At 46.3% G+C, this 72,089-nt stretch overlaps 1 protein-coding gene across 4 annotated transcripts; it reads left to right on the forward strand.

The window, feature by feature from the left end:
- Nucleotides 1–41,952: 41,952 nt before the first annotated feature.
- On the forward strand, nt 41,953–43,922 carry LOC125945976 (uncharacterized). 4 transcript variants are annotated; one of them, XM_049668422.1, is made up of 2 exons: nt 41,953–42,374; nt 42,662–43,922. In XM_049668422.1, the coding sequence occupies exon 2, from the start codon at nt 42,719–42,721 to the stop codon at nt 43,805–43,807; it is 1,089 nt and encodes a 362-aa protein (XP_049524379.1). In that variant the 5' UTR covers nt 41,953–42,374; nt 42,662–42,718; the 3' UTR covers nt 43,808–43,922. The 4 variants fall into 4 exon arrangements, with proteins under 4 accessions (XP_049524379.1, XP_049524378.1, XP_049524376.1 ...); XM_049668421.1 differs by having other exon boundaries at nt 41,953–42,089; nt 42,376–43,922; XM_049668419.1 differs by having other exon boundaries at nt 41,953–42,089.
- The last annotated feature ends 28,167 nt before the right edge of the window (nt 43,923–72,089 follow it).

Genomic DNA, 72,089 nt, shown 5'->3' on the forward strand with positions numbered 1-72,089 from the left:
ACCTGCTACGTCTGCTTATTTCCAGCGTGAACTCGAAAACCTTCTCACTATCTGATCACTTGGCGAGGGAACTGAAACATAATAGTGGTCGCACACGGCCAACCGAATGCAACTCCGGAGCAACTAAGGGCCATTAGGATGTTCACGTCAGCCACCGGGCATCCTTCACACTCATTTCAAGTCTACTATGCTATGCCTATGTCAGCCTCCTAGGTGGGAGCGATGCCGCCACTCATCAGAGAAATTCAATACCAGGAATTAGGGACATTTCGTACAATTTCCTTTTTGCGCCACCACGTGGCGTATCGACCTTAAAGAATTTGAAATTCCCGCTATGACGTATGCTATGACGCACAACTAAAGAAAGCGCAATAAAAAGAAACACACCCTGAAGCTGTCGCTTCACCTCGATGCTTGGAAACGAGCGCACTTGTGTATCAGCGTTATCTCGAAGACGGCCAGCTACTTGCTCTATACTGACAATGAATCGACGGTTTTGCTAGACACCTGGCCAGAAAGCTCGTCCACATTCTGGAGAGATGTCTGGCCGAGATAAAGGCTCCCGCGAAGCTTCCGTTTAATATATATATTTTTTCCTTGAGCAGACTTTTTATTTCTGCACCACTGTGGCCACGGTCTTGCATATACGTCAGGGTTCTGTTTCATGGGTTTCCTATAGAACTGGCGTGATCCATTGTTTAAGAGGAAGCTTTAGCTCGGGCCTATCTTCGATGCCGGATTCTCAAATACACGTAAAATGCAGGAATGCTTTTATGAGAAAACCGCTGAACCGATTTGAATGAAGTGTGTTGCATTAAGAGGGAAAGTTAAAGTGCAGAGACTGCAGCAAATAGAATTTTCGTTTATATAGTGTAATGTTTTCAAAGAATCGCAGGATGTTCGTAAATTTGAAAAAAAATAGAAGCATGAAGTTTCCAAATCCGCAACTCAGCCATTAAAAACAAATATGACATTTCTATAAACTGCACCCGTTGGAGCATCAAAAGCGAACAATTTGTTTTGCTATACCTTAAAACTTTCCTGAATTTGTTGTAATGTTTGGAAGCGTTTTGCAAATGCAACGTTCACAACATAGTTGTATATTTCAGGATGGTGTATGATATATGATTGCTATCCGCTTTGGATGTATTATTAGGTGCAATTTACAGAATTCCGATATAATTTTTAGCTGCTGAGGTACATAGCTCTATAAGTCAAGTTTTGTTTTTATAAATTTGGCAATTCTTTAAAATGTTACGTAAAAAGAGTAGACAGCCTATAATAAAATATCCCTTTCTGCAATCACTACATTTTAACTTTTTTTTCTAAATTCAACATAACTCATCAGATTTGGTGCATCGGTTGCTCTGAGAAACTATTGCCGATTTCTCATGTATTTCGATAGGAGCCCCCAAAGTCAACGTTCCCCCTAAGTTCGAGCTTGAATAATATACTTGATGGCAATAGATACGTTTGTAAACGTGTGATCGTGGCCTAATGAGCTAGAGCACCTGCGTACTGAGCTCAACGGCCGAGGGTATGTTTGTAAAGCGTCTTGGGAAGGAATAGGAGAAAAGAAAGGGAGAAGGCTGGTATGTTATTCATAAGCGTGTCTGGTTGGCTAAAAATTACTAAATGCTTTGGTCGTCATACCACCTCAGATTCCATCAGCATAATTTCTATTTCATTACGCTAGTATTGTACAATTATTGTCAATCAATCGAGATTAGAACACCGGCGTCATGGCATTGTATTCCGTCGCAATTATTATCGCCATCACTTCAGAATCATCTCATCGTCGTCATGCCGTCGACCTTGTATGCCTTCGTCGTTCTATCGACATCATTCCTACCTCGTAATTCCATCGTCGTCACTGCATGCACCGTCGGCCTGCGGTTCTTGTTCTACCATCGTGAGGTAACATTGGCGAGCGATGGTCACAACAAAACGGGTCAATCAGGGGGACAGTGCATGACAGCATATAGCCGAATCACTTGAAACATCAGGGGAAACACTACGGATTCTAAATAAAGGTGTCTTAGCTAACACGGTGTGTCGCTTTTAGATCGCTAGATTGTGTGAATGATCGCATTAACTTCGATAGTCATCTTAACATGGGTTCTGCAGGAATTCTTTCATATTCGCGACACTAACGAACTCATGTCCACATTGTTCCCAGCCTATTAACACCTCGAATTCTAAGAGGTCATCGTGCTCAGGCAAGTGACGGACTACCCGAAGTTTGATGGAGGTAGCGGTATGATTACGACAGCGGTGCCGCCTATCGACAAGGGGAAACACATTTGGATGGGTGGGAATAGCGGCGCAAGGCACACTTCAAGAGTTGCTAGGCATCACAGATTCGAATCAACCTGACAAAGAGTTAGAAATATATATGCATTGCAGTCGCACTAAAGAAATGGAAAACTATTGGATTGGTGTGTGATTCGCTGCAAAAACATTCATTAGACTGTTTCAGGTCTCCGAGCTATCCTTAACGGGAATCAATGAGATGAGTTTCGATAGAGCTCGTTACATTTTTCAAAAGCGTAAGACGTGCCTAGAGGCAGAGTCGGCTGCAATATTTTGTTGCTGCACAAAATATCTAGATTTTCGGTGCGATCATTTTAAAGGAAAAACAAAAATTAATTAAGTTTTCAAGAATTACTTAGAGTACCTCGAGAAAATTGTAGCAAATAAATTCTGAAAATTCATTTGCAACTTTTTTGTATCTTAAGGCACAGGGCAACTTCCTACTCGTTTCCATTAATTTCCTTCGTTATATTTTCAAGCGAGTTGAATATTCTGCCGTAGGTGAATTAACAATTAGCCCAACTAATTAAACTGAGACTTTCAAGTGTATATTGTTCTTAGACAAATGCTTTAGGTCTACGCGGATGCTGCAAAATTTCTCAACATGGGGAGGGAATATGAAAAACAAAATAGAAATGCAGAGCATTTTATTGCCTCAGTAAATTTTTATTTTCAATGCTATTTGCACTCGTTAAGTGGCTCGACCCTCGTGTTCGCAGCCTTGTATATGTTTCTGTAGCACTAGGTGCGTTGTCTGCGAATTTACGTGAATAAGCAAGCAGATCGTACTTTAATCTGGGCGGAAAACAAAAACAAGGAAAGCCTACGTTGTAGATGCACTGTACTGAAACACAATTAGACAGAGTCTAAATTTGCATATATTTCTAAACAATGATGCCTAAATTGTCGATTAAACAATTGACATAATTATAATGAAGCCGAATAAAGCAATAAAAATGACATGTTCCGTGTGAAAATATGATGAGCGTTAGCCATTGTGGCTCAACAATTTCTGCTTAATGAAAAAAAAAAGCTTCTAGTGGCCGTGTATTATCGTATTCCTGAAAGCCAGTAACCAGCGTATCTAAATTTACATTCGCGCCAAAATTATTGGCTCGAGTTCCATCACTGTATCCGAATGACTATATGAGATTCAAAAGTGAGATTAAATGGCGGGCCGCGGCGGGTACGGTAGTGTTCACCTATGCCTTCGCAATATTATGTTGCCACACTCTTTAAAGCACGAGCATGGTGATCAATCGATGTGCTTTTCTACAACTTCATCCCTAAATGTAAGCCGGGGTTCTGCCACTCCCGGTGGTTGTTAGTCTGATCCCTCCCTATTTCCTTAACTGTCGATTGTATGGTTTGTTTTCATACCAAATATTCACATAATAATCTGTGCGTGTTCGGCTAGTAATGAAATGTTTATTTCTCTCGCAGTTAAATTATCAAGTAACCAGCAAGAAGGGATGCAGGGCAAAAACCTGCTTTGATGCAGCTTGAAGACCGCCCGGCGGCCGTTGATCACATGACAGTATCTTCACAATAATCGAGAACTCGAGCTCGCTTCGTATAGGCAAAAAGCCTAATGGGTCGAACAGAACCGGGCCGGCCAAAGTATGGTACTTCGGGCTCGGGTCAGGCCCGGACTTGAAAAACCGGCCCGTGCAGTGCTCTATTTCAGATAGTCAGATCAGTAGATTCCCATACCATCACGTAGTAGTGACGCTGAAGTGAACAGTCGTAAAACTGTGCATGACGAAACTGACTCTTTATTGGGCGAACATGTGCCCACAAAAGCCAGCTACTCTTGAAGCAGAACGAAAGCGGCGAATACAGTCGGCGATCGTCGAAATGTGATCAGCGGCGAAACGCGTCGGCTTTTATACATGAGTCATTGAAGGCCCCAGAATAATCCCTGGTACCCGCATGTCTTTCAGAAAGTTCTAGATACTTCGCGTCGCTCATACAATCAGATTACATGAGCGTCGGTGACAAGAGACAACGGATAGAAGCATCGATAACGCTTGAGAAACTTCCGATGCATGCAGGCGCGTCCTGTGCCTAGCGATAACGTTTAACATTTGTTAGCCGGTGAAAAGCGGTCACCGGTGAAAGATAAACATGTATACGTGTCAATACCCTCCCCTTAAAAAGCATCGTCCCGATGTTACAAACAAGAAAGCGAAAACAAAACCACGCGTACAGAGAGAGAGAATAAAACAACAAACAATAACAAAGTAACAAAGTACCAAAATTCTTTAGCGGGCGTAGAAAGGCTTAAGACGTACCACGTGGATGACTTCAGGTCGTGCCCGGCGCCGCTGTGATTGCGAAATGCCGTCTGGCACGACCTCAGTCCAGTGCGCCAATACGTCGGATTATCTTGTATAGTCCGAAATAGCGACGTAACAGTTTCTCGTTAAGTCCTCGTCGGCGTATCGGAGTCCAGACCCAGACAAGGTCGCCGGGCTGGTACGCGACGTAGCATCGTCGAAGATTGTAGTGTCGGCTGTCAGTCCTCTGCTGGTTCTTGATGCACAGGCGGGCGAGCTGTCGACCTTATTCGGCATGCTGCAAATAGCTGGCAACGTAGAGATTTTCTTCGTCGGTGACGTCGGGTAGCATGGCATCAAGCGTCGTTGCCAGGTTCCTTCCGTAGACCAGGTTGAACGGCGCCACGTGCTTCGATTCTTGCACGGCCGTGTTGTATGCGAAGGTCACGTGCGGAAGGATGGCATCCCACGTCTTGTGTTCGACGTCGACGCACATTGCCAGCATGTCGGCGATGGTCTTATTTAGGCGCTCGGTGAGGCCATTCGTTTGTGGGTGGTAGGCGGTGGTCCGGCGATGACTTGTGTGGCTGTATCGCAGGATGGCTTGAGTTACTTCTGCCGTAAAGGCCGTACCTCTGTTGGTGATGGACTTCTGCGGCACCGTGACGCAGGAGGGTGTTCTCAGCGAAGAATCGGGCTATCTCAGCGGCGCTGCCTTTGGGCAAGGCTTTTGTTTTGGCGTAGCGGGTGAGGTAGTCCGTAGCTACGACGATCCATTTATTCCCGGACGTCGACGTCGGAAAAGGCCCAAGTAAGTCCATCCCGATCAGCTGGAACGGTCGGCGAGGTAGCTAGATCGGCTGTAGAAGTCCGGCTGGCCTTGACGGCGGTGTTTTGCCTCGCTGACAGTCTCGGCATGTCCTTACGTAATGGGCGACGTCGGCTGAGAGGCGAGGCCAGTAGTATTTTTCTTGTATCCTCGTGAGCGTGCGGGAAAAACCGAGGTGTCCAGCCGTTGGGTCGTCATAGAGAGCTTGCAGAACCTCTGGACGCAATGCTGAGTGTACCACGAGGAGGTAGTTGGTTCGAAGAGGCCAGAAGTTCGTCTTTAAGAGAATGTCGTTTTGCAAGAAAAACGACGCCAATCCTCGCCTGATCAAATTGGGCACAATGACGGTCTTGCCTTCCAGGCAGTCTACAAGGCTCTTTAGTTCCGGGTCAGCTCACTGTTGTTGGGTCCCAAGAAGTGTCGTCATCCTGGTCGTCCTGTGGCGGCGGTTCGACGGGGGCGCGAGACAAGTAGACAAGGACTGATGGGTCCCGACAAAGTGTCGTCATCCTGGTCGTCCTGTGGCCGTGGTTCGACGGGGGCACGAGACAAGCAGACGGCGTTAGAGTGCTTTCGCCCTGACTTGTAAACGACGGTGATGTCGAATGCTTGAAGTCTCAGACTCCATCGTACGAGGCAACCTGAAGGATCCTTCAAGTCAGCTAGCCGACACAAGGCGTGGTGGTCGCTCACAACTTTGAATGGCCTGCCTTAGAGGTAGGGGCGAAACTTTGAAGTAGCCCAGATGATGGCGAGGCACTCCTTTTCGGTTGTGGAATAATTTGTTTTCGCCTTCGAGAGCGACCAGCTAGCGTAACTTACAACCCTTTCTAGTCCATCAGTCCTCTCCACAAGCACGGCGCTGAGTCCTATATACTCAGGTTGCATCGGTGTGCACTTCGGTATCGGCGTTTCGTACAAATGTGCAAGTATTGGCGGCGATTGCAGGCGTCGCTTCAGTTCTTCAAGTGCTTCGACTTGCGGCGTCTCCCACTTGAACTCCACGTCGACCTTCGTGAGGTACGTCAGTGGCTCAGAAATCCGTGAAAAATCCTTAAGGAAGCGCCTGTAATAGGCGCGCAGTCCAAGGAATCTACGGACTGCCTTCTTGTCGGTGGGCGGAGGAAAGTCAGCGATGGCCGCAGTTTTCTGTGGGTCAGGGAACACTCCAGACTTGTTGATGACGTGGCCCAAAAACAAGAGCTCCTCGTATGCAAAGCGGCACTTTTCTGGCTTTAACGTGAGTCTGGAGGTCTTGATTACTTGAAGAACTGTTTGAAGGCACCGGAGGTGTTCGTCGAAGCTTGAGGAAAACACAACGACGTCGTCCAAATAGACGAGGCAAGTCTGCCACTTCAAGCCTGCCAGTACATTATCCATGATGCGTTGGAAAGTCGCAGGTGCCGAGCAAAGACCAAACGGCATGACTTTGAACTCGAACAGTCCGTCTGGTGTTAAAAAGGCAGTCTTCTCCCGGTCCCTCTCGTCGACTTCGACTTGCCAGTAGCGGTTTTGAGGTCCATTGACGAAAAACTTTGCGTTGTAGAGTCGATCCAAGGCGTCGTCAATACGTGGGAGAGGGTATACGTCCTTCTTCGAGATTTTATTGAGGTGACAATAATCGACGCAGAAACTTGGCGTTAATTAAATCCTTCTTCTTTACTAACACCAGGAGGACGCCCTCGGACTCTTGGACGGCTAGATGATGTCGTCCTGTAGCATTTCGTCAACTTGTTGCCTTATGGCCTCACGTTCGCGCGCCGAAACTCGGTACGGGCTCTGACGGAGTGGGCGGATATATTCGTCGGTTATGATGCGCTGCTTAGGGACAGGGGTTTGTAGAACTTTTGACGACGACGAGAAGCAGTCCTTGTATTGCTGGAGCAGAGCTTTTAGCTGTTCTTTCTTATGATTGGGAAGGTTCTGATTGACGTCGAAAGTTGGTTCAGGTACTACAGTCGTCGTTGCAGGTGCACTAGAATCCGTGAAGGCGAAAGCACTGCTGGCTTGTACTACTTCGTCGATGTAGGCGACCGTTGTGCCTTTGTTAATGTGCTTGTATTCGTGGCTGAAGTTCGTGAGCATCACTCTTGCTTTCCCTTCACGTAGCTCAGCTATGCCTCTAGCAACGCAAATTTCACGGTCGTGCAGTAAGTGATGATCGCCCTCGATGACGCCCTCCATGTCTGCATGCACTTCGGTACCGACGAAAATCCTTACGCTGGAGCGAGGCGGAACGGTGACTTGTTCTTCTAGCACATTCAAGGCATGGTAACTGATGTTTGTATCCGGTGGTATCGCATTGTGCGTTGAAAGCGTTATCGACTTGGACCTTAAGTCGATGCCTGCACCGTGTTGGTTTAGAAAGTCCATGCCTAGGATAACATCCCTGGAGCCGTGCTGCGGGATTAAGAAGCTCACCGGATAAGTGTGGTTGTTTACCGTGACTTGCGCTGTGCAGATTCCAGCCGGCGTTATTAGGTGTCCTCCCGCTGTCCGGATATCGGGTCCTTGCCAGGCCATTTTCACCTTCTTCAACTTCGCGGCGAACTCGCCACTACAGACGGAATAGTCTGCTCCTGTGTCAACCAGAGCGGTGACATTATGACCATCGAATCGCACGTCTAGATCGGTAGACCATCGTCTGGCGTTATGGTTAAGTCGTGGCGTCGTATCACGGCTGCGTCGGCTTGCTCCACTGCTGCTACGTCGCGTTGATAGGTCTACTTTCGGCGGCGAAGTGTTGTCGTCAAGGCTCTTGCCAGGCGCTATGCTGATACCTCGTCATGATGATTCGTCGGTGGTGGAGTATCTTCAGCATTGCGTCGTACAGCAACCGCACCTCCATCGGTTGCTGCCTTTAGTTTCCCGGGTAAGGGCTGGGAGATCGGCCCCGGGTTGGACCGGCATACAGCCGGCGATGCGTCGAGATGTAGCGGCCAGGTGACGGCGAGCCTGAGGGTCGTCGTGGTTGCCACTGGGCTCTGGCGAGGTAGTCGGCAATGTCACGTGGCCGCTCGCCAAGCTGTGGACGTGGCGCGTTGACGGCGAACCCTTGCAGGCCCACAAAAGCAAGCTACGCTCGAAGCACAACGAAAGCGGCGAATACAGACGGCGAACGGCGAAATCTGATCAGCGGCGAAACGCGTCGGGTATTATACATGAGTTATCGAAGGTGCCAGAATAATCCTTGGTACCCGCGTATCTTCCAAAAAGTTCTAGATAATTCGCATTGCTCATACAATCAGATTACATGAGCGTCGGTGACAAGAGACAACGGATAGAAGCATCGATAACGTTCCAGAAACTTCCGATACCTGCAGGCGCGTCCTGTGCCTAGCGATTACGTTTAACATTTGTTAGCCGGTGAAAAGTGGTCACCGGTGCGGTGAAAACATGTATCGTGTCACACATGTATACGTGTTCAAACATGTATACGTGTCAATATGATTATGAAAGATTGAGTAAAACAATTTAAGACGTAACCTACATCCCTGTTCAAGCAAAAGGATCCAGTCAAGTTATTTTTTCCTCTTACACTTAGAAAGTGGTTGTATATCTCCAGGTCGAACAGTGTCGAACAGTGTCGAACAAAAAATTTATTCTTGGGCCTTACGTGCCAAAACCACAATCTGATTATGAGGCACGCCGTGGTGGGGGACTCCGGATTACTTTAGTCCACCTGGGGTTCTCTAACGTTCACCCAATGCTGCATTGATATGCAAATCAGAAACCGCATTCAACACAGGGCATGCCTACACCAACATTGGTAAAATTTCTTTTTTACGCTGCTCTTTTACGTTAATACTTATGTGTTTTAAACTTTGTTGCAAGTGAAGGACATGCCCGGCATTTCTAACTACGGTATTGAGATGTTATGACCAAGAGCCATCCTCTGACAGCATAAGACCTAAATATTTCACAGGTGAATTATTTTTTTATTTCAACTGGCCACTTCACAAATTCTTGTATCTGATTTTGTAACATTTTTGTAGTGAAGCTAATGTCTACATAATTATTTATGTTTAGGGCCATGCTATTAGTGACACACCATTTTTATACGCGCTTCAAGTCGGCCGCCAATAAAAACAATGACTCATTAGATGCCCTTGCACACAGTACACAATCACCCAGAAAAATTGTATCCCGGTTCAATAATATCACACATATTGCTAATAAAAAACCTTGCACTCGGCCGCGCAACGCTTCAAACAGCGAAGCTGTGTGATCGTAGCCCAGCATTTTCCGGAAGTGCGCGTCAACTTTTCATCTTATTACTCATGTTGACGATAATTTCTTTTCGCGCGTCTTGGACTTACGGCAGACACTGCGCGTTGCAACAAGGACACCGCGTTCCAGGAGATCCGCTCCGTGAATGCGTCGCTCTCTTTCTCTCTCTCTCTCTCGCTCTCATAGCACGCAAAACCTCTTCACCTCGCAGAGCACGAGCGTACAAAAGCGCCAGCTGTGGAGGAATACGACGACGCTCGAACGCAATCATATGGTGAGCATAAATGCGTTTCGTACCTCACCCCGTCCGACTTGTCTGGTCCCCGGGACACGAGGGTCTTCCTGGTAACGAGGCCGCCGATGCGGCCGCCCGCGCGCTTCTTCCCCGGGCCGTTACCTTATCCCCCCTCGCCTGATCCTGCAACCCAGTTGCTCACATCGTTTCGAGAAATCTTGGCCTATTACCGCGATGGTCGTCGGCTTTTTCCGGCCCCTGTCCGGGGTTTGTCTAAGGCCGATGAGCGAACCCTGCGCCGCTTACAGACCAACACCCTGCTGTGTCCTGCCGTGGCTCGTCATTTTTTGCCTAATACAAGTGGGCACTGTCGCCATTGTGGGGTCCTGGCCGACACCTACCACATGGTTGCAGCATGCCCCTCTTTCTCTTTTCCTCTCTCCCCCCCTTTTCCCGTTCCCACACGAGAGGCCTGGGAGGAGACCCTGCTCAGCTGCTCTACCTTGTGCGCCCAGCGCGCCCTGGTGGCGCGTGCCCGAGCGGCGGCCATCTCCAATGGAATCCCGGACTAGGGAGTCCACTTAGGTGTCCCCCCTTCGGGGGTCAACTCTTGTATTTTCCTAAAATAAATGTTTTCACCACCACCACCACCACCACCATGAATGCATGTTCTGGCAGCGTGGCTGTATAGCCTAGTGGTTCCTGACGCTCGCTTTGGGACTGGAGGTACGCGGCCTCGAAACCCACCTCTTCAAGAAAGTTTATTAATTTCTTTTTTTGGTAGTTTCTTGATACGCACCACAAATTACGGCTGGCTTAAACAGCTTCGCTGTTAAAAGAAAGAAATTCGGCAGAGACATTTCAAACTGCTTACGTGTGGCTATGCGAAAGCGATATATTCCCTTTGGTGCATTTTTGTACGTAACGGCGTTCCAGGAACTAGTTCCTTTTGGGAGGAACGGAGGAATGCCACCATTCCTTTAAGGCTCGGTGGAACTGTAACGGTAACTCGTTATTTTTACAATGGGACGGCAGAGGGAACGGCGTTCCTTCTGTAAACGTTACACGGCACTAAACAGGCGCACCGACGCACGCACGTATGCAGCACATCATGCAAGGCGCAAAGAACTACCGCTTGTCTGTCACGTGACTATGGTGCATTTTTTTTTCGCGAGTTCTGCATTATATTTTTTTAATGACTAGGCTTCAAGATTGCCACGCTCCCTTCTGTAGTTTCTTTCCGCCATGGCGGCCTGTCGGACACTAACATCGAGATGTAACTCTTGCCGAGTTCAAACAAGGGTCTTTACTAAATTAAGAACATCTATTCTGGAGATTTCTTTTTCCGCTCATACTGCAATATTGGATCAGCATTCATTAAACACCTAAGTATTGTTCTTTTCGATGCGGTTTCTTGTGCAAACATTCAATTATATCCACCTGAGACCCCTTGTACAATACATTGCACATTGCCTTCTACTTTTTTTTCTCGAAATTCACTCGGAAGTGATTACGCAAAATATTCACTCTGGGTGTGAAGAACGGTGCATGTGTAACTACTGTAAAGAAGTGGTTTACTCATATTCTTGTCATCCGCTTTCGAGAAATTTGACAATAAATTGGTCTAGACCTCTGTGTCGTCCCACACGGCCGAAAGACTTCGAGGCGTATGTCGAAGTCACCGAGATTTCGTGAAAATACCGGACGCGGCAGCAATATGGCAATGTACTATACGTAGTTCCATCTTCATCTCAGCGTTCAAACAATGAAATGCAGGTTTTACCACAGCTTACATGAGGAGATGATGGAGATAGTCATTTTTTTTTTTTCACGTACATGGAGACGGAGCTTTTGGCATCTTTCCGTGGTATTATAGCGCCCACCGACGCCGCAACGCGGGGTCCTTTGGTCGGCGCTCTCAGCCGGTGCCTTAGCGCCGGCTGTCAAAGAAGTGAAAAAATTAAGAAGCACAGCGCGTGCTCGAGGCGCAAGCTCGGCACGCCCAGTGTCGTTCTAGAAGCTAGCCACGCTGGTCGTCGCAGCCGCCGCTCGGCTCACCACCTTCGCTATTTTGAGTAGGGACGACGGCACGGCTCGTACGGCCGCTGTCACGTCATCCTACAGTGGTGCTACACTATTGAAATTTTAAAAATTGTTTTTCAAGTTCATGACATAACAGTAGGCAATAAAAACTACCGTGAAGAGCGATTATGTCCCGTTGTTGTGTCCGGGTCTCAGGAGGCTATTGGTGCATGCGAGTAACTTTCTATTTGCAGATCTGAAGCGCAGTATCCTGACTGCGCACTTGAATACCGAAGTGGAAAGCGCCATATGTGTTGCACTTGTAATAGACGAGCACCAAAGTGGCAGTTAAACATGTCTGGAGTATGTCCGGTGCTGCTTGAAAAAAATTCGTCTAGGAGCGTTGATTTGGATTCTTTTTATCTCCAGATAATGTGCCGCCGGCAATGTTCAAATTCTTATAATATACTTACTTTGATGTGAGATTTAAATTGCACACTTTATTTCGTAGCAAGATTATCCGACACCACATTTTAATTTCAAAAAATCAAAGGTAACGTTAATGTAACGACACGTTACAATGTTAGAAATGTAACTGGAACGCGTTCCATTCGCATTAAAGTAACTTGTAACAGGAACTCGTTCCAAGATTGGGAAGGAACGAGGAACGAGCTTTCGTTCCTGTTTTAGAGGAACGTGTACAACACTGCTTTGGTGAAATGTTTTTTCCGCACGTTCCGCCTCCGTGCAAGTTCACCCCTGCGTTCTAACGGCGCTTCGGCGAGGCCAAATGAAACCGCGCTAAACGTCTGAACGCACTCGCTTGCCCACGAGTTCGTAACTCGAAGGAGCGCTTCGCGGCGTTCAATTGGACATAAATACAAGGGGTCAGGCAAGGAGACACCCGAAAGGCGAAGCACCAATGGCGATAGCAACATAGTAGAGAGCTATACGGAGTAAGGATAGTAGTTTTATCAGCTGTATAAACTTGGAGATGCAGCAGCACCCGCAACGCGCAGAACTGTTGTCGACGCCGTCGCCGTTTTGCCCGCGTTCGCACCGAACGCGCGCGGCGTTGGTGACTGTTGCCAGGGCCTCTGGGGGCGGCTCGGAGGTTTTCGACGAGATCAGAACGGGAAACTCGTCGAGCAGCGTCGGAAGTCTTTACCACCTTCTCGCCTCGCAACGTTTTATTGCGATAGCAATTATATGGACACTCCAAAGCAGATTTCTGCCGTCGGCGTCGCCGTCGCCGTCGCCGTCGCCGTGAGGTTCCGTATGACGTCAATGGAGATGAAATCGTCGCCGCGCGCCGCCGAACGCTGTATGTGCGAGTGAAAGGGCGCGAGGGACGCGCGCTTTCACGGGGAGTGAACGCACGGCGGAGAACAAACGCGCGTTCTGTGCCGTGCTCCCTTAAGGGCTGCAGAAGTAGGCGTCTCTTTCCTCCTTTACAATCACCATATATGTAGAGCAAACGCGCCTTCTTCTGACGCACGAAAGCCGCGGGGGGGGGGGGGGGGGGGCAGGGAAGGGAGGCGACGTTTAGCTGCGGCACCAAGTGCCTATTTATATCAGAGGCTCCGGCAGCAGTCACCAACGCTGCACGCATTTTGTGCGAACGCGGGCAAAACGCCGACGGCGTCGACAACAGTGCTGTGTGTTGCCGGTGCTGCTGCATGTCCAAGTTTGTACAGCGGATAAAACTACTATCCTTACTCCGTATAGCTCTCTACTAAGTTGCTATCGCAATTGATGCTTCGCCTTTCGGGTGAAACTGCGACAACTTTTTTATATAAATACACATTTGGTGCCACAGCTAAAGGGTCTAGTTTGCAGCGGAGAAGTGGAGAGGGTGTGGAGCTTGAGCGCCTACCTTTCCCTTTCCCTCAAGAACCACTTATCATCAGGCCGCGCTGAGCCGTGCTCCCTCAAGGGCTGCAGAAGATAGCGTCAACCTTTCCCTTCCCTCAAGAACCACTTATCATCATCCGCGCGGCAGCACAGCCTGTCGCGTGGAGGGCATCTTGCTCCTTAAATTGCTCGTCAATTTGGCGAGCAAATTCGTCTAGACGGATAGTGAGGTTGGAGAATTGTTGGGTGAAGGCTTGGATGGCCGTCTGCACCACGGCCTGAATTTTGGCCTCCACGAGTTGTTCGAATTTTGGGGATAGGGCCGGGGTTGCCGCGGCCGATGTTGGTGTGGCCGAGGAGGTAGTGGGAGTTGCAGCCCTCTTCTTGGCCGGCTGTTCGCGAGTAGGAGGAGAAGGTAGTAAGGGAGGGAGTTTATGAGCGGCCGAGATCATTGTCGCTGGGGTAGGGGTGAGGACCTGCAGGAAGGCATGCAGCTGCGACTGAAGGCGTTGGTTGGTGTTGTGGAGGGAGGCGAGCTGTGCGCGGACATGCAACATTTTCTAGAGGGGGTTGGCGGAGTCCTGGCAGACTACGTCTGCCCAGCTCACCTCACTGGTGTGGCGGCCGGGTTCCTGTGCAGGAGGTTTTTGGGGGACTGGAACTGGGGGTTGCCTGAGTCCGGTCCAGGAGTGGGATCAGGTCATAGGCTTGGTACGGTTGGAGGGCTGTTTCAGGAGATGGCTACGGTTTCAGGCTGTTTCAGATGTAGCACCTATATAGTACAGAGGAGTAGTAGATGTGCTTGGGCACCCAGTCTTTTTCGAAAAGTCTTGTTCGAGGTAGTGGTGTCGGCGTTGTGGGTCGGGAGTGTTGATGAGGACGACGTGTTGGAGGGTGTTGATGATTACGGTGTCTGGCTTGGCCTCTTGGTGTCCGAGGCGGGCTGCTTGGAGAATCCCATTGCGCTTGCGAAGCGCAACGTCGTTCACGGTCCGAAGGTTGAGGCCGCCACGGGGACGGAGGATGATTTTATGATCGTTGATGGGTAGCTTGGGGTGGCGTAGGGCAGAGAGTTGGGGCGGCCGGGGCCGGCTCCTCGCCAGAGCTTGAGGCGTAGATGGCTGCATACATTTTCGGCAGCGACGGAATTCGGAGTAGCGGTGGAGCGGGAGTTGCGAGTCTAGCTAGGATGAGTTGGCTAGGATGAGTTTATCCGGTCGTAGGGGACAAAGTCGGGTCTCCTCCGCGCCCCGCAGGCCCGGTTTCGATTCCCGCCCAGATCAAAACGTACCTATTTTTCTTTTCAAAGGGATTAGTTTACTTTGTTTACATGAACCTGCCTGCTAAATTTGTAATCAATTCGAGCATTTTTTACGCGTTTTTACTCTTTGCCGTCGGCCATTTTTGGTAGCGTCATTCGGTCACGCCGCCGACTACAACTACGGGTTTTCGCGTAATGGGGCATATAATGCTTTCGCATTAAAAAAGTGGAAAGGAATCGGCCCCAACACGGAGCCTTGCGGCACACCAGACGTAGCAGCAACATCATCTGAGCAACTCCCATTCAAAACAACTCTTCGACTTATACCTGTGTCACACGGGTACATTTGGAAGGCCTTCCAGTCGACGGCCTTCGAAACGCCACAACTCTATCGACTCGAAGGAGTTGTCGCGCTGCTACACGGCACTTTTGAAAGGCCGTTGAGTGGTTCAGGCGTTTCTCGCAAAATTGTGTGGCGCTGCGGATTTTTATTTTCGTTTTCATGTAACCAAAAGTTAAAGAACATTAAAACCACTTAAAAACGCTATAATTTATTTTATGTTGCGAAATGGCGGCGATATGACGGAATCCGGCAACACATGGAGTAGAGGGAGAGTGTACTAGACAACATGGAGGAAGGAATGAACACAAGCACGTCGCTGTTGTAGAGAGTATGTGCAGTTAGTACATATGAAGTGGCGAAAATAGTTTATTGAATAATTAATAACACTCATGTATGGTATTTCCAGAGCATTTTGGTTGGATTTGCTCTTTCTAACCGTGAGTACGAGCACACTGTGAACGAGACGGCATGTTCGCGCTGTTTCCGCTTCCGTTGCTCGAAGGCCATCCAGATTTCAATAGAGTTGTAGGGTGCTCCGTTGACTCGATAGACTATTGAATCGGCGGCCTTCGAAACCGCGCGTGTAGCAGCTCGAACTTGACCTTTGAGTCAACTGACTATCGGTTGGAAGGCCTTCCAAACGCCCGTGTGACACGGGTATTATACTTACTTAACAACACGGAGTTACAGCCTGTATATTCATAAAAGTATTCACGTGTTCATAGTACCGCTAATCTTACCTGGTCAACCTATTACCGCTAATCTTACCTGGCATATCAAGATTAGTAACACTGCGGATCGAACGTTGGGTTATTGGCTCCTGTACACTTATAATGCCACCATCCTCTCTCATGTTACTATAGAAAACACTAATAGGAACAAAATTTGAGTATACATCCAATGTGTGAAATTCCATTGTATTTATTACCTCATTAGAACTCAAATTTACTCCACTCGTTTTATATGTTCAACTTATGATCGAATAGCTACTCTAACCCCAAAAAAAGCTAAACTTGAATTTGTAACCCGTAAACTGATACAGTCCAACCCGGATATATCGAATCTGAAGGGGATCAGAAGAAGTTCGTTATATAGGTAATTCGGTATATAAAATAATAGGCCCTCAGGTAAGCGGTGGCTTACCGGTTAGTGCATCTGAGAGCAGCTTACTTACTGCACGCAACATGGGGGAAAAAATCGGCACACTTCATTTACTCGCAAAAAAAAAAAAATGCTGGTTCACTTTCAACTTCATTGAAAAGTCCAAGCTGATTCTTTCTTTACACTTGTAGCGGCCATCGCTTGCGGAAAATAAACTCGTGAATAGGCACTCAATCCACACTACGACGCCTCCAAAATCGGATAGAAGGAATGTTGACGTCCGAGGTAGCATGAGGGCTAGCTGAACAGCTTGACGGGGCTCAACTGACTGCACTATCTCTTCTCCACCTCCAGGTGCCAGAATACCTCAAAGTGTACAAAGGAGGGCACTATGAGGTCTTTTGCGTGCCACCGCGTTCGATATATCGAATGTGCTGGTGAACGAGCGTTCTTTATACGCGTGCACCAGCCCGATACATTTGCATAGAATTTTCAAGGGGATTTTACAGCTGTTCGATATACAGAATAATTCGTTATAAGTTGGCTTGATATATCCACGTACAACTGTATCTCCGTCATCATATATATGGCATCGTATTGATCAGCTGTACAAAATACATATCAGATTTAGTCACATTAACTTCCTTCAGCTCTTTCTGGCCTCACACAGCCCTTGAATGGTATCGCCTCCCCAAAGAAATCATAAAAAGTACAAATAAACGCAAGTTTCATGCAACATCAACTACAGTACGTTGTGTAATCTGAATTTGTTAATTACACACTATGTTCCTTTTAAATTCTTTGTAAGGTCAGGTAATATGGTATAATTGTAAAGCTGCCTTCGTCGTGCGCACTGAACTTTTTTCCACGTACCACCAGCTAAAATTATATGATTAGAAACTTACTTTTTAATCATTGCATTATTTGTTTAGCCTGCTCAATCCACTTTCTTCCGTAATGCCTTCGAGTGCTGACGGCGCAAATAAATAAATTATTAAACTGTAAAAAATATTTCTTGGATGAGAGGTGGTCACCTCCGGCAATGTTTCATCATCATCATCATCAGACTATATTTATGTCCATGGCAGGACGAAGGCCTCGCCCAGCGATCTCCAATGACCCCTATCCGGTGATGTATAAAATATGCGCATTATTTAAAGCTACATAGTTTAACACTACGTAGCTAAGCTCAGTTATTCTTCTGAAATCACTAGTCAGTTGTTCCTCTTAGCCGCTTATTTAGTCTGTGCATGAAAGTGACTCGTTTTAATTGCTCAAATGACAACCTAATTAACAAGCTTTTGAAACTCATATCGCTTTGGTATATAAGTTGCTATGTGTTTTTGGACTCGCGCTAAAATAAAAAAGACGTACATTGCTTTATAAATGCAATGGATGAAATTGCCGCGAAAAGACAAAGCCGTGTAATATATTTGAGCTTTTCATTACATGCCTATAGCCAGGAAGTTTATGCAACCAAATGATTGTGTATTATTACATTCTCAAATTCCTACGGCATTTCCCCTATGTGGAGAAGCCAGTTTAACTTTTCAATTATTCACAATTCGACTTTGTGATGTTTCGACCATATATTTGATAGATAGAAATGTGCATGACCAATAGGAAAATATGTTGGAGGCAAAACTTCTTAGCAAATTTTGCAAAATAATCTGTATTTACCAACTGAACAGCATATTTCTACCCTGGAACAGATAGGAAATTGAAATGAATCACATGCATAAAAGTTTGCAGTGCTAGTATTATGAAGTACAGTTTCAGTTTTATTTCTTTCAATTTATGATATATGATAGTTGATGTGATGACTTCAATTTCCTGTTTTATGTTTAGGCTACTGACAATGCACAAACTATATTTTTTGTCATAACACGGAATACAGGCCCAGAGTGCGGCTCATAAACACATCGGGATAATGAGGTGTAATCTGTGGATACATTTCTTGCTATGGGTAATATAGGAGCCCCTTTCTCGCAAATATGTCTTGGTTGAGAGCGCGTGTGCTGAAAGTAGACTGATTGTCCGCGCTTTCCGTGCAGCTACCGAAGCGACTGTGACAGCCTTTCGCTGTTTAAAGGTTTAAGCCTTTCGATGCCAAGCGCCTGAAATATACACAAACAACGTGCTTGTCCAGAACCAGAAAGGTCGCAAGCATCATGCGAAGGGAGGGATTACCCTTGTACGGGTTAGTTGCATCCTTGAGCAAAAAATAAAAACCGGGGAGTGACAAGTGATTGTTAACGACGGGCTGTCGCCCTTATCGTTATCACAAATGACGACTTGCGGCAACGTACTGCGCTTTGTCGGGAAGCTGTTATGGTTCATTCTTTAGAAAGGGTATTTGTTTTTTTCCGCATCGTAACTTACGTCATCGGGGCAGATTTTAAAACATAAAGGTCTTGGGTCAGGCGGTGGTACCTAGGTGACATGAACGCCCGACAAAAATGGACTTGTACAGTCACTTTCTTTTGGAAGCGCTGATAACGTTGTAATTTTAACCACAATAGCTCTTCGTACATGGCATTTTTCCTAACAGCTCAACAGAAGGCTAATCAGTCCTCATATTAATAAACTTAAAACTTTTTACCAGAGACACTCTCAGATGACTTCAATATATTTACAATAAAGGGCTCCATAATTTCCACCATGGCTTTACGTAGGTACGTTGGCGCACTCCATGCAATAATCCCAGTCAGCCTACTCACATATAGCGCATAACTAATCACATCTAGCATGGCCTCGGCTACATCCCAAGAAGCAATTTCCTACCTATTTTGATTACTTAAGACTCGGTAGGCTTAAGACAGGCCAAAATTCGAATAGGAATGCGTAGTATGGAATTAGTATGGAATCTACAGTGATCTAGAACGTATGCATTACACTCGAGTCTGTCCATAATTAGACAGTAACATTCATTTACTCTGACTATTCATCTATCATCAGTGTTAATAAACTAAACGCATGCTGTGCCGATTTTTCCCCCCACCTCACCCCAAATTCAGCTGGGCGCAGGCTACCACCCTGCGTCTGCTACAAACAAATACGTACCCTTCACTCGCCCGCCTCCACCTTATATTCCCTGAAGTCTACAGTACACCCAACTGCCGGTGCTGTGGCACTCACCCGGCTACGCTTCCGCATGTGCTGCGGGAGTGCCCAGCACTGTACACATACATTAACACCACGACCCCCTCGTCGAGGTTGCGTGAGGCTCTGCGGAGCTCCGCCCTCGACGACCAAACCTGGGTGACCCAGCACGCTCGTGAGGCGGCGGCGAGGCAAGCCCTCGACGTCCGCTCATGGGAGGCTTAGGCCCGGCCATCATAAAGTGCTGGCTCTACAATAAATGTTTATTCCTCCTTCTGAGCTTCTATCGCTAGGTTTGTGTCGTGAAGTCGCCTGCGCTTGCACAAGTTCTACAATTCTACGCTCCAATATCCCATCACCAAGAGCTCGGCGCTTGTCATCACGAATAAGCTAAAAAGCAACCTCGCCTTCAGAACGTATAGTCAGCGTCAGAAGCTTTCGTACCCCAGAATGTGAAAAAATATTTATATTTCTACGCCTTAGTCACGCATCGTAGTATTCGGATTTACAGCGTATACTGGTCTAGAGTAAACAAAACAAAAGTTTTGCATAGTTTTACTGGCTGCGGGGTAGCTGCGTTGAAAATGAACTTATTCGCAGAACCTCGGCCGCGTAAACTTTTGGCGGCGACTGTGCGTTTGAACACCTGCATTTTCTTTATTCTGCACACAATTTTTTTAATGAATGGCCTTCCAGCCAACGTCATGCAGTGCTTACACCTGGTTAATTTTCAGGACAGCAGACTCAGACTTACACCTGGTTAATTTTCAGGACAGCAGACTTATTAAGTAGAAGAACTGAACTATTATGTAGCACGTCATTATTATCACCAATCAGGTGTAATAAATATGTAAACAAATAAAGGATAATAACATTGCCTATGAAATTTTACTAAAATCTCAGGACTACTTCAAAACTTTGCCTGTTCGTCTTGTGTACGTCCCTATAATTTCTAGCAAACTGAAAGGGAGAAATTCAAGGTTGAAATTGACATCTCTTGTGGCACCATGGCAGAAAAGGGAAATTGTAGCTTAGTAGGCCCATATGAAAGGATCAGCTGCGATTGTGCTACTCACGCACAAGGAACGACACTTTTGTATTTTTTTACAGGCAGTAAAGTGATAAATGGTGTCCGTAGACGCTGGAGTGATCATGACAATACCACCGTACCGATATGGGTGATAAATGATTCTAATAAGGGAACAATTCTGCAAGCCTCACGGTCCTTTCTCATGTTTCTTCAATTGTCCAAACACGTTAAATTTAGCGTAGGAGAAAATTCTTACAGAATTACTGAAGAATTGTACCAGTAATTATATCATGGTGCTGCGATCTGATTCAGCAATAGAGTTAGTTAAGAACAGAACAGCAGAATGCCATAGTAACTTTGGTGATTCTAGCCGAAAAAATGTCTTCTTGCAACGCTTTGTGGGCATAACTCAAGAAGGGTGTGGTCTGTGATTGGAATAATTCTCTATTTTTACACGACAAACTGCACTAACACGCCCCGGTGTCTTTTCCCATTATTTCCAATACTCCTCTGCGTACGTCGTGGTAAAAGGATATGAAGACCTTTAGTATTTCGGGAATTTCGTGAATGTATATGGGAATGGTTCAAATGATAAGACACGTGCGCTGCATATTGAGGATAGAATGTTTATGTTTCGAGGTATTGGTTTGTACTAAGCAAAAAAGCTTGTGAAATAATTAGGACAGCCTTCATTTGCACCGAAGATCCGGTACGCGAAAATTCTGCTTTGATATAATGCAAATATACTCAGTCAAATAGCTTCTGTATTCCTTTGTAAGAATACTACGTCTGGGGCTGCAGCCAAGTTTTCTACTTCTGCGTCTTTTAATTGCACTCACGGGAAGCTATTTATTTTTGTGGTACGTTTCAGGCTGAACAAATGTCTCACAAACACGCCTTTCCATGACATAGCTGAATAGGCAAAAATATTTCTTAGTAATGACTTCATAAATGTTTGCCTTAAGAAAGAAATCAACTTTGAAAACACACAGGTGGGTTTATTGTCTAAAATACATTACACCTAAAGTGCAAAAGAAGTTTGGAAGCACGTTCGCATGTTCATGAAACCAGCCAGCTATTTTTTTAGGAAGACGTTGGTACAGTAGAAAGAAACGAAACAAGAACCGCAACTAAATGACCTGCGTTTCGGAATATGCCATCTGGCGGGAAACGGCCAAACTAAGCAGCGACAAAGTGATAAAAAAAATTGCGGCGCCGCTGGCTTCGAACCTGCGAGCTGCCAATCGTGGTATCAGCGAACCTAATCGGTGGTCGCGCAGAACGCTCGGCTACCGGTTTGAGTGCTGCCAGAGGCAAAAACTAGGTTTATATGCGTACCACAATAAATTCTGCGACCTTGTTATGAAAACTGCGATTTTGGAACGAGTTTTTTGGCCTTTCAAGAGTTGCTGCTGCAACTAGCTGAAAGCCGAGTCATTGAAGTTGATAAATCCCCAATAATACGTCGATCGATGCAATAGGCTCATCGCAAATTGCTTTTTACTGGCCAAAAAAGCCTCCAAAATTTGGCCTTTTCCATAGACTCCCATACTTCGAACTTCGCCCGCAATTTGGAACGGGTTTTCTGTCGTAAGTAATGGTACCGCTTGCATGAGATGTCGGGCTAAGCTCCTAGAGCCTATTTCCACGGTAATATTTTGAAAGATGGCTTCTATGATTAGTTATTTGGGAAAAACGACGCTCTCCCATAGAAAATGCGCATGTTTTCAGAGGCGGCCGCTAGAGGCGCTGTTCGGCGATGTCCCAGATTCCTGGTATTGTACTGCGGTTGTGGTAAAGCAACATGATACATAATCTTGGTGCATTGGCATTGCCTCTTTGCCTTGTAATGTATCATATAACGGGGATCACATAAAAAAGAATGCCACGGCTTTTTGAGGGGACACAATTTCCTCACAACCGGCGAGAGCGTCGTGGCAGAGCCCATTAATACCGAACCAAAAGAAGAGAGAGAGAGAAAGAAAAAAATTCAATATGAAGGATTAAAAAAAATGTGGTCATCGTTTTGGCATGTTAGGGGTCAAAATTTACTATGCTCTTAGCATCTAGTTGGGGAGGACTTTCATGGCGTGCCCACCAAAAACAAGGCAGATGGAAAAGGGGTTTGCGTTTGAGTTTCCGCTTAACATAATTCTGTTTCCTACTATAATTCGAAGCTATCATGTCTGCAGCGTGTGTGTAAGTCGTACCTTGCGCATTTTCTGAGGCAATTTATTTTAAACCTTAATTTAGCTCAACAAGGTGCTTGCGCTTTGCGGAAGGCCCACTGGAATGATGATGTATACTGCAGAGCCGCACACGTGCGGGCGCTGTGCTGACGTACGTCTCTTGTGGTGGTGGTGGTGCTTGTGTAACCTCATCTAACCTAAGTTGCGGTGGTGTTACTCGTCTGACGTCCGCGCCAGCTTCACTGTGCACCCACTTTAGCAGGGTGGGAAGGAAGCGGAGCTTTAAAACGAAGCTTAATATGTCTAGGCGGAATCGTGTATGGCTAGGCGAAATCGTCTGTGCGCAAAAAACTATCATCATCAACATTGGCTCGAGTGTGGTTGTCTTCTTCCGCTGCTGGTTCATTGGCACCCCTTGGGCTGCCCTCGTGCTCGGCACGCGCTCGTGCCACTGCTCCCGCGTTCGTCGTCGTCGTCTTCTTCCACAGTTGGCTGCGTTGCCGCTCATCATTCCTGCGTAGAATTTCACTTCTCTTCTGTCGTCGTAATGGGGAGGCCGCGTTTAGCGGGTGATGGGCCATTCATTGTCTTACGTAACGGACAGATTAAATTTTGAAGTAATATACTTTTGAACAATCGCAAGCGGCAAGGAGACAACGGTGGACGGCGGGTATACCGTCAGTGACGTCGTTCTCTCTGTCACAGCCAAACGTGTGTGTAACGTCATAATCGAGAAATGGTTGAATGAACCCTCGGGATTAACCCAATGATAAACACCGGGGCAGCAGGTTTCAGCTTCGCTGGTTAACCATCTTCACGGAGTGGCAGGTCCGACGAATTTTTATTTTATCTTCTTCCTCCGCGCGTTCTCGTCCCGGATACTCTTCGACGTTGTCTTCTTCCATCCAGCGCAGAATTCACATCCAGCTGCTGGATCAGCCACGTATACTCTGGGGCTGCTCGGCTCTCGCCAAGCAGCCCCATAGTAGAAGAGCTATAGCCACCCTCCCCCCTTCTCTGAGGCCACATGATTTGGACGCCTGGCGCCTTCCCACTGGTCTCCCTGGTGGACGGTACCTCATATTGCAGTCACTACTTCAATTTCTGCCAGACTCAAAAATGATGAACAAGATCTGAACAAACTCCTCTCTTATCCCTCCCCCCGCCCTGATTGATCCTTTTCCTGGGGGTGAAAACTTTCTATGGATATTTTAATAAATGTTTTAACAACAACAACCACAACACATCCGCGCTCGCATTCTTTGTTGTGCTCTTCTTTTCATTTCTCAGCCACGGCACTGTCTCGCGCACTGCACACATTACATAACCAAACTAACTTATTGAGAAGCTAAAACCGCGCCGAATGAACGAGGTAGTCGAGCAATACCTCCACATAACAATTTGAACACTTGCCAAGTAAACAGCTGAATTTATTCCGTAGCCGAACGGTATCCACGCGGTTACCATGGTCGCGTCTGTTTCTTTACACATTGCTGCAAAAGCACAGCTTATACCCGTGCCATACGGGTACAGAAAATGGCATTAACTTCCTAATGCCTTAAATTTTAACGCCATTTGCGCGATACCACACGGACAAACCATATGCCACTTGCATGAACGTCATTCCTTATCTAATGCTTTCACCAGAACTCATTTGTCTGAGAAATGCGTACCATCGACTTCATAGCTTGCACAGTGCAGTATAACAGGAGTATTCGAAAAAGTTTCTACAATGTAAAAATTAATGCATGCATAACTTTCAACTACAATGCTCCTGCAAGGAGCAGTACTTGTTGAACTTCCTCAGATAAGCGTTGGAACGGCTTCGACGGGTTCAGCGCCATCCTAATTTCGGGCTTAGGATTTGACTTGGAATGGCCTAAGTTGCTATGCTCGGTTGTAGCGTTGTAATAGAGAGAAGTGGCTTTAGGTGCAAAAAATTTGACACGGACGACAGAATAAAAGACACGGACTGGCACAGCCGCGGACTGTACGCCATTCCGTGTCTTTTATTCTGTCGTCCGTGTCTAATTTCTTGTGCCTAAAACCATTCCTAGTAATGTACCAACTAACCCGAGAGCAGACGTTACTAAATTGTAATAGACAGCTAACGGCACTATGTATGCTTGCTTTTATGATTCACTATCCAAGAAGGCGCAAAGTAAACTTGTAAATGCATATTAATTTTTATTTAGTACCTTAAAATTGCTCACTTCATAACAGGCTCTCGTCGACATCACCACATCAAATGTCATTAAATTTGGACGTGTGGGAGCTCCGCCGAGGAAAATGTCTTGAGGGAAGTTAAGACATTAACGAAAGAATGTCATTTTTTGTGCCCGTGTGGCACGGGTATTAGAACTACATGCTCATATTGCAGGCTCAAACACGAGCGCACAAATCGCACTGGGTGCTCTGTCCGCCTCACCGATAGAGGAAACTCGGGCGATGCCGAATTGAAGCACTTCAGTACGTCTCACACAACCATTCCCAATGTTTAAGACACCATGTCCTACTAAGTACACCGTGCGAGCACGAAAACACTTACCAGTAACTGCAGCCGAGCGCATATTTGGCGAACGGACATGCATATATTTCGCTTAAAAGCTTAGAAAACGATTTTGCGCTTACGGCACTGTGTTGTTGCTCAAATTTAGCAGAAAGAGAGCCTTTTATGGTCTAGCTTGTACAATGAAACACGTGGCACGGTTACTTTCCTCGTTTTTTAAGACAAATAAAATCGAAGTTGCATTCAGATATGGGGAAGCTTTATCATCGTGACTAGAGGTTGGGGCATAGGCTTGTACTACCTTCATTTTGTACCTCCTATTCAGCTTTATTACGACGACTGCTACCCTTTCATTAATGCTGTAGAATTCATCAATGTTGCCCGCTACGTTGTTATGCACTAGAAATCCTACCCCGGATTCTTTCTTATCTAGAAGACCTCTGTAGCAGAGGACGTGGCCGTTAGTCAGTACTGTGTATGCCTCACCAGTTCTTCTAACCTCAATAAGGCCAATAATATCCCAGGAAATGCCTGATAATTCTTCAAATAGTCCTGCTAAGCTAGCCTCACTCGAGAGGGTGCGCGTGTTGAACGTTGCCAGGTTCAGTTTCCATTGGCGGCCTGCCTTGACCCAGAGATTCTTAGCACCCTCTGCCGCGTAGCAGGTCTGACCGCCGCCTTGGTCAGGTGCTCCGCAGCCACTGGGAAGTGAGGGCCATGGGTTAATTGACGGAGTCATGAGGGAGGTAGTGGCCGAATACTGCACCAGGGAGGCCAATTCCTGTTCTGGTGAGGGAGTGACTTTGATGCAGCTTAGTGGGCCTGCCTAGTTTGGTTGCACCTGAACTAGTATAGCCCCACTAGCTCTCGGCAATATGTATTTTTTTTCCTTTGCCGGTGTCAGGCACCACTCCATGCCTGCTCCACTCCATGCCAGCTAAATTAGGTTGGAGTGCATACGGCAGGCATTGCCAAATCCTGACTGGGAGCTTACCACTGTCGTTAAAAAGAAAAGTGTACATTCATTGCATTCTACCGGTGCTAACATACGGGGCAGAAACTTGGAGGTTAACAAAGAAGCTCGAGAACAAGTTAAGGACCACACAAAGAGCAATGGAACGAAAAATCTTAGGAGTAACGTTAAGAGACAGGAAGAGAGCGGTGTGGATCAGAGAACAAACGGGGGTAGACGATATTCTAGTTGACATTAAGCGGAAGAAATGGAGCTGGGCAGGCCATATAATGCGTAGGATGGATAACCGGTGGACCATTAGGGTTACAGAATGGATACCAAGAGAAGGGAAGCGCAGTCGAGGACGGCAGAAAGTCAGGTGGGATCATGAGGTTAGGAAATTTGCAGGCGCAAGTTGGAATACGCTAGCGCAAGACAGGGGTAATTGGAGATCGCAGGGAGAGGCCTTCGTCCTGCAGTGGACATAAATATAGGCTGATGATGATGATGATGATGGGGAAGCTAAGCTGTTGTGAAGACGACGCTACCATAAAGTTGTGTCGCCGCCTAACAGCAGCTGCGGAAATCAGTTGTTCTAGGAGGGTTGCCATATGCTCCAGTGGAGCAGTCTTGTATGTCCCCATTGTACATAATAAAACGTTCGCACAAGCCAGCATGGCGGGGAAAGCAGAAAGTTCATAGATAATCCGTCGCTCTGCCGTCGTTCATAATCCGTCGCTCTGCCGACGGATTATGAGGGCGCCTATGAAACAAAACAAAAACAACAAAAAGAAAGGTCTGTGAACGATAATTTCAAGTTCAAGGGAAGCAATAGGCGCTAAGTTCACTAGTGTGATTTCACATTTAATGTTCAACCATCAATATTTCATCGCAAACTGCTTATGATTTGCGCGAGGTATTCTTTGCGTGGGCGTTTTTTGTTGTGTGTTTTCGTGGGAGCATCCACATACAGTTTAGTCCTTCACGAAATAAAACAATCGGTCATGAGCGCTTTTTTGTTCACGTTCACGTTCGCCTTTACCCTAAAGACACAGCGCCGCACCGCCCCAGTGCTATTTAAACAAGCCCCAATATAAGAATCAGACAAAACGCCTTCCAGTTGCAGGAAACTTGTTTTTCGCACTCCCCCGAAAAAATACGAAGACAAATATGTATATATTGTTTCACGTGATTCTGCCAAGAAACCAGAAATGCTTGCGTTTGCCCTTCGAGTTTGCGCCTGCTTGCTTGATTTCGCCGGGATTATTTGAGCACTGCAAACTACTAAAGCGTGCTGCAAGCTGTCTGCATTTATGCCCTATTATATGGATGCAAATTTTCTATTAGGCGGCCTTCTTTCCTGCTGTTGTATGCAAGGCGCTTTATGGCAATTACGTTGCCTCCACACCCTAACGGAGATATTGCAACATTTGTTCTTTTCCAGCGAAGCGGCTTGTCCATACATAAAAAGAAGAAAAGAAACGCGTTAAATATCGCATTTTTCTTGGTCTGACGCAATAAAGAAATGCATTCCCTGGTCCCGTGATATTACACATCTGGTTTAGGAATAGAAAAAAAACGCATTCGGGGTACCTTGCACTAGTGGCGCAAGTCTAAAGACACAGCAGAGCTGATCGGTTCCAAGCTGGTCCTGGCTATACGAAGTGATGTTAACTTTTACAAAGTGATGCTAAGTTATTGAAATTAATGTGAAGTTTTACATAGTGATGCACAGCGATGTAAGGCAAATGCTAAGTCGCACCCCTACACGGTCCAATTGCCGTATACGCTGGCAGTCTCGCTTAGCAGCGCGCCGTGATTCTTGGTAAGCGTTCTTCCTCGGCAGTGCGAACCTTCCTTGGTCACCCCATGCCTACGTCTGGCGCGCCGCAGCCGCGCACCGGTTTTCATACGGAACGAAGGTGCGCGCGAATGCACAGTTGGCCATGGCGTCACGTCTGACTCGCGGCACATGCGCAGTAGTGCACAGCTGGTGGCGAAGTCGTCGGGGACGCGGGGCGAAAACTATTCACAGTGTACGGGCGGCGTGCGCTGACGCGCCGGTATGATGTCACGGCGCTTGCACAGTAACACGCAGCTGGCGGGAGCTCGGTAGAGCCGTGTCCAAGGTCGATTCACATAGGTCGCGAAGGTTCGGGCGAAAAGTGGTTCCAAATCAATTGTCACCGACACCAGCAAGGGTGGTTATGGAAGCAGCGATTGAAACGCGACTAACGTTTGGAGGTTATAAACACTGGGAAAGAAAAAAAAAGCGTTTTTTAATTAAAGCGAGACGCAGTTAGATTCATTCAAGGAAAATTGCTAATGCATTTTATATACCCATGGCGAGAAAATTAGATACAACTCCATTTTACTTGATCATTGTCAAAAATTCTTTTGAGCGCCCACCGTGAGAGCGCCCATCGATAGCAGCAGCCGTTGATGCCGCTATCACTTGCAATGCACTGCAGCTCTTGGAGTGCGTGGAAAGGCGCGCTCGTAAAATTCCCCTGTTGCAATACGCCCCCCTCACATGTTGTCTTGTTTTGCATGTCGACGTTTGTTTGAATTTGGTGACGTGGGTAGTTTTATTGTTTCTTAACCTGTGAGTTGCGACCGTGTGACATTTGTTTACTTCAGTTGTTTTCGTGCGACAGCGCTGACCGACGCGCTTGGCGTCCGACGAAACGACGAGCACTCTACGCAATTTACGCTCAAAGCGTTCGTCGGCCTCCAAAGAAAGTATGTTCTGTGCAGCGATGCGACTTCGACACCCGTACGGCTGACCTTTTCCTGCATCGCTTTGCGCGCTGAAAGCTCGCAACGCCCACAAAGTCCAATGGCGGGTAATTTGAATATACAGCACTATGGCAGGCCTCCGAAAACAAGTTTCCCGCCTATGAGAGCAAAATGACGTCACTTCTGTTTTTAAAGGATATGACGTCAACTTATTTTTCCTTCCGACGGAAGTGCTCCCTCCTCACACAGATGGCGCTAAGCCCCATGAACCGCCGATAAGCCGCCATGTTTTGAACGTATGGGCTTCTATGGAATCTTCGCTATACCAGGTGCATTTACCTTGCCGTGTCTGTGTAGGGCGAAGCGAACGCGCATCTGAGCCGGCGGTTACTTGGCAACGCGAGATGACGCGGATTTTTTCTATCTACGAAATACAGATTGCGCTCGTCATAAACAGCTCCTGTGTTAAAAGCATCAAACACAAAGCGACTTTCTTGCCTGCTCATGAAAGCCGACATTTGGGCTGGTTAGTGTGATTCATAGTCGAAAAGCAGCTCAACTTCACACCGAAGAAAAAAGGAAAGAAAGAAAAAAATCGTCATACACAAGCGCTCACCAGAAATAAATTCTCATTGAAGACCTAGCAATATATATATATATATATATATATATATATATATATATATATTCTACTTGACAAAAGTAAGAAGTAAGCACAAGCAAGACGTTACAAGTAAAGATGAAAGCACCCTTTAGATATTTACCATGTGCACATACAATGAACACGTTTGCTACTTATGCAGAACCAACGTTACACTTTTGAAGCAATTGGCAGATGCCGGATATATGGGTTTTTTGTCTTGTGGATGTGGTGTGCTTGAATGATCCAGCGAGCTACACTATATTTTGGTCGCGAAATGATGCTAGTGTTAGCATTGTGCGGCATACAAGAACAAGCATGCGCGGCATTACTTGTTCATGTGTGTCAGCTTAATGTTCTTGCTGCTGTTTTCGTGTTCATTCAATCAAACATTGAAGCACCCATCTGACTTTCCTATAAAGCTACGGCCTTACATTAACGGCAGCTTATACACTATATCTGTCTTACAGTTCACAGACTGCGACTTGTGCTTGGCAGTGCAGATTGCCTTGCCTGGCGCATCTTCAACCTGGGTTGACGATACACAGGTAAGTGCAATAACGGAAAATGAAATAGCTTTTCCCGATAAGTGGCGAACATTTTGATTGTATCTGCCTATAGAAGTGTTGTTACAAATGTAAAGGGCGCTTTTACTTGTTACTTACGTTTCGCTTGCTTGCATTACATATGTTATAAGGGTGATTATATCTATACACAGATGTGTGTGTTGCCAGGTTTTCAATACATTTTAGTACTGAGTGTTGCGCTAATGTGGTTCTATTTTATTTCTTCATTAATGTAAATTTGCGCTCGTTTTTCACCATGATTCTTTTAGTTGGTAGGATAACCTTCGTCCTTATTCAGGACTATTTAAGGCTTTCAAATTACTTTATCAGTCTATCGTTCGGATAAGCAAGACACGTGTAAGGGCGTCCTTTAACTTGCAAGTTCGTGGCTTATATGAACGAAATTACCGAGTCAACCTTGAAGAAAACATTACCAGACAATGACAGGTGAGCCCGGACTAGCGAGCTGACGGGAAACACGGCGCATCCCCGACAGCGCTGAAAATTAAATTTTGCTTTACGCTGGACTGGTTCTGCAGCCAAGCTGCGCTTTCACTAAAGCGGAAGTTCCGCCTTAGCCCAAGCTAGTCGCCGGCGGCGTTTCGCGAGGAAAAGTTGTACATAAAAGGAAAAGGGCTTATTTTATTAAGAGAGGTCCGCAACGTTGAGTATGTAATCTGGTTAGCATGACACAGCACAGTTCTAAACATAAAACGGAAAAGCTGCAAATAAGGATACCGGATGACGCAGTAATTAATTTTTTCCTTTCACCGCTGCAGACTTCAAGCGCCTTGACAACACGGTAATGAGCTTAAAGAAAGTACTGTATTTGTCACCGCGCGATGGCTGTGCGCGGCTGGGCTACTTTGCTGCTTCTTATGAACATCATACAAGGGCGATGCGGTGTTTCAGCCTGTTGTTAGCTAAAGGTCATTTGAACACGTCAAACGAGAATGTAAGATTAAAAAAATGCTTCATGCTTAAAAAAAGGTCTCCTGGGCAACTTTATTTTGCAAGAACTTGTAAATTAATCTGTCCTAACATTGTAATTTTTGATATTTTTGGGTATTGTTTCACAGCTGCAGGACTGTGATCCATTTCTTACTAAATTGATGGTGACAGAAAACGCACCTTTTTGGTATTGCTTAAGTACTGAAAGTTGGGCGAGTTGGTATCTATTCATCTTTTAACTGCCTCGTTTCCGTGTGCGCGCTGCAGTTACAGGATGGTATTGCTTAGTTAGATGATAAATATTCGCTATGAACTCCACGGCGTAAACTAATTACAGTTCAGTGCAACGAGCACTCTGGGCTTTTCAAGTTTAGTGAAGAAAATATGGAAACATACTTTAGAAACCTTGTCCAGGCGAAAAAAAATTTTGATAGCTTAACATATTAGTGGTTAACGCAGAAGCTGTGACATCCAAAAAGGGGAGCAACTTAAAAACCAGAGCATGATAGTCTGCATTCGTCTTTATTAGGGCTGTCAAAGTCGACAAAGCCGTCCACTTTCGAAGTCGAATTATTAAAATCATATCCCTGCTTCAGCTGTAGCTCATCCTGAAATATTGTTCCGATTGTGCCATGGTTTATATTCCCTTGCGCGTTCTTTCGGACGGCTTCTAAACAAGTTTCACCAATATTGTGCTTATATGGTCTCAGGATATGTCTCAACATCTGAGGATTTTTTTTAGTTCACTTAGCAGCTTTTTAGATTTCGGACTTGCCACCCTGATGGACATACATTTCGACTGTCATTAGGCTTAACAGCTCGCTCAGCAGGGAACTGACGCGTCCATCTTCCGAAATGTCATATCAAAGGGTGTATGCGTTTTATTTTATTGAAATTAAAAAAATATATATATGTAGTCAACATATAATGGTGATGGCTACTCCTATTCGCATAGCAGAAACAACACTATAAAAAAATTGTGCACTGAGAAAATGAAAAGAAACAACGTCACAGGGCAATAAATCCACAGCACATAAGTGCTAGACACCTACAAAAACATAAATATCAAAGGCAAAAAAGACAAGTCCCACCACAATGAGTTTGTAAACAAAAGTCATAGACACGCACAAGCGGCCGTGATGTAGACTGTGATGAGCATATGAACAGATGAGACTATGCAGAATACAAAAAAGTATAACACGTGATAAACAAGCAGTAATGATAGCAAATAATAGAAACATGTCGCAGTTACACTGTGTGACTATTTTGTGCGATATCTAGTAATTTCTCAGGATGCCCGTGTCTTCGAAAAATGTTCGAGGGCGTTCAATGCTTTTCCCTGAGTAATTTTCAACCGCCATGGGCACACCAATTTTGTGAGTGAGAAAGTTCGGTGAGGATCAATGGAGTGTAGCTCTTGTTCTGGTTGTCGTCATTGCGTCGGATATCTGGGGCATTCAAGGCGTAGATGGCGAACATCCCCATCGGCATTGCCACTTGAGCAATCCGGGGAAGAAGCCCGTTTTATGAGGTATGGAAAATGTTTGCTGTGTGCTGTCGCAGGGCGCAGTTGATGAATTAGTGTCTCGGTACTTTTCGAAAGATTTACATCCAGATGGTATTTGAGTTAAGTATTGAAGTTGAGGTGATACCTTTCATTTAGAAAAAAATTCTTTGGTTTCTTGAGAGACAACCATAATCTCATTATGAGGCACGTCGTAAAAGGGGTCGCGAAATAATTTTTACGAATAGAGGTTCCTTACGGGGAAGCAACGCGTAGTACACCAGCGTTTTTATTGTGTTGCATTGGTTTTTTTTTTTATATCTGCTTCTGGGGTGAAATGCTTTCCAGATATTTCTGCGCACATTCTCTTGAATTCTTCTGTAATGCTCCTTGAAATGATCATCATCTGCTTACTTTTATGTCCACTGCATGAGGGAGGCCTCTCCTGGCGATCTCCTGATCTCCTGGCGAACCCCTGTCTTGCGCTAGGTGACTCAAACTTGCACCTGCAAATTTGCTAATTCATCACCCCAATTAATTTTCTGCCGTCCTCGACTGAGCTTCCGTCCTCTAGGCACCCAATCTGTTATTATAATGGTCCACTTGCTATGTGCACTATGCATTACATGGCCCGGCCCCTACATTTTTTTTTCTTTATAACAACTGTCTTGTTCTTCCACATGCCAAGCTTCTCAGCTTTTGCTGTTTGGACTGGACACTTCTGTGCACGTTGGGTGCTTTCTCTTGAAGAAGTTCTTTTTCCATGTCAAAGACATTTAGGAAATGTGAGCCATGGTTTTCTGAGCAGCACAATTTCTTTCTTTTTGGTGCACTTGGTCAGCGCTTGAATGACCGATGTTAATGCCTTCACACTCGTTGACCTCATGGGCTTCATTGAACAAATTTTATAATACAGGGACGCCCTATGAAATACGCATGAGATCAGCCTGTGTAGTTTCCTATGGCCGTCAACAGCGCAGACTAAGCATTTGTTTATAACAATGGTTTTTCACAAAAGCAGGCTCTCTTGCACCACACGGAAAGAGTAGAACACTAAAGAGATTATCTCTAACTCGTTGAACCTTACGGCTTTTTTTTAAATAGGCTGCGTAATCTGTTTAATCGTTACGAGCTTGCGAATATGCGTGGACAGTAGCCGTTGAACGGGCCTTACTTTCTCAAGGACATCGCAATCGAGGAGAGAGAAAAATTAAATGATACGAAATGCAGAGAGGTCGGGGAAGAGGGAAAGAAATCTGTGGAAAAGTATCGCTGCGAAGCGAGGCTGCCTGGCTCCATAGGCGGCTGCCACGTGGAATGGTACCGGGCCTGAGTTCCCATTTCGCCCTTGGTAAAAGCAAATTTCATTCACCAAAAACATGACGATACCACTTTAAGAAATGTCAAATTTACGAAAATGCAGATCACGTACCTTTCCATTCGGGTTAAGCTTTCTGTCTGCTAGGTGCAGTGCTTTTTCCCATCATTTCAATTTAGCAGTACTTATAAGTGGTTCGAAAAATGACGCCTAGTTGCGTCTCTAGCGTAGTTTGTACATTCACAACCTGGTGAAGTACAAACCATCACGAGTGGTCTTCAACAGAATACGCCGAAGCTTAATTGAAAAAGTTAGTCATGAGCAGTAGACAGCGTTAAACCGGAAAAGAATACAGCAAGTAGACATTTGGATCATCGACAACCAGAGAATGCCGGTAATGTGCGAGTGAACGTTTAGTTGTTCACTCTTAGTTGTTCATAGTTCCCAAGTGAGGCCACGACCGCAGCTCTTACCATGCTAGTAGTGCTTAGTATCAAACATAATGGTCACGATTTCATCAGTTCACCGTGTTATCATTAGCACATCGCTCAGCTTTATGAAGACGACCGCTATTCACTGTTATCGCTTCGTCGCTGGCTGCAAGACGCACTTGTCATGCTGTCAAGTTTCTTGTTTACGCCTCCTATCGACGGGCTTCCACAGGAAGATGGCAGCCGCGATGACGTCTCTGCAATCCATCTTTACTTACAGTGCTTAAAGCGCGTAAAAGCTGATATTGGCGTCTCGCATGCCAAAGCACTACTTTGTGCCTTCACAGCTCCGTTGTGATGGCGTTGCAGACAACGTGGCAGACACTAGTGTGCACAGCGCGCGTTATCTTGAACTGTCCGCGCTTCACCGCACCGTCGCGCTGGAACTGCGCCACCGGACCCAATAATCGACAACACTGCCACTAGTTCGCATCAGCACCACTCGATCCACATTTCTGGCGAAGCTGTCAAGCACATTTGTGCTCACAACGCTCATGCTTGCAGCAGAGCGCAGAGAATCGGCCTGGCTCCGCTTCAGAACGAATTCATGATGGTGCGTTCACTTGCCATCATCGGTTTTGCAGCCAACTCGCGTGGGCGCCGTCGATGCTGTGACAGCACTGTGCCCTACGATGATCAGTCCCTGACAGTGCCGGACTACTTGGGGCTGCTGTGCCACATTCGATTTTGCTCGGACAGCTTCAGAAGCTCCGCCGATTAGTCGGAGATTTGTCAGTAGCGTTCTTTTTGTAGCGTGAGCTACACTGGCCGAGGTTGAGCAGTTTCGCGTGGCTCCTGGAGAGCCGTGCTGCGCATGCGCGACGAGCAGTGACGTCCCATGGTGCACAGCTGGCGCGCCGGGCACGTGCCCGGCGTTTGCGCAAACGCCGGGCGTTTGCTCGTTTGCGCTGGGCGTTTGCCAGTGTGGTATAGCCATGGAGAAGGAGAGCGAAATTGCTGCTCAGCGGCGCAGAAGATTGGAGAAGCTTAACTCATCGGATCCCGAAGTAGTTGCCTGGCATTCAGCGGTTGAGCGTAGGAAGAACGAACAGAAGGCTAAACGTGCTGCAGAGACACCGGAGCAAAGGGAGGAACGTCTAGCAAAGCGGCGTCGCCAGGAGGCTGAGCGACGTGCCCGATCATCTCAGCAGCCGCAACAACAAGACGCCGTCGATAACGTCAAGGCTCGCCGATTGACCGACTATATGGTGAAACTTAGCGAAAGCGCCATTGTGAGTTGGGCCTTCGAGACGGACTTCGTAAAAAAATCCGTTTGGATATGTGTGCGACATGTGTGAAAGACCGTGGCACATGAAAGCATTGACGGCGATAAGTAGTACCATGCGTGAAACATTGAGTGAAACATTGAAACACTGCGTACTTGTACTGAGTGCGGCGGCGGGTGGTCACGCGCCTCGTACCTTGAAAGCGATCTGCAACACGGCTCCTACCTTTGTATGCGCTGTGCTTTCGTTGCTCAGTTTCCGTTGAAGCGATAGACCTTCGCTCGCTGCTGCTGGCGAGCTTGCTCACGCCAGCGTTTTGACAGCAGTCGTGTGCGGTCATTGGGTGTGATATATTCATGTTTGCTTGTGCGCGCTGACACCATGCTTGTTAATTCAGTTAGTAAGCGAATGTTTCCAAGTTTATACAGCCGATAAAACTACTATCCTTACTCCATTTAGCTCTCTACTATTTTGCTATCGCAATTGATGCTTCGCCTTTCGGGCGAAACTGCGATTTTTAGATGCGAGAGCATGTCATGCTCGGGGCAGTGTCCGTCCTGCGGCGTCCGTACCCATACTGCGCATGCGCAACTCTCCCTCATTCTCCTCTCCTACGTAGGTGCGCGCTCTCCTCCCCTCTCCCCCTCTCCGCCACAGGTGCGGAGCAACAAATCATTGCATATAACTCTCTCTCTCTCTCTCACTCTCTCTCTAAGGGTACGTCGATAGGCGGCGCAAGTGTCGCGGCGCAGTATAAAGCGCGCGTTCGCTGTGCTTCGGTCATTCTCTCTGTGCAACGATGTGCGAAACGCCATGAACAACATCAACGTCGGCGCTAGTTGCAGCGGCAGCGCCACCGCCGCGGAGCAGAGGAAGGCTCGGGAAGCCGAACGTAAACGTCAGCGTCGGCAAGCGGACCCCGAACTTCGGGCCAGGGAAGCCGAACGTAAACGTCAACGTCGGCAGGAAACTTCTACGGAAGCAACATGGGCTCGGCACGCCGAATTGGAACGTCAGCGTTAACAAGCCGACCCCGAAATCCGGGCTCGGAAAGTCGAAGCGCAACGGCAGCGTCGAGCGGCAGATGCCGATCCCGAAGCGACGAGGCAACGCGAGTCTGCGGCCAGAGGAGCAACACGTTCGAGGCCATTACAACGCCCGGGCTTCGACGGTGCTGACGCGCGGTTCAAGCGCGACTTCCTCGAACGGAGCTTCGGGCACAGCTCCAACGTGTGCGACCGGCTTTGGTTCAAACTCGACCATCTGCAGCAAGACCCATTGACGCTACACTTCACCGACCAGAAAGCCATCGTCTTCAAGATACCGCGCGCACCAACGCTAGGAATCATGTACGATCTCTAAATAAAGACGCAACAACCCCGTACAAACGTCTCCTCTCTTCTCAATACATTCTCTCGCTCTAACTTTCATTGGGTTGTGTTGCCAAGCGAAACGAAACGGAAACTCGATGCATACCCCCGCGATGCTTTCGCATCCCATCATGATTGCCCGTAGGGTGAGATGATTTGATTTTTTTTAAAGAGAAAAGCACAGCGATCAGGCGCGCATGCTTGGTTTTATTGATGCATTTCGCGACATCTGTCTTACTAATTACAATATTAACGTTTAGTGAACATGCGGATTTCGCCTTTCAGGTGAGCGAAATTGGTGCGCGAGAAAGCATATCCAACTGCACATGTGGCTTTTTCTCGCCGGTAGCTGGGGTGGTATACAAACGGAGCTTCCGCTATTGCTGTTCAGATATATGTTGATCTCCTCTGTTTCCAAGTCCGAGCACTGGTTTTTCGACGTGCAGTACTAGAAGTCGGTGCAGATTCGCTTTGTCCAAGACGCATGTCGGGCCTTTCGTAGAAGGTCTCAGGAGCTTTAAGGATATCGGCGGGTGCTTTCTGCGTGAACAGCGACGTGGCACGACCTCTATTTTGCTTATGTTCGTACGGGAATTCCGCTTACATTTTCCTGGCAATGACCTAGCTTACTTACAGCGTTTAGGTGCCACGAAGAGCGAGAGCACGACGTTAACTGGCCTTTGCGAACACGTTCTAGGTGCTCATTCTCCGATTCCGCTGTGCAATTTTTTCGGTTGTGTCAGCGACGTTGCCTCTGAGGCTGCACCATCTTGGAGGCTGTGCTAATGAATTCGCTGTATAGTCGAGTTTTAGCTACGACGGAAGACAGCAGCCACCAGGGGAATTCCCGTCATGGTGCTTTCGAGCAAAACCTCTGACAATCCCCGACAACTGAGTCACGTGATTGTGACGTGGCCTGACTAGACTTGGCGTGTCAGGTCTGATATACCGGGAGCCGCCGACGGTTTGCGGACAGTCCGGTGCAGGATAATTGAAGAGGCTCACTGCGGCTACGACGGTGACAGTGACAGTGAGAACGCCTGTCGAGTGTCCGTTAATATAGCTGTCCCAATAAAATGAGACGGCGTTTGTCGACAAAAGAAGACTGGTGGTTTACATTCCCAGTGTCACTGGGACGCTTATAACATCCGAAATTTCAATAAAGGTTGTGTCAAAATCAGTGCTGGCCTGTATGTATAGTATTTTACTTGTTTTCTAACAAAAGATGACCTGTGATTATGATACTCCCTAATGCATATTTTTGCGCAGCTGTTTAGGCATTTGGAATTCGCGATATATTGTGGCAAAAACTGATTCTGAATGACAGCATCTGTCCGCAGCGGCGCTGACCCTATTCTCGGGCTGCTCGTTTAAAGGTGCATTCACACGACCGGACGGAGGAGGAATTTTCGCCGCAGATGGCGTATCACGTGACGCACGAGTCATCAAAACGTGCCGCCATACAGGTCCGAAGTCTACACCAGCGCTTTGTTTCCATATATGGTACCGGTGAACGTGCTCGCCGCATGCATGATCGCCGCCGTTGAGCATGTCTCGTGCGGAACTCGTTTCCTCCTAACCCTTCCGCCCTACTCTGTTCCTATGCTACGCCTACGGACGCCGACACTCAACGCAAGAACGGGCGCCTAAGTGCTGTGCTCTAAAGCTACACCCGTGGTTACACACTTGGTCTGAGCGAAGTGTGTTCTGAAGTGAGTTCCTCAAGTTTTTTTTCAAGCCGCGAATATGTAGTAGTAGTTGTAGTAGAAAACTTTATTACGTGCACGAATATAAAACAAATACGTGGACGATTCCGCATTTCGCTGTTCCACAGATGTTCAGCGCAACCGGGAAGAGAACGCTGCTTAACCACTCCTTGATAGCAATTTTTAGAGCGATTTTCCTAGTTTATCTCTCATCTCTTTCTGAAAACAAGCAGGTGCTCCTCCGAACGATCTCTCGCCACCTTGACAACTTCGCGGCCACGTCACGAGACGATCACTACACAATAACTTTTGAAACAGACGAAACAGCAAGGAAGTGCAATCACTATTCCGCGGCACCCGGCAGCTGAAGGCATGAGAAGAGTGCCATGCGCAGTCAAATGGTGCAGCGTGCCGGTCCGGGCGAGAGTGAATTACGAGAATTGAGGATAAGAGAGCGCGCGAGGAATGGAGTGTTAATACTTTACAATATCAAGGAGGGCGTCACCGATGACTCGAGCGTAGCAATCCCTCGTGGTAGAACGCGAAACGCAATAAATTACATGTTGTGCTAAAGCACATTCAGTGCACATCTGGGACAGTTTTAAATGCATGTAAACTGCCAGAAAGTACACAGTAAAAATAAACAAGGAAAAATGTTTTCTATAACTGTAACGGTGTGTAACGTTGAACGAATGAAAAAGGCACGTACGGTTTGACGACGTGACATACTTTTTCAACAGCCAGGCATTAAAGCCTAAGTGAAGATAACGGTTGAGTTAATCCAGATAAGCCAAAAAAAGTGGAGGAGTGCAGAGTGTTGAGTTTTATGTTGTGATAACGCTAGTTCATTCATCGGAGGTTGACACCAGAGCTCGGGAAAAGCCCAATTGATGCGTTCCAGCATAACGCCCCAAGTCTTCATAATATGCTTGCATAAGTGATCATTGTATAAATTATTGACAGGCCTTTGCACATGGCTTTCAGGACACGTGCAATACAAATTTGATACAATGGTACAAAATGGTGAATGAAGTGCTTGCCAACCGACATTCCAATGGAGCTGGTGCATCTGCGGTATTACTTCTGCAGCTAGACCTGTTTTTAAGGTATACCTGCTTTGAAATAGGCATCGCTTTCTTTTGCGAGAGCTCTTATAAGAGGAAACAGAAACTTCCTCAGAAAATGCGCACTTCATAACTGCGTTTCGTAATGAAAATGTAAATTACAAACTTCCTGGCCCGTGTATTTCTATGGGCTGGGGGAAAACCAGTAACGCCGATGGGGACATTGCTACTGTTAACAGCGCCACCACATACTGCCTACGTCAGCAACTGCAGGAAGTCTATAGCAAGGTATAGTTAAACTGGTAGCGTAGCTTCTATAGAAGCCCACACGTCAAGAAAATGGCGGCTCGTTGCAACCGTCGCCATCTACGCATAAAGGGAACCACTAGCATCAAGAAAAAATAAAAAATAAAAAGTGACGTCACAACCGGAAATGTCAGTGACGTCAAGATCTTATGCTGCTTGGCGCGAATGTTTGAAATTCTTCAGTGTCCTGCATTTCGACCGCTACGCCAGCAGCTATATTTCTTTTGAGGCTGAGGCGAGCTTGCCACTCGCCTCAGCTGAAGCATCAGCGTGTCAAAAAACTACAGGAGTGGCGTATGTCTTAATGTGATAATAATTAGGCTGTTATTGACGGCAATTGCTCCAGTAGCCTCCTTATGAAGGTGAGCGAATAGGATGGAAATAAATGACACTGCCAGAGAGGTTTCAAAACCAACTTCACTCTTATTCGTCTAGAATAATGCAACCAATATAATTGACCAAACAAAACTTGTTTCAGTGGATGAAAAGTACTCTACGCAGCACACAGTCGTAATGTATAGCAACATATGTGAACTCTTTTCACAGAATCATTCGCAATTCCGTGGGACACCATGTTTTCATATCCATCAGTTATCAGATAAGACAATTAACATTGCCCCACATTATCATTTAGAAAACATTTGACTTACTAACATTGCTTCCCGTCGAACATTCAGAGCCTGTGTTACGGAGAGTGAAAGAACATTGCGCTACGTTTCTTCGCGGAGCGTTCCGCATTTATCGTCACGACGAGAGACAGCGCGTCGCATGCCGCAGCGGGACCTTGTACGATAACAAAAGGCCTGCACTCACACATTTCGCCAAAGAACGCCGTGCGCTAGGCTACGCATAGCTTCAAGTGAAACGCACGCCACACTTTGAACAAGAACTCAAGGAAAAAAAAAGAACTCGGATGAAATCGCCGCATTCTAGTGAGCAACGCCATTCCGCACGACATAATAGCTAGATTGCAGTCTTGCCAACTCTTGCGCCGGAATCATTGGTTGGTAGGGGTCACGACAACAAACTAATAAATTGTGAAATAGAAACAAAATTATCATTTGTTCTTTTAGTACAACAAGGAATATTTGAAACGGAATATTTACTCGAATGACAGTATTCGGATGCAAAATGTTCGGTCATGTTTTTTTCACAGAGATTTCCTAGTTTCAGTTTTTACCTTGAGCGTCCATAATATTACCCTCAATAAAATCAATGCAAAAAAAAAAACTTGGAAAAAAAGCAACTTTCCATTCGTAAGCTGTAACCGAACTCACGGGCCATTAAGTAAGGCCATTAAGCATGGCCATGACATGGGGTTATTTCTGCCCCTTTAGAAGGCCAGCACTTTAAATACTTCACTTATAATCATGCACTCATCCACGTTCTGAACTTGGCTCAACAAAAAGGCCGACTTGCACGATGAATAGCATGAAATAAACTACTCACGCCTCACGTCTCTGATCTGCCACGAGAAAAGGTTTATACGCAGGTGCTCAATTAAGGTTGCATATACGAACACAAAGTTCACTTCAATGGGTTAATATCATAGATTTAGGGAAGGCACTCAGGATATGCCGCTGTACAGTGCACGGCTTCGGCTACCGGAATCCCGTATACCCAACATGTTGCAACTTTATCAGAACATGCCCTGAACCTCACAGACGTGATGAAATTTGGATAACTTATTGAAAGGTGGCGTAAATGTGTACATGGAATCACATGAAGAAAGACGTTTGACATGATATTATAATGTGTCACAAGTGCCGGTAAAAGAATAACAACATAGATCCCGTGGGGATCTATGTTGTTATTAGGGTACGGCGGAACCAACAGTGGCATGTGGCTGACCACGCATCTGTTTTGCATTGCACAGGTCGTTTTGCTTGGCATCTCTGAATCAACAGACCACGGCGTGCAAGCATGTGGCCAGCGGCGATTCGACGTCGATGGCTTGCAGTTTTTCACTGCAGTGGAACACTTATCAGCCTACTTATCCTCTGACGACACCGTGCTCATGGCGCCCCCAACCGGCTACAACGGCATGACGTCATCGGCAAGCTGCAATATATACAGGAAGCCGCACAACTTCGTCTTTTGTGGATACGGCGGAACCAACAGTGGCATGTGGCTGACCACGCATCTGTTTTGCATTGCACAGGTCGTTTTGCTTGGCATCTCTGAATCAACAGACCACGGCGTGCAAGCATGTGGCCAGCGGCGATTCGACGTTGATGGCTTGCAGTTTTTCACCGCAGTGGAACACTTATCAGCCTACTTATCCTCTGACGACACCGTGCTCATGGCGCCCCCAACCGGCTACAACGGCATGACGTCATCGGCAAGCTGCAATATATACAGGAAGCCGCACAACTTCGTCTTTTGTGGGTACGGCGGAACCAACAGTGGCATGTGGCTGACCACGCATCTGTTTTGGCATTGCACAGGTCGTTTTGCTTGGCATCTCTGAATCAACAGACCACGGCGTGCAAGCATGTGGCCAGCGGCGATTCGACGTTGATGGCTTGCAGTTTTTCACCGCAGTGGAACACTTATCAGCCTACTCATCCTCTGCCGACACCGTGCTCATGGCGCCCCCAACCGGCTACAATGGCATGACGTCATCGGCAAGCTGCAATATATACAGGAAGCCGCACAACTTCGTCTTTTGTGGATACGGCGGAACCAACAGTGGCATGTGGCTGACCACGCATCTGTTTTGCATTGCACAGGTCGTTTTGCTTGGCATCTCTGAATCAACAGACCACGGCGTGCAAGCATGTGGCCAGCGGCGATTCGACGTCGATGGCTTGCAGTTTTTCACCGCAGTGGAACACTTATCAGCCTACTTATCCTTTGACGACACCGTGCTCATGGCGCCCCCAACCGGCTACAATGGCATGACGTCATCGGCAAGCTGCAATATATACAGGAAGGCGCACAACTTCGTCTTTTGTGGGTACGGCGGAACCAACAGTGGCATGTGGCTGACCACGCATCTGTTTTGCATTGCACAGGTTGGTGCTTTTACGGTTTCTACCGTTTCAATCCGTAGTGATGTTCGTGGTATTGTGGTTCTGCCGTGCCCCCAACAGTGCCTTGGTATCATGTACGACTGTTTTCTTGTCTGTAAGCTGCTAATTTGTGGTGACGTAGAAGAGAATCCAGGCCCTACGCAAAAGATGTTCGAGGAATTGCTGGAAGGCCAAAGGGCCATCACTAAAGAATTAACAGAAATTAAAGCTTTGGTCACTAACAACGTAAAACTGATTAATGACCTTCAGAATACGATTGAGATTAGGAGTACGTTAATTTCATCGCCTGCTAGTCAAGATGAGCAGGTTCAGACCACTCTTAAGACATTTGAACATGTTGTAAAGTTTCAAGCAATGAAACTCACTGACCTAGAAGACAAAAATAGAAGGTCAAACCTAATTATACACGGATTGCCTGAAAGTCCTGAGGAAACAGAAGCTGATCTGAAGGAAAAAGTTGTTTCTGGCATTTTTAAAGATACACTGAGCGTGAGCTGCGGGTCGATAGGACGCATTCATAGACTCGGTAGGCAGCGCGGTAAACGACCTGTAATTGTTTATCTGCAAGATTTCAATGAAAAAAAAGGAAATATTCAAAAATGTGAGGAAACTGAAGGGATCTTCTATATTTATTCAGAATGATTATTCGCAGGCTACGTTAAAAAAAACGAAAGCTACTCTGGGAAAGTGCTAAGGATGAAAAAGCTCAGGGCAAAAAGGTAACTTTGCTCCATGATAGGCTTAAAGTGGATGGTCAAATCTTTGAAAGCATGACAGGGATGCTCGGTATCAAATAGGCAGTTGCGCATGATCAACATAAACGCGCGTAGTATACGCAATAAAATTGATTCGTTAGAAATTGCTTTAGTTCAACATGATCCACATATCACAGTCATTACCGAGACGTGGCTCCGCGATAAGATAGATGAAGACATTTTCCCTGTTGAGTACAAAGTATATCGTAAAGATAGAGCTTCAAGAGGAGGAGGTGTTGCTGTACTTATTAAAAACAACGTTGAATCTTCCTTATTGGGCGATATTACTGATATTGAAGGCTTATGTATCAAGCTCTCATGCTGGGGTCATCAATTTATCTTGTACGCGTTATACAGACCCTCATCTAGCTCCGGATTACTTCAGAAAATTAGATCATATGTCGCAATATTTGAAATATAAAATCTTAATCATTGGTGATCTTAACCTACCCGGTGTTGACTGGGATGGACTACAGGCCCTTGAAAGTTTTAACAGACACGTTAACGTTGTTTCTAACATCATGCTAGCACACAACCTAATGCAAGTTGTTCGTGAGCCAACCCGAGAACAGGGAACATGTAAATCGGTTTTAGATTTATTGTTTCTTCCGAGAAATTTTTCAAATTTTACGGTCTCTGTAGAGCAGGGACTGTCAGACCATCATCTTGTTAGTGTTTCCTTGTCGCTTAACTCTCACAGTAAACAAACGAAATCATTCTCCTTAGTTAGGGATTATTCACGTGCTGATGACGCAAGCATTTTAGAATACATGGATCGTTGCCTGTTTGATTTCAATGACAATGATGTCGATGTTCTTTGGTGTCAATTTAGAGATATGTGCCTTTGTTGTTTAGATACATTTGTGCCGAATAAACGAAAAAGAATTCATAAGCAGACGCCCTGGATGACGCGTAACCTCATTCAACTGAAACGCAAGCTTAAGCGATTAAAAAGGCGACATGTGCAGTCACCTTCAGTGATTGCACTGCACGAGCAGGTAGCGCATGCTCTATGAGCATCTAAAGATAATTATTTTCAAACGTTATTGCCAAACTTCATAAAACATGACCCAACAAATTTCTGGACTTTCATAAGTGAGCAAAAGAAACCTGTCACACAGCTTAAATTTAATGATCAGATGATTTCAGACTCAAGAAAAATTGCGCAACATTTTAACACATATTTTCATAGTGTGTTCTCACAAGCTATCATGTGCCAATCCACGACTTCTGCTTCGACATATGACGTATCATTTATTTCCTATCCGGGTGTATTATCGCTATTGTTAAATCTGAATGTCAAGAAGTCGTCTGGTTGTGATAATATTCCTAACACTTTTCTCAAGCGATATGCTGAAACTGTCGCGAAATTTCTTGTTATATTATTCAGTACGTCGCTGGCAACTGCTAAATTACCCGATGACTGGAAGACAGCCCGAATCGTTCCTGTTTTTAAGAAAGGAGACCGTCTTCTGGTACAAAATTATCGTCCTATTTCCATAATATCGTCCTGTTGTAAATTAATTGAACACATTATTGCTAAACAAATTAATCAGTTTCTCGAGAAAAACTCAACTTTAACGCCTCACCAACATGGTTTCAGAAAAGGATGCTCAACAGTAAGCCAGCTAATTACGGTGATTCACTCACTAGCCTCTGCTCTTGACACTAACGGACAAGTAGACATGATTCTTCTTGAATTTAGCAAAGCATTCGACCGTGTACCTCATGATTTACTCGTAACAAAATTAAGAAATACAATGCTTCCACCGATCTTTATACATTGGATTACCGATTACTTGGGAAATCGTAAACAGTATGTTGTGATCGATGGGCAACAGTCGGACTGTCTACCGGTGACATCGGGAGTACCGCAAGGTAGTGTACTCGGACCGTTACTTTTCCTTTTGTACATTAATGATCTTGTAAATGCAGTTGACTCCAGCACTAACATCAGACTATTTGCTGACGATTGTGTTTTGTTCAGAGAAATAAATTCCCATAACGATCAACTTCAACTTAACAACAACTTAAAGAACATTTCAGATTGGTGCAACATGTGGGGAATGCTCCTGAATACGGAAAAAAGTGTCGTCTTACGAATTACACGCAGAATGAACCCACTAAAGCACACTTATAAACTAGGTTCGTCAGTCCTACAAGAAGTTACTAACTACAAATACTTGGGAGTCACCATTACTAACAATTTGTCATGGAACATTCATATTGACAACGTATGTGCATCAGCCTTTCGTAAACTATGCCTACTCCGACACAAATTAAGAAACGCCCCGGCTAGTGTAAAACTTTTGTGCTACATATCCTTTATTCGGCCCATACTTGAGTATGCATGTGTCGTCTGGGATCCCTTTACTGAAGTAAACATTAACAAACTCGAAAGAATACAGAGAAAAGCAGTTCGATTTATTTTTTCCAAATTTTCGCAGTTTGATTCTCCCACGGAACTTATGTTAACAAATGATATACAGTTACTAGCATTACGAAGAAAAAAATTGCGCCTTGACTTTCTTGCGGCACTTATTAGCAATAAATGAATTATTGAGCCATCAATATATATTAAACCTTTAACAACTAGACACACCCGGCACCACCAACCTCACACTTTAAATCCATATTTTGCACGAACTGAGGTGTTCAAATATTCCTTTTTTCCACGAACTATTAATGACTGGAACTTGATGCCGTCCCCAATTGTACCTACTACTGATTGACATGTGCTCTTTTTCTTTTTCTTGTGTTTATTCAAATGCTTATGTACACACCCTGCTTGGACCTGTGCAAGGTCTGCAGTATTGTATAAATAAAATAAATAAAAAAAAACAAGATGATCATATGATACATTCTACTGGGCTACTTGAAGTCATGCACGTGGATTTTAGTGAACTGCGAAAGAAAAAGTAAGGCGTTAAAAAACAGTCATTCTTCTTTGCTATTGATGGATGCACGAGAATTGTGGCGGTAAAAACCCGAAAGGAAGACGGTAATTCTGTCTCCGGAGTGCTTTATAGACGAACGTTAAAAAAACACAGCAGCTTTGGGCGCTGACAATGTGGACTCATTTCACAGTAGACTCGCAGAATATAAACTTATAAAATGTCTAAAGGTTTGGTTTTAAACTGCATTCTCTGCGGAGGCGGATGCTATCGAAGGAGGAATATTGAGATACATAAAGCCACTTATCGCAATGTAAACAGATTTCCAGGGCGCGTAAAAGTGCGCCCCGAAAGTAGCAGCTGCCCACCATGACTGAAACAAAGTGGCTCTACGCGTCAGCCTTTTGAATAAGCGCATGGCTCCCTAACGACCTCACATTGGGTCTTGTAGACAAGATCAGATAACATGAAATGGTTGACCCAACAGAAGAACGACAAAAAAAATTACGGACAAAGGTGAAGCGATAAATTCACAACCGACGTCCAAGTCACCTTCCTTCACCCTGGTAACAGGAGGGGGAACGAGATAGGACAAGCGATCACTTCCAACTGACGATTCATTGTAAAGTTTATAATATTTACGCATGCCTACAAAATATTACATAAGAAGGTTTACATGAAGCAAGCCCTGATGAATAACTTTCGCCTGCATCGAAGATAGGTATCAATTCTCAATCTGGATTAAACTAGCCCAGTCAGCCACCTTGCTAAGTATTGAAGAGGGTTAGATTTCGATTTTATTTTATGTCTTCACTAAGCAGATGCAAGAGAAAGTGCCGGAAAAGAAAGGGCAACTTGTCGCCCGCGTCAGACCAAATCCACGGTTACCCCGGGGGTTGCTCTGCAATACGTTGCTCTATGAATTCTGTCTGCCTCAAAATGGCTTGACACGATCAGCAGTGGCCTATCTACACTCTATGCCCCCCAAAAACATAACAAAAAACAAAAACAAAACAAAGAAGAAAAAAAAGACTTCCTTCTTAACCAGCCCTGCAGGCATCGAACGAGGGCGTCGTCGTAAATCTAAAGTGCCTTTTCTGCCTCGGGTATATGCTCAAGAGGGGATCACGTAAATGGTGCGCTCACTAGGCGCTTTATTTTTTTTTTCGTATATAAAAAAGGCAGTAGTTGGCCTTTCGATGTCCCCCCCCCTTGTTCACAACCAATTCAAAATAGCCAGGCAACGTAACTGGCTAATATTCAGGCACCTGCGCGCTGCTGCCATCAGTTGCTAATTGTTTTTCTTGGTTTATTATGTCCTATGATTGTGTTTTTCATTCCTTTGCATGCTTAACTTACATTGCCTCTTTATGTAATTACGTTACGTCCACGAGAGGGGTTTGTTAGATGCCACTTAACGGTAGTCGCGACTCTCTTGATAAGCTGAGTGCTTATACTGATTCAGCTAGCCTAAATTGCCGCTAAGCCTGTCCCAATATTATTAATCAATAAACTGCCCGTGTTGAAGGACTGCATTTCAGTTTTTTTTATTTTTCCCTTTATGCTTATTTATTTATTCATTTGTTTATTTGATTTACCTTACAGGCCCGTACGGCATTGTGCAAGGGGGACGTCAAAATCCCAACAATTCATCACTTTGAACCACTTTATGTAATATACCGAAAGGGTACTCTAAAAAATAAAAAGTTTACAGTGATAAAAACTCCAATTTGCACGTGCCGTTCGAGCACGCATCTCTTGAAATTATTGATCACAAAATGTTGTTTTACGCTCGCTTGGCGGCATATGACATGCTCCTGACCACGTGATCACAGGGGCTCAAGAGTAATGCAAATCAGACGTGAAAAGAAACTTACTCAGCATATCTGAATGGCAGCATGACTGAAAAATACAAAGCAAGAACAACAACACGAAAAAAAGCAATGACAATAAAGAAAGCAAGAAGCGGCAGTATTATTACGTAGCATAAATTACTCGCAATGCAATTCCTTTTAGTGTTCGTTTCGCCAAGGTCATGGTGTTTCGCTTCGCCAGTGTTATGGGGAACATTGCTTGTAGTTACGTAGAAAAGTTGGGAAAACACGGATGCTGGACTTAAACCAAGCGAGAGAATTCGCAAGTGCTTGTTCTAGTAATGAAATGCATTGATACCATTCCACGCTGCAAGTCTGTGATAAAAGAGCTCCTTTTTTTTTTGCTTGTGCCGTTTTCGCGCAGCTTGTGCACCATGGTTCATTAGAATTCTTCATGCACACCAATTGCGGCCAGTTGCGCACACCAATTGCGGCACCAATTTCTTTCTCCGAAAGAAAAAGGGAGAACGAATGCTTATTACACCGTATCAGTTACTGTTCTCCTGGTACGTTATCACTGCGTTGTAGAAGTAAGCCACTACAAAAGAAGTAACAGTCTATATTTAAGAGCCCCGCTTCATAACGGAGTTCGTAATTACTTCTGATCATTTATCGCTTAAAGCGCACCATGTATAATGGGCGGGCAATCAACTTGGAAGAGTAGCGCAAAGCGTGCCGAAGTAGAAGGTTCCTTCCCCAAGGGCAGTTGCTGCGGTCGAGCTCGAAATCGCCATATGCACTCTGGAATGGAACGACCCGGCAGCGATTAGAGATAGCGAGATGGTAGAAGTGCGCCTAAGTATAGTTTGGAACGCAAACTCAGGTAATTGTCTAACCATTCTCCCAACCACAAAACTTGGGATTCTAACTTTGATTGCTAACGTTTTTTACTTAAAAAAATACTCCACAGTTGTCTCAAGCCTTAGGTCCTTAGGCCGAAACACGTTAAGGACGGTTTTAGGATCACTGTACCTTAGTGGCTCAGACGCACTTCTTGCTCAAATGTGCGCGATTTCATCTCATGGAGCACAGCTGTTTGGTTACTTACGGTGATATCGCCATAATGAGCACGGTCGTAACGCTGGGTGCGGGCGGTCGGCTGAAAGAATAGCATGCCGATAATACTCCCAAAGCTTTTAATACAGTGGCCATTAAGACGAAAGCAATCCTGTGGCACAAGAATGTTCGACTTGAATGAAAAAAAGTTGAGGAAAATTGAACATTTCAAATCACTTACCTGAGACGCTCTTCTGAATTCATTGAATTTGTTTTGCTCAAGTGATGGTCATAGAAGCAGGTTGAATTTGAATATTTCCCATACCGCGAATAGCGCTAAAAAGCTATAGGTAAGTTTCTGCACAAACAGAATTAGAGATGTTTCCTGGCTCGATTGTCAATCTAGTAAGCAAGCGAATAGCAATGATACAAAAAAGTTTCTTTGTAATTGATGCACGTGCAACAAAAGCTTAACATTATGCTAGATTTCTTGAAAAAAAGATTGTATCTTTTTTTGGCAGCATATTGTATTTCGTATGCCCCACATTTGCTCCTTTATTGATTATCGTTGTTTTTAGGATAAAGAGAACACTGTTCAGTTGCAAGATGCTATTTAGGCCAATGTATTTGCCGCGCAATCGCAGGTCATTGTACCGGTGACGTTGCAGATGCATGACATCTATTGTTATAAAGGACTATTGCCTTCAGACGTTCCATTCCTTCCCGAATTCTTCGAAACCTCTTTTCTGTGAAGGTAAGTAAGCCGGGTGCTAACTGGATGCCGTAACACCTCTGAGTTTGTCAGAATTAGTCGGCGAGCTTCGTTCTTAATAATTACTGTCGTACAGCAGGTGCTACTGGAAGAACATTTTTGTGGCACCTTATTCTTGCGACTCATCATAGATTTTCGCGATGCCCAACTTTGTGCAAGAATGCAATTTTTTGGTTTGTACAACTACCTCGCAGGGATTAAGCACATAACGCAGAGATTATATAATGCCTAAAAAATTAAACAACGCTCTTAACAGTCTTTCAAAAACCAAGCTTAAAGGACTGGAATCACCTTATTGAAAGCTGCAGCATTTTCAAATAGCTAACCTGCCCCAAACATGCACCCTGCCTAAAAGCAATAATTTTGGCTCAGCTTTAGTTAACATACCTTTAACATTAATTTAACTGTATGCCACTGTCTTTAATGGGAAACATTTTTCACCGAGTGCAGCCACTTTTTTGCGGGAGTGTGGACGGTCGGGTCGTGAATCTCGTTGCTTAAGTGGGCCGATAACAGTGGTAGTAGAGCCTATCTAACCGTTTCTGTGGGCCAGTCCTGGGGATAGTGCAGTCTAAAGTTTGTGCCACACGGATTACTCGGTGTGTGCACTGGTTATGTGCACGGGGGTCACTGGGTACTTGCCACTAGGTATTAGTTTGTTTTCAATCGTTTATCTTACCATTAAAATTACTAATTATACTTACTTACTAATTATACTAGCTTACTGATTATAAGTATAAACATAGCATGCTATAATGTCAACGTAAGCCTTCGATACAAAACACTTACATTACTGATGCAACCATTCTCAACAAATCATGAATGCTTCAGATTACGTGAACGACTACTACCGTTGAGTCAGACACTTTTACAGCGAAAGCTCTATATGGCTAGGCGAAACGAAAAACTGTTCGTCCCATGTTTCTCTAAACGCCTCCATTGGCTGCGCCGTCAGTTACGTCGTTCTCTACGTCGCACCCAAGCGCGCGCGCCATTGGCAGCGCCGTTAGTGAAGTCGTTCTCTGCGTCGTACCTGCTCTGCCCGCAACGCTGCAGCCCGCAACGCTGCAGCTCCTCGGCTCGCCGTTGTTGCATGCGTTCGATATCTCGAGTTAGCTCGGCGTCGTGGTTAGCAGCGTCCCCCCGCCATTGGCGCTTGCCTTGCATTCCACTTCGCGATTTCAACGTGGACGTTTCGTCGCAGCCGAAGCCAAAGTGGAGCTCAAGAAACTCCCGTCGAAAGCGGGCATTGGCCCCGGCGAACGCGTTCCCGCCATTTCCACGTTGACGCTGCTCTGCCCCCAACGCCTCCTCCTCGGCTCGCCGTTGTCGCATGCGTTCGATATCTCTATTTAGCTCGGCGTCGTGGTTAGCAGAATCCGGCTGCCATTGGCGCTTGTGTTCCACTAGAAACACAAACATGTAACCAATAATTGAGAAACGCTTCAATACAGCGTCGGGATTAACGCACTGCTAAAGACCGGGGCCGCACGTTTCAGCTTCGCTGATTAACCATCTGTACGGAGTGCTTGGGCGGTGTTTTAAGTTTGATGAAGTTAACATTCTAGATCTCATAAATAATTGTATACCAAAAATCCAACACACAGCGCATTGCCGTATTATTCTATGAGGGGTATTTTCAATTGATATAACGATAATATTCTCCTGGCTGCGCACAGAAGAGAAGTATAACCTGAATGACATATAGTTTGACAAAGGTTTCACTTCTATACATCAATGTTGCATGTTGCTTGTACGCCAGATATAAATCGAACAAAAAGCTCTTGTTGAAATGCACGCAAATGTCACGACATTACACATTTACATGAAATACATGTGTACAAGGACAGCTACACAATATACAGTTGGAAGTACGCTGGGTGAATATACCACTGTAACACAAATATTAACGAATAATAATAAGCCAGAGAAAAAGACAGCCAGTTCGAACAGCTAATAGTAGGCTGTATTGTAAGAAAGGAGAAGTGATTTCAGTGGTTGTTAGAATCTGACCTAATCTCATCAGTAATGCCATGTATGTGATTGAGTATTCACGATGCTTAGCAATTAACCGGCTGTTTTGGCATTTCCTTATTATTTTGGGCATCAGCATTTTGTGCCGGCGAAACGTTTAGTGCAGATCAGCGCGTACATTCATTAAACATTCAGAATTATTGTGTTTAATGCTTTCAAGCAACTTATAGTCAACGGTGACGTTAAAAGCGGCATCACAAACTCAGCAACTGTGTACAAACACACCGTGGTGCACACACTGGTCTCAGCCGAACGAATAGTAAACGTCAAACGTCAGCGATGGTTTTCCGTCGACCACGTGCAATGTCGAGGTGCACCAAAACCTGGTATCTGCCATGCTGCTGTTCTTGCTGCGCAACAGCAGTTTTCTCTCGTGCGGCGTGTTAGAACATGCTGGAGGAGTTCAGAGTAAATGATTGATTAGAAGCGATCCATGCGCAGTTGGTCCAAATTATGCCAGGGGACTCCCCTACGGCGTGCCTCATAATCACATCGTGGTTGTGGCACGTAAAACCACTTATATATATATATATATATATATATATATATATATATATATATTATCATCAGCCTATATTTATGTCCACTGCAGGACGAAGGCCTCTCCCTGCGATCACGAATTACCCCTGTCTTGCACTAGCGTACTCCAACTTGCGCCTGAAAATTTCACAAATTCATCATCCCACCTAGTTTTCTGCCGTCCTCGACTGCGCTTACCTTCCCTTGGTATCCATTCTGTAATCCTAATGGCTCACCGGTTATCCATCCTACGCATTACATGGCCTGCCCAGCTCCGTTTCTTCCGCTTAATGTCAACTAGAACATCGGCTATCCCCGTTTGTTCTCTGATCCCTACCGCTCTCTTCCTGTCTCTTAAAAGAAAGGAGGTACTCCTCCATTGCGCAAGCGCAAATGAACGGGTGGCCCTTTAATTAATCCGAGATCATCCGAGAACAAATCACCGAACTCGCTAATTGCTTCATTTGCACAGAGTCCTTAGTAGACGAAGGCTTACCGCGATCAAACTTCATTCGAACTCCGAGAACCTGCTTCCCGTGTTGTTCGAACGCTTTGATGACGTCCCGCCCACACAGGTTAGGCCCAGATCATCGCAGTACCACCAAGGCAGCTTCAAGGGTTGTCCCGCCGTACGTTACTGAGACGTTCACTTGACTCTCGATGGAAAGCTGACAGAGGAAGCAGGTTAGTTGCAAGGATGTCTTCTGAAGTCGGGGCCAGCTTTGATGGTTCTTGGAGCATGTGGGCCATGCTACGATCGACACGAGGAAACTGTGTCCACCTGCATTCCAAGCGGCACGCCGTCCGATTCCAGGGTGCAGAAAAGTGGCTGAACCATGTTTATACCAACCGCGCTTGCAGGTTGAGCAGGAATTGCTCATAGTCATCGTTGTCCAACCAGTGCCCTTCACAGTGAGCTACGCTGCTCTATTGACGCTGTCGTTGCTGGCACATACGAGCCAAGTGCCCTTGTCAACATACTAGCCAAGTGCCCGCCGCAGCATGTGCACTCCCCTTCGGGCCGCCATTCATGTCTGCTCACCGCATTCTGCGGTGGTTGAAATCTGCTGGACTGGCCCTTGTCCCTCAGCACAGAATGCAAATTGACCATAATTGATGCACCTGCTATCTTTTCCACATTTACAGCCGCCATCTCTGCTGTATGAGCTAGCTGCTTCTTCCGCCTCTCTCAGTGTGAGTTGTGTTTTTGCCAACAATTTCCGACGCACGTTCGTGTCACGTAACTCACAAACGAGATGGTCCCTCAGCATTCTGTCGAGCGCGTCACACCGAAGTTGCAACTGTTCGCCATCTTTCGTATCTCGACTATAAATTCGTTTTCCGACTCGTCTGCAAGCTGACTTGTAAAAAAACTTGTACGATTCGGCAATTTCGCTGCACGTTGGGGCAAATCGCTCACCCAGGAACTTCACTGCGTCATCGTAGTTCAGGTCCTGTATCTTAGCCGTTGCGCCAAGAGATCCACTGTCCTGGTGCTTAGTTCCGTGACCAAAAGCGCCGGGCGCTTCTTCTCGTCGATGACGTCGTGCACCTCGAAGTATGATTCCAGGCGCAACAGGTACGCTTCCCAATTGTCCGCCTCTTCGTCAAAAACTGGTGGCCCCCCGTGCGTAGCCATGGCCGCTGAGTGACCAGCGGTTCGACGGCCTCGTCGCCACTGAAACGTCCCGACACGCGCTTGCGAGAGCGAAAAAGTTTATTCGAACAATAAGCCTTTTATAGCCTCCAGCACTATGCGCAAGCAACATGCGCGGTAGACAGCAGACAGGTGTCAAATCACGCTGTATCAGATGTCAGGTTGAATTAAAAGAAAGTTTGGACAATACTTTGCAAAAGTTTCTCTGAAACTACAAGTAGTTTATTGGTATGTCTGAATGCTACTTACACATGCCACTTCTGCTCACAGAAGGCCTCTGCAATGTGGTACTTGGATAGACAGCTCACAGCGCGCTTGAAAAACAAAACAAACAAAAGCTTTTGCACTATTTCACTTATGCCGTAAATTTCATATATAGGCAAGAACACTTTCGCCTGTATGCACATAGCTAAGAAACATGCAGAAATCAAAATATAGCACATAAAGAAAGATCACGGCAACACTATAGCTTTAAAATAATTGTCGTATGAAACAGACTGAGCTGTTAATTGCTATGTGCCCGTACAATCAGGTATCAAACTGCTCACAAATTATTTCAACCATTATTGCAGAACCTTCTAAGTTTAAACACTTTAGCAGCACGTAACTGGCCAATAAACCTTCGTGTGCCACATCACGGCATCAAGGTTAGCAAAGTTGAGACCGTCGCTATGCCATGAGCAAGAACTTGTCAGTATATACCATGAAAGCTTGCTTATATTACAGGCCTCCCGTCGCAACCACACTGCTGTCTACGCCATATGGCATAATGTGCTGTGGTTACAAGCAAGTCTCGTGCACATTCTAATACCATATTGTAATGGTACCATATTTTTCATACTATATACCATATTTTTCAGCTTTTCTCGAATTTTGTGTAGTTCTTACATAATTTATTATTATCAGTTGCGGGCTGCACGGGTGCATACTACTGAATATTCAGTAGAATATTTTGCAACATTTAGCATGCCACAGAAGGTGGCAAGCAAACATGATGTTTATGTGTGCCTACAACCACAAGCTGAAAGCAGCGTCTGCTCCACAAGCATGAAAAGGTGTTATTGCGATAGCAATTATATGGACGCTCCAAAGCGTACTTCTGCCGTCGCCGTCGCAGTGAGATTCCGTATGACGTCAACGGCGATGAAATCGTCGCCGCGCTCCGGACGCTGTATGTGCGAGTGAAAGGGCGCGAGGGACGCGCGCTTTCACGGGGAGCGAACGCACGTCGGAGAGCAAACGCGCGTTCTGCGCCGTGCTCCCTGAAGGGCTGCAGAATTAAGCGTCTCTTTCCTCCTTTTTATATATCGAGAGCAAACACGACTTTTTCCGTCGCGCGAAAGGCTGTGGGGGGACGGGAGGAAGAGAGAGAGGGATGGCGACGTTTTGCTGCGGCACCAAATGCCTATTTATATAAAAACGTTGCGAGGACAGAAGGTGGTAAAAGCTTCTGACGCTGCTCCACGAGTGTCCCATTCTGATCTCGTCGAAAAGCTCCAAGCCACCGCCAGAGGCACCGGCAACAGTCACCAACGCCGCGCTCGTTCGGTGCGAACGCGGGCAAATTGCCGACGGCGTCGACAACAGTTCTGCGCGTTGCTGGTGCTGCTGCATGTCCAAGTTTATGGTGACTCTTGCCGGTGCCTCTGGGGGCGGCTCGGAGGTTTTTGCTTCGTGAGTTGTTTAGGCTTTATCAACATTAGACACACTGGCATACCCGCACTGGCAGCACAGCTAAAAGCTGTGCAGCCTTGGTGCGGCTTGCAACTACCCTGCTGGGCTGACTGTTATATGATTCAGCAGCTTTCTATGCCGCGTTATCACCACCTCAAACTTGTGCGACGTATAACACATATGGTAAAATAATTACATATTACACAACCATATCTTACAACTCACAGTGCAGCGACAGCTTTGTACGCACTTTGTAAAAGCATGCAGGTAAGGTGCATAATTGTGCAGACAATGCAGTCCATCGTGTATCAGTGCAGCAGGTTCCTATAAGTTGTGCGCATGCCTGCATAATCCGCATAGCCTTCAACAGTAAGAAAGATGTATTTATTGTGATGTGAAGCTGTAAACTTGTGATTTACTGTGTCATGTGGAATTGAAAAGTGCCTCACACTGCCACCTACATCAATCTGTGTCTCTATGTACAGACACCTCGTAGTTATACCTGAAGTGGTTAAACTGCAATATCGTAACATTTAGGCGGGAATAAAATACTGCAAGGAAAATCACCAAAACCTAACTATATGCAGTAAACCAATAAATTGTGAAGAAAATTCTTGAGCACATGAAAAATGTTTTGAAAACTAAGTCGCTATTTTGTAGCGATGCCTTTTCCGTTGCTATTTCTTTTCTTCATTGATCTGACTGACACTCCGCCATCGTTATTAACTGGAATAGCCGGCCGTGAACGGTGGGTGAAAAGAGTGGCAAACATCGAGCGGAAAGCATCGCTACAAAATTACATACCTTGTTTTATAACGCAGTGCTGCAACCCACGGTCTTAAACTATGAACGCAAGAGCTGACATCCTGTTCTGTAGATGAAAGTAATATTAAAAGCCAAGGTCTGATTGAAAAGTATCGATTGAAATGAAACTTCAATGTTGTAATATCGGCCTATATTTGCCGTGCAACATACGAGACTCATACGCGAGTACATTTAAGAACACAAACAATGCAGACAAGATTTGCCGAAGCTGGACTTTAAACTGAAATGTATCCAAAAAAGAGGAAGTCGTAGCTGGTAAGAAGGCTGGTATTTGAACAACAATTATTGAGTTCAAAGTGTCTGCGTATGCTGTCTCTTTTTATAACTAATATACAGTGGTCTTAGGCGAACTATGCGCAAATATTTGCCGGCGGACACGAGCGAATCAGCGTACAGCCTGTGCAGCTCCGTCCGATTGCAATGGTGGACGGCCTGCAACGAGACCCACCGAGCACAAATTCGTGATCACCGCCCACATACACGCTTGTCATGGTGCCAAGTGTCGTGCTTTAAAGCACATGAGACCTCATCTTGAATCGGTGGAGCCGGATTTCCTCGTAGCGTAAGGAATAAAGACGACAAAACGGGGTGATCGCTCGCTTGCTATGGCAGGTGGAGCTTCGGCCGAAGTGAAACAGCCGTACTGCTTGCAAGCACGCGTAAACAAACAAATACGGCCATGCTCCGTACACAACTTTCACTACTCAGCCAGCTGATTATTATAGTTTATTCAGTTATGCGCCCAAGTAACAATTTACGGGATCCACGCTGCCATACTTCTACCCCTGCTATTGTCCACACAGCAATCACGCATTCAGATTTAAAAAGAAAGGCACATTTATCAGTGACCACAGGATCTGCATTTATTAGTGAGTGAACTTTAGTGCAAAATTTCCGTGGGGTAGTAGAGGAAAAGTATATTAACAAGGCCGAGGTCCGAAAAGGCAGAGGCTGAGCCCTCCTCCCCCAATTCTTTTACCGGGATACGCCTGTAGTTAATACATCTTAAAGGTTGATGATCTGTGTGTATCATGTGTCATATTATAATCACTGTGTGCACTCTTTGTGTGCACACAAAGAGTGCACACAATTACCTTTGTGTGCACTCTACGGAGTGCACGGAGTGCACACAAAGGTAATTTAGAGTGCACTCACAGGTAGCATCCTGCCGTGAACACAAAGGACACATCCTACAGGAAAGATTAAGTTTGCTTTCTCGAGTCTTACGAAAGGATGAGTAAAGATGCGGTACACAAGAAGTATGTTTTCTCAAGTTTACATAAAGTACAAGAGAGAGCGAGAGAAGTCATAAGGGAAAGGCAGGGAGGTTAACCAGGCTGAGCCCGGTAGGCTACCCTGCACTGGGGAAGGGGAGAAGGGATTGAAAGTGGAGAAGGAAGAGAGAAGTTCACAGTTCACACCTTGCACATATACAGTCAAGCGTTCATCGCTAAGTTTCGTCACAGGCGGTCGTACAGGCTTGTGCACTTCAAAAAGTGCAGCAGCGCCTTTGTAGCCGTGTACATAGAAGACGCACGAGGCCACGGGCCCAAGATCTTCTCTTCCGTAAAAGGCCTGTCGTCTAAGTGCCGCAAAGCAGTCCGAAGGGCAATCCTCTCTTCTTCGTATCTAGGCCAGTCACATAAGAGATGTCTGGTGGTTTCCTCAACACCACATGTGCTGCAGTTGGCACTGTCTGCCATTCCAATTAGGAATGAATAGGAGTTCGTAAAAGAAACTCGTAATCGCAGGCGGCACAGTAAGGTTTCTTCATGTCGTTTAAAACCGGGTAAAAGTCGTAATTGCATCTGTGGGTCCATGGCATAGAGGCGCCGGTTGGTAAACTCTGGTGTATGCCATTTTCTTAGAGTTATAGTATGGGCAAGACTGCTGAGGTGACGCGCTGCATCCGTTCTTGACCATGGTATTGGGATTCTTTCATATTCGTCATGTGCTTCGCGGGCAGCTTTGTCGGCACATTCATTGCCAGTGATGTTGCATTGGCCAGGTAGCCACTGAAATACAATGTCGTGGCCTCTGACTACCGCTTGATGGTAGCGTAATCGTATCTCTGCTACCAATTGTTCATGTGGGCTGCGGCGCAGAGCTGATAAAAGTGACTGTAGGGCTGCCTTTGAGTCACAGAATATAGCCCAATTATGTGGTTATTGTTCGTGCACATAAAGCACTGCGCTACGGAGGGCGGCAAGTTCAGACCCTGTCGATGTTGTGACGTGGCTGATCTTGAACTTCTTGCAGAATGATACCGACGGAATAACTACCGCACCAGTAGAGCTGGTCAGAGCCGAAGAGCCATCTGTATAAATGTGAATTCGATCAGAGTAGGAATCATGCAGCATATGTAGAGCAGCATGATTCAGGGCACAAGTTGGCAAGTCGGAGTTCTTTGTAACTCCTGGAATGGAGAGCCGCACTTGTGGCTGCCGGAGACACCACAATGGACAAGGTGGTATTGCGGCAGGCGTGAAGTCCGATGGACAACGACACAAGAAGGTAAGATAGGGCACAAGACGGAAGCATACATGAGACATAAAGGACATGACCATTTTCATAAGGGAGGGCTGCTTCACGAGTATACTTGCCATGTGAGAAGGCTTGCGTTAGCAGAAATTTGCAGCACTCATCCCAATACAACCTAAAAGAATTATCGATCCAGCTCACAGCATTACTGTACTATTACACAGCATTGTACTATTAGGCAAAAGCTGATAAACCTATTCTAGAAATCTATCAGCATCTAAATTTACACCGGCAAAAAATAAGTAAAAATAATACAGCTGACTTTGTGAAAGAAGAGAACCAAAACCACTTTTTTTTTTCAGTCTTGTTCGTTCTGCCCTCTACAACACCTTCGTCCGTTTTACGGAAATTGTGTCCTCATAAATAGCAGTCAGATCCTCTTCATGTGATCCCTTTGGACATTAGTGCCTTGCAGGGCAGAAAGACAACGCCCAAGCAGAAAGCTCATATATCATGCTGGTTTAAATCCGCAGTGATCGCTGTTTTGAGCGATACCATCGGCCTCACAGAGGAGGCTAACCCAGGCAGATTATAGGGATTTCAAGTCTCCCAGATTTGAAGTGTGTGAGAACGATGCAAGTGGCTGACGAAAGTAATGATTGACACTTAGATGGTTCAGCGTTGCATTGGGTTTACTGTACACTAGCACTCTTATGCTTTAGTTGCTATGCCAAGTGATAAGAGAGTGAGAATTTTTTTTTTTAATTCGTGCTGGCAATTCACAAACACTGGTTATCTTGGTCGAGTGAAAACCGATACAGGTAAAAATAGTTCACAACACATGCACACACCACGGCTGATGAACTGCGTCGTGTTTTTGCGTAGCCTTGACAAATGTCCGCATGCTGTATCAACATGCTGCTTTATCAACGGCGACTGCTGTACCTAAAGTCTACACAATGGTTGCGCGACGACCTCGTAGGAACCGGCATTGCGTAAATTTCATGGAGAACGAGCTAAATCAAATCCAAATCGTTCCGCAGCACGCGACGGCAACACATTCATGCAGCACCGCACCGGCGCGCACAAGCCAGACAGGAAGAAAGGCTCGCCGCCGCGCGCTTTCCTCTTCCACTTCAGTCACTCTCGCTCTCTCATCTGATTAAAAGGTCTATAGAGCCCAGTTAGTGTGTTCCAGCCGCGTTTGCATATGCGCGGCCGTTTGGAAGCTCGCGCCTCGTGTTTGGAATGAGACATGTGCACTTCAGACCGAAGGTGTAACGTGCTCCCCTGCACAGCTCGCTAGGGATATTCGCATTCAGCATTCCCGCCGCGTTTGCATGTGCCAACACTTGTTCCAGTGCAAGCAAAAATGATGAGATTTTTTGTGTGTGCGATTTTTTTTTTTTTTTTGACCGGCGTGTTGGTTTATGTGTAATCCCAGGAAGCCTTTCGGGGAGTTGGCTGATGCAAGAGGTGGGTTCTCTTAGAGAGAAATAAACCGTGGACGCCTGCAAAATGTACTTTACTCCTAGTATAACACAGGATTGTGTTATACTAGTGGGCAGAAAGGGTCCAAGCTCAATGGCACATACCAGGGGCAAAAAAGAGAGAAAGAGATAGAAGGAGCGAAAGAGAGAAAGAAAGAGATCACGAAAGCGAGAATGAATTCGAGAGAAAGAGAGAGAGGAAGATAGAAAGAGAGAGAGAAAGGAAGATAGAAAGAGAGAGAGGGAGAGCAAGAGGGAAGTTAGAGAGAGTGAGATAGAGAGAGAAAGAAAGAGAAAAAGAAAGAAAATAACCAGCCCTTCCCCTGTCGAGAAAATGGGGGTAAGCAAAGGTTGCCGTGTCCGTACTTGACCTATTACTTTTCCTTCCCATTCCTACTACTTTTCGTTCCCTTCCGTGGTACTTTTCGTTCCTTTCCTTCTACTTTTGTTTCCCTTTCGTGCAACTTTTGCTTCCCTTGCGTTGTACGTTTCCTTCCCTCGACGTATATATTTAATAAACGTTTATGTTTCATTACCATGACATGTCAAGAACTTTACGTTACATGACGAAGGTCAGATACCTACAGGACAAGCTTCGCTTACCCCCATTTTCTCGACAGGGTAAGGGCTGGTGATTTTTTCAGTAATTATTTGCAAGGTTTGTAATTTGGGCAAGAACGCTAAAATGTCGCCCCACTGTGCACGTAACATCGGCCCCACTTTCACGAAGTGTAAACTTAGTGCGGCGCAGTGCTCTCTCAGCACAGTGGGATACATAGCTGATGGCAGCCTTATCGTGCTTTGTGGCGCTTCCTTAAGAAATATGTTGCAAAAACTGTACCTGACTGCTGCACGTGAAACTTCACCCAAGCACTGCGCATACAATGGTCCTCATACCCCAATAAATTCAATATTGGGGGCCAATGAGTTCATTCAGTGCACTCAGAACACTTCCTGCAAGGTTCCTTAAACATAGGCTTGTAAATTTTCAAACGCTTGTATAAAATACTTTCAACAAATGCAGTAAGTACCCTGCATGCCTTCAACTTTCGGTATGCATCAGGCATAGCACGGTCTCTATTTCTTGCAAGTATAGAATTCGTATCGCGTTTGATTTTCTCCGAGCTGCCGTAACTGTAAGGCTTTCACGTAAAAGACACAAAGCGAGTGTTTATAAATACTTATTTAGCGCTTATTTAGTCAATGTGGTTGACTGTTTTCATGCACGCCAACACTAACATACTATCATCATCATCATCATCAGCCTATATTTATGTCCACTGCAGGACGAAGGCCTCTCCCTGCGATCTCCAATTACCCCTGTCTTGCGCTAGCGTATTCCAACTTGCGCCTGCGAATTTCCTAACCTCATCATCCCACCTGACTTTCTGCCGTCCTCGACTGCGTTTCCCTTCTCTTGGTATCCATTCTGTAACCCTAATGGTCCATCGGTTATCCATCCTACGCATTACATGGCCTGCCCAGCTCCATTTCTTCCGCTTAATGTCAACTAGAATATCGTCTACCCCCGTTTGTTCTCTGATCCACACCGCTCTCTTCCTGTCTCTTAACGTTACTCCTAAGATCTTTCGTTCCATTGCTCTTTGTGCGGTCCTTAACTTGTTCTCGAGCTTCTTTGTTAACCTCCAAGTTTCTGCCCCGTATGTTAGCACCGGTAGAATGCAATGATTGTACACTTTTCTTTTCAACCACAGTGGTAGGCTCCCAGTCAGGATTTGGCAATGCCTGCCGTATGCACTCCAACCTAATTTTATTCTTCTGTAAATTTCTTTCTCATGATCAGGGTCCCCTGTGAGTAATTGACCTAGATACACATATTCCTTTACAGATTCTAGAGGCTGACTGGCGATCCTGAATTCTTGTTCGCTTGCCAGGCTATTGAACATTATCTTTGTCTTCTGCATATTCATCTTCAACCCAATTCTTGCACTTTCTCGATGAAGGTCCTCAATCATTTGTTGTAATTCCTCTCCATTGTTGCTTAATAGGACAATGTCATCTGCAAACCGAAGGTTGCTGAGATATTCGCCATTGATCCTCACTCCTAATTCTTCCCAGTCTAAGAGCTTGAATACTTCTTCTAAGCATGCAGTGAATAGCATTGGAGAGATTGTGTCTCCTTGCCTGACCCCTTTCCTGATAGGTATCTTTCTACTTTTCTTGTGGAGAACCAAGGTAGCTGTGGAATCCTTGTAGATATTTGCCAAGATATTCACGTATGCCTCCTCCACTCCTTGATTACGCAATGCCTCTATGACTGCTGATATCTCTACTGAATCGAATGCCTTTTCATAATCTATGAAAGCCATATAGAGAGGTTGATTGTACTCCGCAGATTTCTCGATTACCTGATTGATGGCATGGATATGGTCCATCGTAGAATATCCCTTCCTGAAGCCAGCCTGTTCTCTTGGTTGACTGAAGTCAAGTGTTGTCCTGATTCTATTGGAAATTATCTTGGTGAATATTTTATACAATACTGAAAGCAAGCTAATGGGTCTGTAATTCTTCAATTCTTTAACGTCTCCCTTCTTATGGATAAGTATAATGTTGGCGTTCCTCCAGCTCTCTGGTACACTTGAAGTTATGAGGCATTTCGTATAAAGGGCCGCAAGCTTTTCAAGCATGATATCTCCTCCATCTTTGATTAAATCTACTGTTATTCCATCTTCTCCAGGCGCTTTTCCCCTGGTCATGTCTTTCAAGGCCCTTCTAACTTCATCGCTAGTTATAGAAGGAGCTTCTGTATCCGGTTCATCACTATTTCGAATGGAAGAAGCTTGGCTGTTTTGGCTACTGTACAGGTCAGTGTAGAACTGTTCTGCTGCTTTTACTATGTCATCGAAATTGCTGATGATATTACCATGCTTATCTTTCAGTGCATACATCTTGCCTTGTCCTATGCCTAGTTTTCTTCTTACTGATTTCATGCTGCGTCCATATTTTACGGCTTCCTCAATTTTTCCCACGTTATAATTTCGAATATCCCTTACTTTCTTCTTGTTGATCAGTTTTGACAGTTCAGCGAATTCTATCTGATCTCTTGAGTTGGACACTTTCATGTTTTGTCGTTTCTTTATTAGGTCCTTTGTTTCTTGGGAGAGCTTCCCTACAGGTTTCTTTGGTGCCTTACCTCCCACTTCAATTGCTGCTTCTGAGATCAGCCTAGTTACGGTTTCGTTCATTATCTCTATGTTATCTTCATCTTCCTGTTCTAAAGCTGCATATTTGTTTGCGAGCACCAGCCTGAATTGGTCTGCTTTTACCCTCACTGCCTCTAGGTTGGCCTGTTTCCTCTTGACTAATTTCACTCTCTCTCTCTTCAAATTGAGAGAAATCCTAGACCTCACTAACCTATGGTCACTGCACTTAACCTTACCTAACACTTCTACATCCTGCACTATGCTTGGATCGGCAGAGAGTATGAAATCTATTTCATTCCTTGTTTCTCCATTAGGGCTTTTCCAGGTCCACTTCCTGTTGCTGCGCTTCCTGAAGAAGGTATTCATTATTCGGAGCCTATTCCTTTCCGCGAATTCTACTAACATCTCTCCTCTTGCATTCCTAGAATCGATGCCGTAGTTGCCAATGGCTTGCTCACCAACCTGCTTTTTCCCCACTTTTGCATTGAAGTCGCCCATGACTAAAGTATACTGAGTTTGCACCTTTCTCATTGCTAGTTCAACATCTTCATAAAACTGTTCAACATACTATACGTTATCCTTAAAGATACACTGCGTCTATTATCTCATCCTCTCAGGGAACCATGCTAGCACAGATAGAATGTTTTCGAACGCTAAAACGAAGAATGCTACCGCGCCGAAGTGGAGACAGGGGGTTGCGAAGACCCCAGGACGCGCAGTCTCTTATTTTTGCTGGTTCTTTACGTATGGACAAAACGACTCTAAGAATTATCTGCCAAGGAAGTTGTAGTATTCAACTTTTTGATGTATTCAAACTTCTTACACTTTTTGAGCATTTAATTTACCAAAAGAATACCTCTGCATACCCGAGAACCAACGGTCATTTCGCAAAGCAACATACAGGTGTGCCGCAGACACGAGGTTGATCTTTAACAAGTTTAAAAGGCAGCTTTAACAAGTTTGTGCTTTCCATCTTTTGAAAATCATTCGGCAATTATCGTGTTCCTTGGTGTCGGTCTCTGATGAGTGCGTGGAGCTTGTTTTCCGGCCTGCCCGGATTTAGTAGGTGGATTCAGATTGAGATCCACCTACCAAATCCTGAAACTAACTGTTAATGTAAATAAACATTCAATGTAAATACACTGAATGTAGATATCGACGCCTCATTTGTGCGCTTTCCGTCAGCGTATGTGATGTTAGAATGTATATCTCCCTGCTGATGGCCTCCCTATTGTGCCCATGTACATATTTGCGAAACATCGTTTGGGCGTGTTGCAACCATGTCATTTTCTGTGTAGGTCTATGTGTTTGTCTGCCACTCAAGCTTGGAATCCTACTGGATTTAAAGGGTTCCTGATTAACCCTTCGGTTTTGGCGAAAAAGACCCACTCAGCGGATGGTATATGCAGCTGTGCACACCTAGTCCTAATTGCGCACTCTTGCGCGGTATGTGGGGCTCACATGCGGAGCTCGAAGTAACCTTTTTCTTAAACGCTCTTGATTAAACAGAAGCCATGTCCCCACTCTTTTCTGACCGCTTCATTGCCTCATATAGCACACATCATACACTTACAGGGCTAATATTGGCCGATAGCTGACATCATTAGGAGAGGTGTATAGATGACTGCAGTGCTATATATATATATGTGTATATGTATTGTTACATGCGTGAATGTATTGTGTTATTTGGGTGCGTGCCATAAGCTGTAGTGGGACACGCTGTAGTGGGACACAGATAAGGGGGTCGAAGAAGAGGACGGTTTGCCAAGGGACCACGGAACCTAGGCTGGCCCTGAAGACCATCGGGTACGTCGTGTCCCAATAAACCCTCTCCTAACAGAATAACCCCTAAAAGAGTGGTGGAGGTGCTGGGTAAAGTCGAACACCGCGACGTGCTTTCGTAGAATATTCGGAGCTCCTGACGTTGGTTCGTACTGAGCGATTTGTTTGCCATGGCCATTATGGAAGTGTCCGTCGCGCATGCAGCTGAATGGGACTCATCCGTGGCATCGGGGCCTTCTGCGAGGATGGCGAGCGCCAACACTTGATGTTCACGAATAGCTGTACGTTTCAGATCCTCTGGTAGTATTGTGGGTTCATTGGAGCAATTTATCGTCCATAAGACAGTACGCCCGTCAATAACCGACAGCGTGCAATAGGGGACCAGAACATTCTTCTTAATGCAACTAAGGGGGACGGGCTCTACGGCAGCATCAAATGTTCTGTCGGTTGCAGGAGAACAGGCGACTGGGACACATTTCGCGGACAACGGCGGTACAACGGTATCTGCAGACACACAAAGGGCACTTTCACTTTCGTAACACGGCGGGTGATCCACAAATACGGCCGGAAGGCTAGAACCTACAGTTATTTCACCCGTTCGGCAATCAACATTGGCACCACACAGCTTCAGAACATCGAGGCGCAGAATTACGTCATGCGTAGCATGAGGTAAAACTACGAACTCCGCGTTATATGTTTCACTGCCCAAGCTAACTTTCACACTGCACAGACCTACAGGGTATAATAGTTCTCCACTCACTCCACAAAACATATCGGCACGGTCCCATGAAAACAGCACCTTTCATCCTAGCAGGCGTTTGAATGCGAGGCTCATTATTGAAACGGTCGCTCCTGTGTCCACTAAGGCCATTGTTGAGACACTGTATACAGGCACACACACCTTATTTTTGAACATGCGAATTGGCGGAGGTATTTCTGTCAAAATCGAAGACTGTGCGGCGGCCTCACCTCCAACGGCCGCGCTGACTAGTTTTCCGGCGAAGGCGACGGGTAGCGACGCCGGGGAGACGGTGACCGGTGTACGCGAGGAGCAGGCGGTGGTGTCAAGCTGCGATCGGAGGCAGGGGAACGGTTTCGCAGTGTTCCCGGGGTCTCGTTGGACATACGGCTTTGATAGGTGTACGCACGGCCAACGCGTTGCTGGCCAGGTATTGTTGATCGGTCGTACCTCGGCGGTTGGTGGCGTGGTGGGGCCGCGTTACAGTACCTGGCAACGTGGCCCTCGACACCACAGTTGTAGCACAAGGGAGGAGGGCGATCGACGAAATGTCGCTCAAAGCGCTCAGCCGGCAGAGGCTGTAGAACTGGGTACATCATGTCAGTACGCTGAACAGGAGCCGTAACCCAACTGTGCACCACGGTTGGGTTGAAAGCGTTGCCCATATCGCTGTTCTGACGGACACGTCTCCGGATGTGCCACGTAGTTCCAGCCACATCGACGTCCGTGACACACACAGATGGTGGAAAAGTAGCGCATGGTGCTGCGGGCGCTGAGTGAGATACTGGATACGTAGCCGGCGGTTGAACCGTGTTGTACATTATTTCATTGTGCCGCCGCAGTTCTTCGCGTACTATTTCCCGGATAGTAGAGGCAAGGTTGGTGGACGGGCTCGTATCGACGCTGGCGACAGTGGGCATATTTTCCAGTCGTCCAAATTTGGGTGCGATACGACGGGTCCTCAACGTCTCAAATGTGCGGCAGTGACGCAAGACATCAGAGACGGAGGTGAGGTCTTCTCTACATATCAGGAAATTCTAGACGTCTTCCGCGATACCTTTCAAAAGATGTCCGACTCGATCTTCTTCAGACATCCGTGGGTTTACGATCTTGCACAGCTTGAGCACCTCTTCTAAATAAGTAGTGCATGTCTCTACCAGACTTTGAGCTCTTTGGGCAAGCGTTCGCTCCGCACGTTTCTTTTTTGCATCAGAGTCGCCAAAACATATTCCAATTTCCCCAACAAACGGTTCCCACGTTGTTAAAGACTCTTCGTGATTTTCGAAACACATCAGTGCGGTTTCTCTCATAAATAGGACGACGTTGTCAAGCTTGTAGACCGAGTTCCAGTTGTTATATCGGGTCACCCCATTGTAGTGCGTAAGCCACTCGTCCACGTCTTCTCCCGCTCTTCCCGCGAACGAGCGTGGTTCCAAGTAATGTTGTGCGGGTGCAGGTGCCGTTGACTCTTGCGCAGTTGCAACTGGCGCTGGGTCTGGTCCTCCGTGCTGTGGCATGATGACTGTTGGCGAGAGACCGGCAAGGCGGCGGCTCCGGCGAAATTCAAGCGCTTGGGACTCCGTAGTACGTCGACGTCGTGTACCCAGCACCTCCACCACTCCACCAGCACCTCCACAACTGTATATATATATATATATATATATATATATATATATATAGTTCCGTTCAGATGGCGAGAGGGTCCGGCTAGCATACGCCACAACCTGCTCTTTAGACGCGGGACCCCGTTGCAGGAGCACTGCTCCGATGCCTTGCGCACTTGCGTCAGTGTGGAGTATAGTGGGTGCTCTCTCATCAAAATGGCGAAGCACCGGTCCGGAAGTGAGATGTTTCTTAAGGGCTTGAAATGCCGACTCACAGTCTTCGGACCATGTGAAAGAGGCGCCGGTGACCAGGAGCTTATGTAGAGGAGCTGCTATTGTAGCAAAATTGCGTATAAAACGGCGAAAGTAAGACGCCAGGCCGAGAAAGCTGCAAAAATGTCTTTTGATTTGATGGGCAAGGGAATTGAAGAACAGCAGCAATCTTCTCAGGGCCAGGTTGGACGCCGTCTTTTGAAACGACGTGACCCAGCACTTTGATGCTTCTGCTGGCGAATGTGCACTTTTTAGTATTAATCTGGAGACCAGCATCTGAAAGGCATTGGAGGACTTCGTCTAATCTCTGTAGGTGTTGGCTGAAGCTGGAAGAAAAAACAACGATGTCATCCAGATAACAGAGGCAGGTCTTCCACTTAAGGCCACGAAGAACAGTGTCGATCATACGCTCAAACGTGGCTGGAGCGTTGCACAGGCCAAATGGCATTACATTAAATTCATAAAGTCCGTCCGGCGTGGCGAAAGCGGTTTTCTCTTTGTCAGCCTCGTTCATGAGAATTTGCCAATATCCCGATCGCAGATCAAGGCTGGAAAAATATTCCGCTCCTTGTAGTGTATCTAAGGCGTCGTCAGTTCGAGGCATGGGATACACATCCTTGCGTGTAATCTTATTGAGCTCTCGATAATCAACGCAAAAGCGAACGGAACCATCCTTTTCTTCACCAGAACGACAGGAGACGCCCAGGAACTGGATGAAGGTCGTATAATATTTCGTGCTAGCATGTCATCAACTTGTTCTTCAATGATCTTCCGTTCCGACTGCGAAACACGATATGGGCGACGGCGTATAATTGCAGAACCGTCGGTTTCGATGCGGTGTGCAGCTACGGAAGTCTGGCCCAATGCGGTGGCACAGCTATCAAAGCAGGATTTGTGCTTAGCCAAAAGGGCGAGTAACGCATCCGACTGGGCAGCGGTTAGGTCAGAACCAATTAGGGCTCGGAGAGAAGAAGAATCCAAACCTGACGTTGGTACTGGTGACGAAGAAGGGGAAAGCGCTGCGACAGAGATCAGTGGCGGGTCGGTGAAGGTTGCCACGGTTATCCCTTTGGGCAACAATACAGGATCTGGGGTTGTGTTGCAGGCGTACAGGAGAGCTCGGCCGCATGAAAACCGGACGAGACAAGGGGCGACTAGAATGCCTCGTGAAGTGCAGCGTGAAGAGGGGGTAACCAGTGCGTCTCCATCGGTTAGCTGGCTGGATGTGACAGCTACAATGTGTTCGTGACCCGGGTGCAGGACGTAATCTGCAGCGACAGCCAAGTTCAAGATGGAGGGTGACGACTCCAAAATAGGTACATCCGTGGTATCTGTGATGTGGACGACTTTCTCCCTACATGATATATAAGCGGAGGCAGAATGCAGGAAGTCCCAACCGAGAATAAGTTCATGGATGCACGCGGGTAGCACAATCATCTCAATGTGGTGACGAATGCCGTCGATCAAAACACGAGCCGTACATTGTCCGTCGGGGTGAATGGGTACGTTATTAGCGCCCCGTAAAACGGGTCCAAGATAAGGCGTTCTGACTTTACGGAGCCGTGAGCACAAATCACTACGCAGAACGGAAACAGCGGCACCAGTATCGACGAGAGCTTGCACAGGAACACCTTCGAGAGTTACAGATAGCATATTGGCCGGGCGACAAGGAGGTATTTCCGAAGTTCGACAGGACGCAGTTTTCCCTCCAAAAACTGCAATCCTTAGTTTTCCGAGTGTTGGTCAGCAAGGCGGGAGATGGGGCGAAGCGGTGATGCAGAGCGGCGGTAGGGAGAAGGAGAACGTCGTCTAGCCGAACGGGAGCCCTGAAGCAGACGTGGAGACGCTGGAGGAGATGGAGAACGACGCTGCGTAAAAGGGGACGGGCCTGGGTAGTAAGCGTCGTGTCGGCGGTTCTCGTCTCGCTCGAAATCGGCATAGCCTCGGCTTACATCCAGCTGGCGGCGACGGCAGTAACGCGATATGTGACCCCGTATACCGCAGTAAAAGCAGACCAGACGAGGTGGACGCCACGGAGTATACGAAGGTGCAGCAGGTGCTCGGGCGCCCATAGAGGCCAAATGGCCGCAGGTGAAGTCAGGAGGCCCAGAAGGGACAGTAGCAGGTGGCATTGCAGCGACTTCCGCGTATGTGGGCATCGGGAACGCTGCTGGGGCAACAGACGTTGTCGGTGTCGTCATGGCTGCCAACTCCTCCTTCACAAGGTTGCGCAAGTCGAACGTTGGCGATGGGGCGGGAACAACAGTGGATCGCCGCTGTTGCTGCTCCTGAAGTTCTTCGCGAATAATAGAGCAGATAAGAGCACGTAAATCAGAATGAGGTGGCATTGGAAGGTCGCTGTCACGGTGAAGACGAAGGGCCTGAAGCTCGTCCAAGCGCTGGCACGTCGATGTAATATCTTGAACCGAGGTAGGATTTTGGACAGCTAAGGCGTTGAATGCGATGGAACCAATGCCTTTAAGAATATGGCGAATGCGTTCGGCTTCCGTCATTCCAACGTTGGCGCGGCGGCATAGAGCCAGGACATCTTCGATGTACGATGTATATGACTCTTGCGGAAGTTGAACACGCGCAGCGAGCTTCTGTTTGGCGACTTCTGAACGGCCAGATGAAGACGCGAAAATTTGCCGCAAGCTGGTAGTAAACGCTGACCAGTCGGTGAAGTCAGTTTCGTGGTTAAAATACCACGTCTTCGCAACGTGGGTCAGATAGAACGCGACGGTAGTCAACTTCTGTCTATCGGTCCACCCATTGGCCGAACTCACGCGGTTGTAGTTGTCGAGCCAGTCGTCGACGTCTGCCCCGCGGAGACCCGCAAAGACTGGTGGATCACGATGAGGGGTGGTAATGGTGCACGATGTCAGTGCAGCCGATGTCGTAGGAGCAGGAGCGTCAGGGGTAGCGATAGTGGAGGCGGCCGACGCAGGGGTGGTCATGGCTGTGGGGGTGGCCGGGCGTAGGCGGCGACCGGAACGTAGCTCCAGGTAGGGCAGGAACGCAGGAGGACGTCGGGATCTTGACGCGCCTCCACCACTTTGAAAGACGGAAGACGACCAGGACAGGCAGCACTGGCAGACCCGTTTATTCCACCGGCACGGCCGAGGCTCAAACACGAAGAAGAAGAGAAACAGGGATGATGATGGCTATATACAAATAAGAACTATGAAGTACGTGAAATGTGCTTACAATATATATATTGTAGTGAAGCGTTGGAACTCTGTAGTGGGTCGTTCGCTCCAGCGCCTTGAAGTGGGTCTCCCTCGCCAGTACCTTCTAGTGGGCCGTTTCCTTCGGCTCTCGAGCACCGCTCGTGCTGAGAGTCCGTGCTGCGCTTTTTGGACAGTCGCCCTTGCGCTGCTTCGAGTGCCAT

Source organism: Dermacentor silvarum, chromosome 5 (genome assembly GCF_013339745.2).
Source record: "Dermacentor silvarum isolate Dsil-2018 chromosome 5, BIME_Dsil_1.4, whole genome shotgun sequence".
Lineage (NCBI taxonomy): Eukaryota > Metazoa > Arthropoda > Arachnida > Ixodida > Ixodidae > Dermacentor > Dermacentor silvarum.

Bases quoted from the DNA above. Each gene is read 5' to 3' on its own strand.
- LOC125945976 (XM_049668418.1), top strand. From the start codon at position 41,971: ATGTGGCTGACCACGCATCTGTTTTGCATTGCACAG. The intron at 42,007-42,577 runs GTCGTTTTGCTT...GGCATTGCACAG, and splicing joins ATCTGTTTTGCATTGCACAG to GTCGTTTTGCTTGGCATCTC.